Source organism: Zymoseptoria tritici, chromosome 3 (assembly GCF_000219625.1).
Source record: "Zymoseptoria tritici IPO323 chromosome 3, whole genome shotgun sequence".
Lineage (NCBI taxonomy): Eukaryota > Fungi > Ascomycota > Dothideomycetes > Mycosphaerellales > Mycosphaerellaceae > Zymoseptoria > Zymoseptoria tritici.
Window position 1 is genome coordinate 120,809 of NC_018216.1, and position 68,275 is coordinate 189,083.

Genomic DNA, 68,275 nt, shown 5'->3' on the forward strand with positions numbered 1-68,275 from the left:
CCTCTAAGTATATATACTTTTATTGCTTTAAACCCGGTTATAGTGTTTATAAATGTAAGTACATAAACTACCTCCTAAGTGCGGGCTAGACACACCGCGACAGTAAAAAGAAGTAGTATATCGGACGAGAAGGTAATGTTAACAGACGCAAGGTGCAGTTTAGGAACTAGCCGGATTAGCCTAAGCTCCGGATAATAGCTCCCGCTATCGAGAAAGCATAGGGAAGGGCTATTACTTAGCCTACCGACGCGAATCTCGAGGATGCTAAGAAGTACTAGCTAGCTTATAAACTACCTATAGCTACCTTTGCTCCTCGGACACGTATACCGAGTATACCTCTTAACCCGGCACTTATTCCTAGCCCTGTTCTACCGACCTTAACATCTGCACCCTCGTTACTAGCTTAACCTAGTTACCTAGGCTAAGGCTTAGGTCCCCCTATAGGACCCGCACTAGCGACGAACATAAATAGAAACTAGTACAACATCGTCGCTAGAAGTACAGTTCCTAATAATCTAGTGTACATTAATAAGCGAGACCCTCGTGCCCCCTATGTAAATTAGATCCGTACTAACTCTCTGTCTACGAACGCTGCGACTAGGCTAACGAGCACGACTAAGGGAAAGGAGCTAGCTGCTAAGCCGAGCAATAATACTAGCCGTATTATAAAGCTAAAGAAGATAGTGTCTATCGAGATCGATACCCGCTAGATCCCTAATACAGAAGAGTATATAAAGGTAGTCGAAGAAGGCTCGCAGTCGACATAGGGCACTCTTACTAGTAATAGTACATTTAACACCGGTAACCAGCCGCAGTCCGTAAACGACAGCCAGACCTAGGACCCTACTAGAAGTATAGATCTAGATCCTACCCCTCCTTCTTAGGGCTTCGTTAACCCCCCGCTACTAAAGAAAAAGAAGAACTAGAAGCCTGCTGCGACTAGAAAGGGTGCGTAGAGAAGGGATATTTACCTTCGAGAGCGGCTTAATATAGAAAAAGTGCTACTCGATAGGATACTAGCGCAGCCGTCTAATATCCCTATTAGGGAGCTTCTCGCTGCCTCGCCTACCGTAGCTAGGGGACTTCTTAAGCGCTATGCTCGGAACTAAGAAGACTTCGCAATAGCTGCTAAGGAAGCCGGGCTGTCGATTATCGTTAAGGAGGACAACATTGCTGCTACTACAGTATACTAGTACGATATAGACGAGCCGCTTCGTTCTTATAGGGTACGAGTCGAGTTTAAACTTAGCAGTGCTACCGCTAAGCATATCCTGCCCTCTAGATTTTATATACGCAATAGGTTCGTAGAAGAGATAAAAGACAATAACCCTGCTTTCCTCGGTCCTATAGTTAAGGAGCTATATATTACGATGCCCCCGAGACTAATGTAGGACCTATACGAAGACCCTAAGGACGCGAGGCTGTCCTTTAACGACTGAGACTATATTATTGTACCCTTGCCCGTTGTAAAATGCATTGTCGGTCTAAAACGATATAGGGAACGTCGTGCTATAATTAACGAGGGATCTAAAGGGAACATTATAAGCTAGTCTGCGGTAAAGAGAGTAGGTGTTAGCATACGCACCTGCCGGCTAATACAGATAAATACGGTTAGTAGCTATGCGGATTTCCTAGGTATTGCAGAGCGGGTACTAATCGAAGTTATAGGAGTTCTTACCTACTTGTCGTTTCTTGTTATATAGACTATACCTTTCCTTCTCGGCCGACCATAGACTAGACAGGTGCGGCTTAGATCTGTAAACTACAACGACGGGTCCCTCGAGTGTATAATCGCGACACCGGATAGAACAACGATTACCTTTACTAGAGTTAAGGGATACGGAGACAGGTACGGTCCGACCGAGGCATTTTATACGACTAAGCCCGAGGAGTTAGGAAACGAGTAGGCTACCGACACCCTAGTAACGCGGTAGCATTATTTAACTATCCGGAGGATTACTTACAGTTGTCCGGAACGAGACTACTAGTCGAAGTCGACCCGAAACCTTTCCCAGACCCCGGGTCTAGCAAACATTTCCTTAGCACCTAGGATAAAGTAAGGGCTTAGGAGGAGTTCCGGACTATTACCTCGACAAGATACACCCTTAATCCCTCGGATATAGTCTAGGAAACTACCTTACAAGCTCGAGTAGCGTCGCTGCTTATCGAGTAGGCGGATATTCTCTAGTTAGATTACCTCTAGCGTAAAACAGAATAGGAGGCAGGATCCGCTCCGAATGCATACACTATGTACAAACGTAAGGCGGACAAGATTAGACCCGTTAATAGTAGTATTTACGATACTAGTAGCAAGCCCCCTAGTAGTACTTTTAACTAGCGGCAGAGATGTCTTAAAAATAAGGCTAAACTTATACCGAGTACGCACCCCTAGGACAATAAGTATCTTATCCCTAAGTTTTCCGACATCGAGAAGGGTTCGAGACTTACCCCTAAACGCATAAACAGCTTTAAGACTACGATCGAACTAAAGCCGAAAGAACTCGAGCTTTTTTATGCCTATCTCTTCCGACGAGAGAAGTCTCTTGCTTAGGATTTCTTACATGTCGGTCGCCTTAACGAGGATGTTTCCCTACTAGTAGAGATCCGCACGATTCCGCACAAGGCCTAGTAGTGCAAGAACTTCCCTATCCCCGCAGCCCTCGAGAAGGTAGTAATATAGATAGTTAGTAAGCAAGCCCGTAATAGAGTAATCGAGCTATCCTATAGTGTATACCGGAACCCCTAGTTTATCGTACAAAAGAAGCTAGACAACCTAAAGCTACTAAAAGCTAAGGACCCTATGCCGGAAGGGGAGCGTATCTAGGAAAAGAAGGAGAAGAAGAAGTACCGACTTATTAACTTAGCTACAGAAGTAAACCGTATTACGCTAAGGGATGCTAACATGCTACCGGACGTAGACTCCTTTTCCGCAGACTTCGTAGGGTGCACTACTACCTCGCTTATAGACCTCTTCTCTAGATACGACCAAATACCCCTAGCCGAGCACTGTCGGGACCTTACCTCCTTTTATATACCGCTCGGGCTGTTTAGGCATATAGGCATTCTTATAGGCGGAACGAATTTGGTCGCTTAGTTCTAAAGGATTATAACTACTATCCTTTAGGAGTATATAAATTACCGAGCTCGCCCCTTTCTAGACGATATTAGAGTTAAAGGTCTACGTACTACGTACGATAACGAGGAAACCGAGCCCGGCATCCGACGTTAGGTTGCTAAACATATTACGAACCTTAACATAGTCCTTGCCGACATTAAGAGAGCCGGACTTACTATATTAGCTCTTAAGTCGCGATAGTTCTCGACAGGGGTACTAATTGTCGGGTACGTTTGTAATGTGTATAGCCGTTACCCTAATAAAGTACGAGTCGTTAAGATTACCGAGTAGCCTGCTCTAGACAACCCTAAGGAGGTTCGAGTATTCCTAGGCGTAGTCGTATACTTCCGCATCTAGATTAAGAAGTATGCACAGGTATTAGCTCCGCTATATAATCTACTAAAGCCTAATATGTGCTAGTGTTAGACCGCCGAGCATAACGCATTAATAGAGAAATTAAAGAAGGCTCTCGTTACTACACCGGCTCTTAAGACTATAGACTACGTTTCGGGAGGACAGATTATCCTTACTGTTAATGCATCCGGGGATAGGTTCGGAGTAGTCCTTATGCAACGAGATGTCGACAACTATAAGACAAGACACCTATCTCGGTATAAAAGCGGCATCTAGAAGCCGAACGAGCGAAAGTTCGACGCTAGGAAACTTAAGTGTCTTAGTGTTTTAAAGGTATTAAAGAAACTAAAGCACTATCTCTACGGTGTTTACTTCCTACTTAAGCTAGATGCGAATACTCTAGTCTATTAGTTAAACCGACTACCGACCGACTTACCTAACGTAGTAATAATAAGGTAGCTTTTATAGATACGACTATTTAATTTCGATGTAAAGCATATTCCCGGCCGACTATATACTACTACAGATGCGCTATCTCGATAACCGCGTACTTAGTCCGATAACATCGACGAGGAGCATAAGCAGGACTATAAAGAAATAATTAACAGCACGCTATATATAGTATACGCGAATCGTGTCGAGGCCGAAGAGATTACCCCTACTCTAGAAGAGGAACTTGTTCGGAACAGCATTAACGGCTTCCTCTTAGACTTCTACCGCAATGTAACATACTACCTCCTAACTCTTCGACGACCGGTAGGAGTAAACAGGAACAGCTAGCATGCCTTTAAGAAACGGGCATCTCGCTACTTAGTTAGGGAGCGCTGCCTATAGTATTAGAAAAGAATTAATAAGCCGCTATATAGAGTTATTAATAAGGAGTCTAAGCAGAAGTCGATTATCCGTACCCTCTATAGGGACCCTACCTCCGGCTATAGAGGGCGTAAAGGGACCTATATAAAGATCGCTTGTCGGTATTACTAGTAGGGACTATATAAGTAGGTCCGAGATTTCGTCGGAAAGTGCCCTAAGTATCTTCTTCGATCGTCCGGACTAGCGAGTATGTCGGAACTACACCTAAGATACAACAGCTATATTAGCGAGTTATAGTATGTAGACGTCGTTTATATCGATAGCTCTGGAAGCATTATTATAGCTAGGGAGTCTCTCTCTAGATAGCCGGAAGGAAGGATCGTAAATAAGGGGTAGAATTAAGGTGTAAGCTTAAAGTAGGTCGCGAAGTTTCTTTTTAAGGACGTCTTCTTACGCACTAGAGCCTATAACCGGATCTTCTTTAATAGAGGGCCTAAGAACTACGGCGATGTGCCTAAACTGCTAGCTTAAATAGATACAAACCTTAGTCGTATATCCGCCTACTACCCTAAAGCGAACGGTCTAGTCGAGCGTAGACATCCTAACATCCTAGACGTCCTCTTAAAGTGTACGTAGAGCAAGCTAAAGGGCTAGAGATCCTTTTTCTACGCAGCACTATAGGCAGACCGTACTACTGTTCGTAGGTCTACGGGATATACACCGGCAAGTCTTTTCTATACATTTAATATCGTCCTACCTATTAAGCTGCGGTACAACACTTAGAAAACGATTAACTAGAAGACGGTTCGTACGACCGAAGACTTGCTAGCCGCTCGAGTAAGGCAGATCTTCTGCTCTAAGAAGGATATTAGAGAAGTTACCGCCCTATAGCGTAGGCTACGAGATGCCTAGAAGGAGTACTAGGATATAAACTATAATGTCGACAATAAGCTACTTAAGAAGGGGCAGCTCGTGCTGTTAAAAAGAGGCGAGCGAAAGTCTACCTACGAGAAGCTGTCCTTTCGATAGAAGGGGCCCTACCGAGTAACAAGTATAAGCCTAGACACCGGTACCTACAAGATTGTAGAGTTAGACGAGGCAGAACTCTAAGGCACATAGTCTAGGGATATACTTCGGGTAATCCCTACAGACTACCTCGAGCATGTTAATAAGCTCGAAAAGCTAATACGTAGGGACCTAAACCCTAAGTAGCTTACGAGTGTTAAAAGTAAGGATAAAGAGCCGGCATTACCTTAGGGCGACGACCCTACCGCTAAACAGTATAGAGAACCGGCTCCCGGACCTCCGAACATCGTATAGGGGGTAAGGGAATCCTCGCTATCCCTAGAAGAACGATTACAGTACCTAAGAATCTAAGTGCGGCTATAATTCGTATTAAAATGTTTCCTAGACTAATAGTCTAGCAAACATAGCGACGTATGCTCTCGGCTTACTATAGTTGTTTTCTAGACTAGTAGTCTAGCAAAGGCTCCGCTCGCTCTCTCGGGCAAACATTATTATTACCTAAAGAGACACACATATTTCTTTATGTTAAAGGGAGCTCTTTTCGCCTACAACAAGACTCCCCCGGCACGACCTTATCTCCGTCCTCGCCGCTAGTGCTGCCGGATAGGCCTAGTTGTTTGCTAGACTATTTAGAAAAAGGGGTCTAGTAAACATTTGCGAAGGATAGGACATTGCCTAGGTGTCTCTGCTAGCTACGACTAATCTACTATTGTTCAGAGCGTACTAAACACACGTTCTCTACCCTAAAGGGGAGGGAGTTACAATTTACGAAGCTTAGTCGCCCTTTCGGACATTTAGGGGCTAGGCTGCCTTTTCCTAGACAATTATGCACATGCTGCTACAATTACGAGACTGCTAATGCGAGCAACAATCACCGACGCAATAATCACCGACATAACAATTACCGACGCAACAATTACCGACACAATAATTACCGACATAACAATTATAGGCCTTTCCTAACAATTACGAGCTCTTCTAACAATTACGAGCACAAGCACGCACACAATTCACGAACACACAATTTACGAACAAGCAAGGGACCCGCTTTCTACCTGCTCGCCTTACTTAATAGCCTTAATCTTCTCTACACCTCCGACTTCCCTATAACATCTACTACATCTTCTTTCTTTCCTATCTCCTTATACCTCCCCTAACGACTCCTTTTCCTCCTAGAAGAACCTTATCTGCGTCCTCGCAGACCTTCGACCTAATTAAACACCCTCTACGAGCCCCCCCCTCGACATACTTACTAACCGAGCGCATTAGCGCAAAACAACACCGAGCGCGCCGAGCGCATATAACATATATACTAACCGAGCGCATTAGCGCAAAAATAGCTTCGAAACGATACGAGCGCACCGAGCGTATATAATACACCTTAATAACGAGCGCAACTGCGTATACTACTACTAACATAGACAATATCCTAGCTCGCCTCCGGAGCGCACCCTTAACAAACAATAAAGAAATGCGTGTAGCCTTCTCGACTACGTAGAACACTAGAGAGCTAGGAAAACTCGAGAGTCTCCTTAAGAGTATGCTAGACGCGGACCGCGAGCGAGTAGTGTTAGACATCGTTAATACCTTAGAATTTAGATTGGAAAAAGCAGCAGAGTTTGCAGCAGGCATGTAGGATTTCGTATAGATAAACCGGGTCCCTATTACCTTAGGAACCGAGAAGATTACTAGACAGGACAGTATTGTAGCTACTTATCCGAGGCTAGTAGCGGCAGCTACGGATAGTAGGAGGACCCGCAACTACAAGAAGGGCATTTACGACGCCCTTATAAAAGAATAGGGACAGGACGTAATAGATGCAAACCCGGAACTAAGGCAATACGTGTACAAATCCGAGAATATAGCAAAAGAGATTCGAAAGCTACCTTCGAAGTACAAGACATAGTCCGATAAGGGTACGATAGTAGCTATACTTGTTTTACGAGAATACATTCGTTAGTACAGTTAGGGCGTAGGACAGGGTTATTCGGATCCGAGAGGGACTAAGTACACTACTAAGGACTTCTTTACAGTCGCTAAACTAGGAGGAATCGATCGCCCTACGCAGGAGTAGATTAACATTGTACGTAATACGTACAACCGGTATATAGATAGTCGTAGGTAGATAGTACCCTACAAGCCTAAGGGAAAGGAGAAGGAGATTGCGTCTAGATCTAACACTTAGAAGTAGATCGAAGCACCTCCCGCTATAAGCACGCGGTCCAAAACTAAGGAAAAGCTAACTAATCTCGGCAGTCTTCCTATGCGCGGTACCCCTTCCGAGAGTAGCTCCGGCCGCCCCTAAACACCCTACTCCGGCAGATCTATTTCTAGCCCTAGTCTCGGAAGGAGTATCTACGTAAGTCCTATTGTTCGCACTACGGGAAGGGCTCGCTTAGTAAGTTAGGTAGTAACTAAAACACAGATCGCTCTCGGTATGCCTATTACGGAACCTACGAACACGACCTATAATTGCAAGGACGCCTTACCTTAAATTATCGCTACGATTAATAGCCTACGGAAGCTTCCGCTTTCGCAACGTCTTACTACCCCGAACTAGCTGTTTCGATGCCTGTAGCTGCTGTATCCGGACAGTACGAAGCTAAAGGATAAGTGCACGTTCCTATGCTACAATTATGCGAGGGACCTGCTTTAGTACTTCGGAATTAAGGTAAAGACTAGGAATGTAATAGCAAAGAACAATACGCTCTTTAAACTTACTACCCTTAAGTACGATACGTATAAGCTTAGCTAGCTAAAGACAGGTTCTAAGACGTATAAGATGTAGTTTAAGGATGCTCGTCCGTCTCGACTATCGGACTTCCTTAGGCCGTACTGCTTCGACAATAACGTCCTACGCAGAGAACTCGGCTAGCTTAACTTTAACAGCTTCTTTAATAAGGCTCGCTAAGCGATGTACTTAACGGCCGGTTAGGAGAACGAGTTTAAGAGAAATAGTACGCTTAACATTCCCCTCTTCGCGTAGATCGGACAGGATAAGGCCCTTTACAAGATTATTAATAAGGAAATAGATATGTACTTGTAGCATTAGCGCGAAATTAATAGCTAGCCTAACTACGGATGGCTTCGCACGATGTGCTACTCTTAGATCTAGCAGCTTATCCGCTAGGACATTTTATACTAGCTGCTATATGTTCTTCTGCGAGGTAACTATAAGCACCGGCTAGTGTCGTACCTATACTACGCTAAAAGTACTAAGAAGGGCGACAATACTACCTTTAAGCACATCGACCTTACAGTTAGCCGCATAGTCGAGGAGAATCGCGGTATTAACTAGATTTAAGGTACGGTCTCCTTAACAGACGAGGGCAAGAAGGACTGTACGGTGCTCGTTAAGAGGATGTACGAGAAGGAGATCTTTTAGGAATAGTACTAGTAGATAAAGGCTAACAACTGCGCAGACGGAGTAGTATAGAAGATCGATAATACAGTACTGCCGCAACACTTCCTAGATCGCTATAAGCTTAAGTAGGAACACGTTCCTTGTAAGGCATTTAATGTTCGCATTACGGTTCCGCATCTGCTACATAGTGTCGACACTAAGGCAGAGACCGAGCGTCGAACGATTCTTCCCTAGTTCGTAGCTGTGTATATAGATAGTTCTCTCGAATATGCCGAAGCTAGTAACTAGGAGATGCTACGCAAAGCTTACATAAACCTAACCGCCCCTAACAAGACACCCTCCGGGCTTATTAACAAGTACGGCAAGATTCCTTACGCCTTCCCTACGGCTGTGTCTTTAATACCTAACAACTACATCGCTACTACGCTTATTACTTACGAGAAGTAGGAGAGCCCTAGAGTCGTCGTCGAATTAGAGAAGCTTATACGCCTTAATGTTGTCGATCTAAGGGCGTAGATTAAGAAGCAGCGAGATGCGACTGTAGCTCGAGTAAAGGCAAACTATAAGGACATTAAGTACGCGGAGAGGAATACGTTCGGTAACCGATCGTACTACAACGCTAAGGACAAGCATCCGACCGACTTCTAGAAGTACTAGCCTTTACTAGCTAAAGTCGCGCCTAACGATATAGACGATAGGGAACGTAAGCTGCTTAGGTAGGGAGAAGTAGACATCGTAGTACCCTAGGAAGTCCCCGACTTACTTATCGGCAAGGATAGTAAGCGCGTACCTAGACGCGACATGTAGTAGGAGGATAGTACTTAGCGATAGGTTTATAGCCTTTGCTAGACCCAAAATCCGCATCGGGTCTAGGAAACATTTAGTGCGAACAGGACATAAGGAGCGGCTGTTTTCTACACTAGCGCTTGTTTTAAGGTTCTTTTTTCTTTTTATTACTTCTTTTGTTTTGTTTCTTTTGTTTTAGCTGTAATGCATGCGATAGACATGCGTAGTAGGTACAAAACCCGAGGATAGGGACAGTCTACGTTAGCAATAAGTTAAAAAGGACGACGATAGTGCTAGATCTGGAGGGTTTTTACGCTTTGAGCGTGCACAATAGTATAGTTTAGGTTCTTGCAGTGTCTAGGTTAGACACTACAGGAGGGGGACAGATGTAGTAGGGAATATCGCACTGTTACGTGTAGTCTATATCTAGCTTTAGCTTCGTATGTAGGTCGGAGGATTATTAAGACACCTACGGAGGAACAGGACATCGACCACTAGCACCTCCGGAAGGACCTTCGACACGCACACGAGGCCTAACAGTACAGAGCACTTAATACTACCTCTTTTGCCCCCCTACCTTTTACTCTAATTGTATAGTTTACCGCCCTTTTTGCCCCCTATGCTACTCTATACGTCCGCACTGCTACTATCCGCGGGAGATCGGAACCTTTGGAAGTTCCCCCCTTATAGTATATATTTTTTAGGAATCTGCATATGCTTAGATTTATACGTTCTTAAGACGCCTTATACAACCTACTAGTCGACACGTCTAGGCCGATAACGAAGCGGCTAACAGACATAGTAGCCTAACGGCTAGCTATTTAGGGTACGCACAGAAGCAGTTCGGCTAACCCTATGTCGCAAGCAGGGTTGTGCTCTATATGTTACTATATGCGCTATTGCGTTATATAGGTCCTCTATTCTGTAATGCTCCTCTTAAACTTGTAGGTTTTACCCGGTTAGGAAGTCGTAGACTTCTAAGTACTTCGTTACATAGTCGATATAGTTTACTACAAGTTTAAGAGGGGGAAGACTTAAATCTTTTGCGAGATTCTTATCTTTTGTCGAAGGAAGAGGGTCGAGTCTAGTACACCGCGAGCGCGGTGTTGTAGTTTTATATCGTACGATAGATAAATAGGTATCTAGTAGTTGTATCTAGTATCTAGTAGCCGTATCTAGTATCCGGTAAAGGTAAGGGCCCGTAATAAAGAACCGGACTAAGGAGTCTAACGTCGCGTAGTTTAAGGTTATATAGGACCGTCTACCGTATTCGCGTCGCTGTAGAGTGTTTCGAAACGCTCGAGGGCTACTATATCCTTAAACTCGCGTAAAGGCTCCTAAGTAGGTCGGTCGTAACCTACCTACTTAATAAGAGCCTCTTAGTAATAGCCGCGGCCGACGCGCCTCGTACGACAGCGAAGAAGCGCCTCTATACCGTATTCTTCGTCTCCCGCATCGTTAAGAATCGCGGCGGGCTACGAATCCGTAACGATCTAGGACGGAAGCGCATCGTTATACACTAAGCGTAAGAGCGACGTATAAAACCTCGGATAAATACCGCGAGGAACATCGAGCTCGACGAAGTAGGGCATACTCTCGAAAGTACGAACAACTATATACTTCGCGTAAATTTAGTCGAGCTTCTTCATAGGCCGGTCTGTCTTAATATTCTAAAGTAAGAGCCAGACCTTGTCCCCGACCTTGTACTTAGTAGCGACGTTCCGGGACCGGTTCGTATAGTACTCCTACTACTACTAGGCTACGGCTATTGCTAAGGCGGCGAACTCGCGAGCCTATTATAGCTTAGTAATAATATACGTACCTTCCTCGCGAGGGTTCCGAGGCGACTCGACAGTGTCGGAAATAGTCTCGATCGTACATAGGTAGTACCCGTATATAAGGAAGAAGGGAGAGCCCTACGTCGTAGAGGGTACGCGCGAATCTAAGGCGATCTGTACGAGCGAGAGCCACTTGCCCCAATCGCCCTAATTATAGCTAACGAATGCCTGCAAGTAGGTCTTAACTTCCTAGTTCCGTCGTTCGGTAGAACCGTCGGTCTCTAGGTAGTACGTAGTAGATAGTCGCCGAACGACACCTAACCGCTCGCATACTTCTTTCTAGAGGGCGTTAACGAATTAAACACCTCGATCCGACGTAATGCCGGTAGGTAGCTAGTATATGCCGACGTAGCGTTCGATAAGGAGCTCTACAACGCCCTTAGCGTCGAATTGGCCGGGAGGGACTCGTAAGAGCATAGTGCCTTTCCCGAGGCGATCCGTAATAATAAGGAGGGTAGTAGCGCCGTCCTCCTCGTTAGGCGCTAGGTCTGTAACAAAGTCTATCGATATCTCTATCTAAATGCGCTCCGGGATCGGTAAGGGACGTAATAGCCCGCGTCGCTTCTCTCTCTAGATAGTAGTCTATCCGTACGTAGTATAGTTTCGTACGAACTTACGTACTTCGGCGTTTATTCCCGGCTAGAAGAACTGTCGAGATAGAAAGTCGATAGTAGCATCGCGTTCGGTATGTCTACCGAGGACCGAGTTATACGTCGTTTAGATAACCCTTGTCGTTAGCAGTTCGAAGAGAGGTAGCCAGATCCGTTCTCGAAAGCGAAGTAGGCCGTCCCGTATATTGCATTCCCCAATAGAGAGCTTAAAGTTAAGATCTATAGGGAACGCCTATTAACCTTATTCGACGGCCTTGAGTGCGCGTAAGTAACTATTTCCGCACAGCAGCGAAAAAGCGTCTATCTAAAGCTACGATAACTCGGTATCGTCCGGGAAGGGAGAAGTAGGCGTAGATAGCTCGGTAGGGAAGGTCTTTAGGCTAGAGTCGAGTAAGATTCCCTCTCGACTACGTAGCCTATCGTCGGATTTGTCTCGCGGCATGTCCTACTCCTATCGAGATAACGTATCTAGGACGGTAGCTTATTTTCTAGGGCGATAAACTAACAACATACGGAAGGGCGCGAGGAACTCGCTCTATCGGATTTAGCGTTCGTTAAGAGACTTCTTAATAAAGAAAGGCTCGAGGTTCTTATAATCCGTAAGGACCTCGAATTCGTACTTTAGTCCGCGTAGTTCCGAATTCTATTCCTTTAAACACTTAACGATAGCTAAGAGTTCTTTGTCGTAGATGTCGTAGTTAATCTCGGCAATAGCGTGTCGCTACGAGAAGAACGCTACTAGTCGCTAAGTCTATAGTACCGTATTAAATTAATATAGTACACTACCCGTCGCCTAGCCCGAAGAGTCGGGCTCGACTCGCGTCTTCTTATCTAGGTCGTAGCTTGCTAGGACAGGTCCGTAGATAAAAGCGTCCTTAATATCCTCGAAGGCCTTATCCTGTTCGTCTCCCTAACGAAAGCCTATTGTCTTCTTCGTAAGATCGGTAAGAGGGCGAACGAGATCGCTATACTTACAGATAAACATCCTATAGTAATTAGCAAACCCGAGGAACGAGCAGACTCCGCGAACAGTTAGGGGTCTATCCTAGTCCTAGATAGCCTATACCTTCGCGGGGTCTATTCGTACGCCGATACCTACTTCGACGATATATCCTAGGTACTTCGTAGTACGAGTCTTGAACTCGTACTTTAATATATCTAGGACAAGCTCGCTATCCTCGATACGTTATAAAACCTACGTTACCTTCTCCTAGTAGTCGGCAAGGGTACCGGAAGAGAAGATAAGGATATTGTCGATATAGGCTATACAAAAGTTGTCGAGTAAGTTGCGTAGGATCTAGTTTAGATACCGTTAGAAGGTAGCCGGCGCACTAGTAAGACTAAAGGGGCAAACGTTCTACTCGAACAAGCCGTAGCGGGTACGGAAAGCAGTCTTCTATTCCTCGCCTTTAGCAATACGGATCCGATAAAATGCGGTAGAAACGTCGAGCTTTATAAGCTACTTAGCTTTACTAAGAGACGTAAGCGTCTCTTAGATAAGCGGGAGGGGAAAACGGTCCTTTAGAGTAATAGCGTTTAGGCTACGGTAGTCGATATAGAAACGAAGGCTGCCGCCGGGTTTCTTAGCGAAAAGAACTAGCGCAGCGGTAGGGGACTTGCTATACCGAATATAGCCCTTCTCGAGGAGCGAGTATAGTTCCTTCCGGAGGACTAAGAGCTCGTCCCGGGTTATATTGTAGAGAGGGCCCTAGGGAGGTTCGCTAGGTTTCCCGTTGCTATCGGTAGTAAGTAGGATCTTATAGTTAAATCCGGGTCGATACGGCGGTAACTACTCTCCTTCCCGGATAAAGGCACGTATCCGGGGGCGGTAGTGTTCGGGAAGCTTCTCGACAATGTCCTTACGAGTAAGGGCTTTCTTTATATATAACGCCTTCTTAATATCTTCGAGAGAGGCGGCAAAGATAGTAATATCTCGTTTCCGAGATAACCGAGCGAGGTATCTAAAGGTAGCTCTACTAATAGCCTTAGCCTTCGTAGAACCTATCGGCCGTATCTCGTAAGGTATCGAAAAACTGTCGAGAAGGAACTCGAGACGGTTCGTCGACTCGATAACTTATACACTCTCGTAAAAGAGATAGGGCCTTCCGAGAATAAGATCCTCTTATAAGTCGGGTATAGCGTAAGCAAACGCCGTAGACTTATACCCGCCGACATTAAGAGAGAACTTAGTAACAAAAGAGATTCCCTTCTTCTACGAGGGGGAACCTTGCGCGCCGATAACCTTTCGTCTTAGAACAGGAATCTATAGGAGCCGGAGTCTCTTAGCTAACTGTTTGTTTATTAGATAATACGATTAGCTGCCGTTATCGATAAGAGAGAATCGAAGTGCGTCGTCGTTAATAATAGCGGAAGTATAGAAAAGAGATCGTTCTATTTTTGTATCTCGAAAGATATTCTACTCTACTTCTACTTATATCTAACTCTGCCTCTATAGACGACTTGTCGTAGAGGCTACTTGTTTTCCGATACCGAGTCGTTATCTTCTTCTAGAAAGACTTCCCGTATCTCGCGCTTAGCCTTACTAACCGTAGCTTATATAGCGTTCGGGTTTCGGGCGGTAAGATAGGTACAGTCGGCGATAAGGTGCCCTTTTATCCCGCAACGGAGACAAAGGCCTTATTCCATTCGAGCCTGTATTATCTCTCTCGTAACCTACTTTACTCTCTTCTTATTACTTAACTCGACTCGGTTAGATCGAGTCGGTTCCTAATCTATTTCGTCTTTCGATTCTCGCGGCAGGGTCGCCTATAACCCTATCGATAGCAGGGTCGCCCGTAACCCTGTCGATAGTAGGGTCGCCTAGGGAGCGGAGGTTCTAGATATGTTCGACCGAAAACGAAGGTTTGTAAGCGATCCGCCGATAGTAAGAAGGTTTCTCGTAAAGGTTAAGTACTTGTCCGGCGGGTTTAAGGCAAATAGGAGTAATACCTTATGTATCTCTTTATTAAGAGAGTTCTCGAGAAGGGTAATCCGAATACCTTCGAGCTTCGGGTCCGATTCCGTATCCGGCGAGAGGGTCTCGGCTATTCCTGCATTAGCGAGAACTACCTCGAATCGAGGTAGGTAGGTCGCGATAGGTTCGTTGTCGCGCTATTATATCCTCGAGAGGGTTTGTAGCGCTCGTCGTTGCTAGTTTATATTGCCGTAGATACCGTTTAGGTACTCGAAGAAATCGTTCGCGTTACCTTACCTAAGTCGGAGAGCGTTCTTGATAGTTGTTCTTACTATTCTCGCCGCACTCTCTTCGAGCCTACTTATTAAGTAGAGGAATTAGTCGAAGTCCCTACCGATAGCTACTTTATTAACAGCGAGCTTTAATAAGGCAGCGAAGTGCTAGTCTTCCTATTCTAATCTTTTGCTACTAAAGGTCCGTAGCGTCGGGAGACGCTCTTTCAGGCGTTTCGGTGCATAGTTGTCGTTCGTATTTATTATGTTCGTCGTATTTGTGTCCGTTATTATTGTTTCGATTATTTCTAGGGCGAGTCTAGAGCTACTCGCTTCCGGCGTTCATTATACCGGTCGTTTTCCGGCTCGTTTAAGACGTGTCTCGAGTTCGCGTCGTGCTACCTCGAGTTCGCGTCGTGCTATCTCGAGTTCGCGTTATACAAGCTCGTTAGCTCGATATCGTTCGTTATATATAGCTTTAGTCTCTACAATAGCGGCGCGATATTCGTTTCGAATCCGCTCTATCTCTATAGCGAGCTACGCCTAAAGTTCAGGCGGTATTTCCGTCGAGGGATCTATTCGATAGCGAGCTTTAGAAAATATATAGGTCTAAACCGAAGTTGCGCACAAAGGTCTAGATCCGAATGTATAAAATTCTAAAGCTACCGAAAAGAAGATCTATCTAGAACAACGGAATGTCGAGTATAAGCTATATGTGCGCGTAGCGTCGCTTAGCGCATACGTAGCCTTCTAGTCGGCCGAAAGGAAGCTTGTTCCTAATTCGGCCTAGTGGATTTCTAAACCGGCGTTCGTCCGTTGGGCGTTAGCCTAGGCATCGGCACAGCCGATGCAGCCTTAGGTACTAGCCTCTAACAACTAGTATGTTTAGAGCGACGACTAACATACTATATAGCTATAAACTAATACTATACGTTAAGCCTATTAATAGTAAGGTGCCTCCGCTCGAAGCGGACGAGTTTAGTAACTACTAGTTAATCCCTAGTAGTAAAGCTTAAGCAACACCGGCTCTAGTACTATACGACTTCGAGGTGTTACTTATACGCCGTAACCGTAACCTTTAAGCGGCTCGCTCTTACTAGCGTAGCATAGGAGCCGATAGTAATAGACGACTACTAACGCGGTTAGAGCGTATAGATCTAAACTACAACTTAGCAACGCCGGCTACACCTAAATAAGAGTAATAAGCTAAGAACGAACGACTAGCTATGTCGGCGACGATAGCTCGAAGGAACGTAGAGCCTAGCTAGCCGGTCTATCTACTACTAATAGGGGCACCGCCGACGTTAACGTCTATTAAACGATAGCGTATAATAGCATATAAGTATACGACCGGTTATAGTAGTCGCTATACTTACTGTAGACAAGTAGTCTACTACACTTTACGTTACTATAGAGGCATAACATATACGTTTAAAGGAGCCGGCATAATACTAGCACTAACACTAGCTCCGCCGGATCTAATAGACCGAGTCCTACTACTTATAGAAACCCTATAATAGCGCAATAAGTAACTCTAAGCTACAATAAACGCTATATAAGTATAGACGATGTAGTAGATATAATATATATAATAATAGTTTACTTAATAGCTGCTCTAGTAGCCTTACTACTACCCCTCGAGCTAGTAGCAACACTATAGCTATTATCTATAACCCCCCCCTCCGAGCAATTAATAAGGGCTCTAATACTATAGCTAATTTCCGTAGTAGTAGTAGAGCTAAGGGTAGCAATTCGAGGGCGACGTACGTACTAACCTATACCCTCGCCGCTACTAGGGCATGTTCTAACCCTCCTTCCGCCCTACTAGTTAGTTATTAAAACTAAAGGAGTTTCTCGCGCTCTTATTAGCTTACCGAGAATTACTAAATATATGTAAGGGTCTAAACCGAAGTTGCGCACAAAGGTCTAGATCCGAATGTATAAAATTCTAAAGCTACCAAAAAGAAGATCTATCTAGAACAACGGAACGTCGAGTATAAGCTATGTGTGCGCGTAGCGTCGCTTGGCGCATACGTGGCCTTCTAGTCGGCCGAAAGGAAGCTTGTTCCAGATTCGGCCTAGTGGATTTCTGAACCGGCGTTCGTCCGTTAGGCGTTGGCCGTTGGGCGTTGGCCTAGGCATTAGCACAGCCGATGTAGCCTTAGGCACTAGCCTCTAACAATATACCGGCAATCGATAGATCTTACTATAAGAGTAGTCGTTTACGTAAGTAAGAGATCTACGCCGGCGTTCTAAGGACTTTTAAGCTAGAGTTTTTATTCTACTACCTCTACTACTACAACTATACTACTTATAGACATATTAATTATACGAGCTTGCTCGTACGATATAATACTGCACTCTGCACACTATTTAATTGCGCTTACCCTATATAGTTGTGTTAATATTGCGACGGAGGGCAAAGTAAGGATCCAGTTAAAATTCCTAATGCCTGAGGCACCTCCCGCCAAATACGAGAAATGCTCCCGCCAAATATGAGGTCCCTGTATCACGCCCGCGTCTCCTCTTTTACCCAAGGTACGCAATGGCAATGTCATCATTCAACCGTCTCCTCACGTGCAACATGTCCACGCAATCCGCATTTCGAGATGAGGCTCCCTCGTCAGCCGGTTGTCGTCGCTACCTCCCGGCTTAATCCCCGACAGCAAATAACGACATCCGATGACACCCCTGTAGTTCTACTCCGACCCATGTGCCACCAACACAAGCGCACCATTCTACTGGCTCACATCTCACCACCTGCATCCTTGCCAAGCGGCTGAAAATGGATCCCATGGGTTACACCGGGCTGACCTCCTCGTCGCTGCCGACAATTTCACATTCCACGTCGCCTCACCATCCTTCCTTCGACGAGATCATCACCACGGGCAACCACCACCACCGCACATCATCATCCCGGAGCAGTATTCATCACACGGACGCATCATCTCTCCTGGAGCGCGGACCGGATGCGATGACCTTGCGTGAACATGCGTCGGATTCGATGCTGTCCAAACTCAACTTCAGCTGGTCCAATCCTCGGTCGCAAAGATTGGGCATCTTTGCTGCGTGTGCGGTCGCGGTGCTGGTCTTCTTGACCTTGTTGAGTCATGCATCAGAGGGCGGTTGGGGCATGGAGAGCGATGTGTTGTGAGTACTCATATTCTTGCTGCACCTCAGCCAGGGGTGATGCAAGGTTTGGCGATGCGATCAATATCGATTCTAATGATCATCTCGCAGGAGCATTCCCAAGTCAAACATCACAGTCTCGGCAGCGGAGGAAGAAGAACAGCTGATCAACGCATACCTCAAACACATTGCGCGACCGTCACCGAATTTCCAGGTCAACACTTCACATTTCGCTCCTCATGGCTGGATCGGTTTTGACTTGCCCCAAGGGAAGACTCGCCACTGGACCAAACCACTCGGTAAAGATCTCTGCATCTTCGACTTTGACAACCGCGATTTCAACAAGACTGGTCAGATCTGGGCGGATGAGCTCATGACCTGGAACAAACCGAATAAAGTCCATGGACTCTCATTAGGTATCCTCAATCACTGGCTATATGCAAAGATTCACGGGTAAGTCTTGACGAAATGTGGCCTCAAGAATTTTCTGATTGAACATCTACTGACCTGCCGCCCTTTCACCTATCAGCTACAAGTACTACTACATCGACATCGAACCCTTCGCCGACGGTCGCCGCGCCTCCTGGAAGAAACCCATTCTCATCCCAGCTCTCCTCGACCACCACTCCACCTGCATCTTCATGGACTCGGACGCCATCTTCCCGCACCTCGACCTCCCCTTCGAATGGATCATGAACCACTTCGCCCTTGACCCCACCGTCGACGTCCTCGCCATGGCCATCGACCCAGACAAACCCTACAACAAAGACCGAACCGGAAAACTCTACCTCAACACGGGCTTCATCATCGCGCAAGACCAGCCGAAAACTCGGGAGATCATGGACGAGTGGAGAGTCTGCCCCGAAGAAGGAGGCCGGCACCCGGAATGCACGGCTTTTAAAAAACAAATGTTTAACGTCACGGATCAAGGTGGTTTCGGCACGTTTATCCGGTACGATTTCGAGGGCAGTGTGAGGCATTTGCCTTGCAAGGAGGCGAATGGGTTTCCGCAGAGCGAGACGGAGTGTCAGGGGGAGTTGATCAGTCATTTGTGGACGGGGAAGGATTCGTGGATCAAGGATAAGGTGGGTGGGCAGGTGACGGGGGATTTGTTGGAGGCGTTGCATGGGTTGTTTCGGAGGGATGCAGAGGCATTTCGGCTGCGTGAGAGTGTGGTGCTGGGGGACGTCTTGGAAGAGGAAGAAGAGGGAGGAGAGGGTGATGAGCGAAGGAGGTGGTGGGAGGATTGATTGGGAGAGAGAGATGTTTCCGTGTCTCCGCGAGTGTGGTCGAGGAAGACGGCCTCTGCTGGTTCAGAAGCAGGACCGAACGAGAGAGTCATGCCGATGGGAGAATTGGAGTGTAAGATGAATTCGTACAGCAATAAAGCGCAGCATAGCAAAGCATGAGATTTCTGAATGTCCTTTGGATGCGTCTTTTTACGCCTTGCGATTTTGCGGCAATATCATACACCTGAGATGTTCCCGAGGTTGAACCGGCTCGGGCAGGAGGAGGGATACCTTACCGTGACTTCTTCCTTTTACCTCTCACTCGAATCTTCATCCCCACGACCACAACAACCTTACCTGCTCCATCACATATTACGCATTTTCTCTCCTGCCTCCTGAAGAACTACACCTGGCACGGCTAAACAGGTAGCCATAATAACTCCTCGATTCGGCTGGAAGATGTCAGGTCATCAAGACATCGACGGGGTTCCTGGATCAGAGTTCGCATGGCCTGAACGTGCAATTTGGAAAACCGACAAGGTCTATGGTCACGCTCCTATTGTCTTAGTGCATCACCTCATCTGCAAGTCCTTCTATTGATGAGCGTTCTCCTTTCTCTTAAGCTATTATTCCAGACTCTTCTTCGGCGGTGTTTTTCCGTGTCGTTCGTTCCGCTCACCATTCATTACTTTACTTCTCACCGACCATGTACGCTCTTTTCGCTTCTTTGGCTGTTTATGCTGCTTTGTTCGGCAGCTCTGCGGAGGGGACTTTTCTCCCTCCGCGTATAGCCCGACACGATGCAGTCGAAAGGACGCCGACCTTGCAACGGCGAACTGCCAACCCGGCCGAGCCAGAAGGTACGTCTTCCATACCATACCCGACTGTGTTGAACACCACATTGTGACTGACGCTTCGCACGCGACACAGCTGAACCATGTGCGAAGCCCAACGTCTACACCGCCGACCTCGTCTGGACCAACCAGGGCGCCAGCCCAGGACTCACCGTCACCCTCGGCGGAACGAACCTGACGGTCTTTGTGGATCTGGGCAGCAGCGTCTTCTGGGTTCCCGGCGCAGACTGGAAATGCGTCGACGACATCAACACAAAGCTCAAACACGTGTACGTACGCCAGCACGCTTCCGAACTCTGACCGCCGACACATGTCTAACGTGATGCTCTTCCCCTCTAGCCCACAAGAAAACTGCGCTCCGGTCGAAGGCGGCACCACTAGCCCAGACTTCACCTTTTCCGGTGGTCAGATTCCCGGTGCGCGGTTCAATTCAACTTACAACGCCGGCAAAACCGGCGCACTTGGCATCATCGGCTACGAAGATATCACTATCGATGGAGGCCTCGCCATTACCAACGTCACGACGGGCGTCGCAACGGGATGGGACAATCCGCTCTCTGGCACCGCGTACGGCATGATGGGCATGGGCTTCCCTCCCGCCACCTCATACTGGCCAGAATCCGAACTCGAGGCCGTCGGCGGCCAAATCAAAGACCTGACACACATCACCCACTACAACCCCGTCGCCATCCAAGCGGCAGCCGAGGGCGTCATCGCGCCGATGTTCGGCTACTACTACGACGGACTCGGCGAGCCGGACGGCACCCACTGCGGACAGATGACATTCGGCGGAGAGCCCGACATTCCCCACGGAGAATTCACAGCGGACATTCCCATCGTGCCAGGTGTGCAACTCTCCGATCCCTCCCACCCCGTCTTCGACATCTGGAACATCCACGTCGACGGCTTCAAAATCATCCCTCCGACTCCGGGGGCGGAACCCATTGTCATCTCCTACCTCAACGAACCCAACCCCGACGCCCCCGCTGCTATCCCGGGCTCGGCCTACTGGAACCACACCCACACCCTCGACACAGGCGCCTACTTCTCCGCCATACCCGACGAGGTCTACTTCGAACTGATCAAGCACTTCGACCCTCCTCTCAGCAAAGAAGGGAGCACGGCGTGTGATGCCAAAATCCCGCAACTGGCGGTCACGGTCGGAGGGAAAGATGTGTGGTTCAACGAGTCCGGGATCCTGTACCCGGAGATTTTCGCTCCGGACGAAGCGCCGGCGTGTGATTTGGCGATTATTCAGACGGAAGGGTTGGGAGCGACGTTGGGAACTCCGTTTTTGATCAATGTTGTGGCGGTGCATGAGTTTGCGGAGGGAACTGTGCCGACGGTGAAGTTTGCGCAGAGGATTTGGGAGTGAGTGATGTGTCGCGAGATCTGTCTGTGTGTTTTCGTTTTCGTTTTCCGTACGAGGCACTTTTGTGGCTTTTATCAGGAAGCCGTTTGTGTCGAAGTCGAGCGCTGTAGTGGTGATCGTGGAGTGAAGAGGTGTCGTCTTCAATTGGAATCATAATCATTAGTGAAGTCACGCGAGCAAAGTTGGACAGAGTTCACCCGAGAGTGGTCTAGCATTGGGGTTGGTCGAACGATCCGCTGCACCGCGTGAGGTAGATTTGGCGTCATGCGCGGTTGGTCCTGCCGCTCTCCCTCCCTCCAGCTCATCAAGGACATGAGGGCGGTCTGGCGCGTCGTCTGCTGGTCTTGAATCGTGTCCTGGAGAGAGAGAGAGAGAGCTGTGTGTTGTCCGCTTGACCTTGAACACACCTCGTGCCGCATCTAAATAACTCGATACTCAGGCGCATTTTCATTTCCTCCGTCGGTATGACGAACATCGAAAACGTTCCCCAGGCTTTTCGCGTTCTTTTTCCCGAGCGGCCGAGAAAGTGAGTGAGGTATTTGTGGATTAGCGTGGTGATCGACCAAAGCACAGAAGCATGTAGGGCGATCACTCTCGGGAAAGCTTGTGTGGTGTCGTGCATGCGGGTCGTCATGATATTGTGCCTCCGTCATGCTTGGAGGAAGATATAAGAAGTTGGTCATGGTCGCTGCCTCCCCGTCGTGTTTGAGAAGATGCAGCCAAGTCACTACCTTAGCTACGAGCAGACTTCCAGGTTCATCATCGTGCAGATTCCGACGGAGTCAAGGCCGAACCCAACGACGCTCGTGACGCGCCACTTGCCAGAGCGCCACAGGAAACGGAACGGTAGCCTGACGCACCCGACGCGTTCGGCATTTCCAGGCAGACCGCCAATTCGACTTTCTGCAGGACAGAGACGACTTCGACTTCACTTCTTCCAGACCTTCAACAAGACTGGATTGCCTCCATCCAACACACGACAAGCTCCGCCGAGAAGACTGAAGACACTGCTTCGACCTTGCTTGATCCTGACATGCGTGAGTGCCGCGATTTCTTGGCTATTGCTTATCTTATCACACATGATCCCCTAGTTCCAAAGCCAACCTTCGCTCGCCTCGTTCCGTTCCATGCCCAGCAATCACCCCATCATCCGCATCCGCCTCATTAACCCACCCCCACCCCTGCTTTCATCATCTCCAACCCATCACCGCCCTCTGCGTCCTCATCACGCACCCACTCATCCATCACCACCACCGCCCTCCATCATCGAGGCATCCTCCACCCGAATGGGAACCTCTGCTGACCAGGAAAAAGACCAGTTCCGCTCCCAAGCCAAGCGGCACGCTTCTCAGAGATCCGTTCCCACCCTGGCCGACTCCAACCCAACTTTCCCGTCTTCTGCATCTCATACCACCCGACGTACCACTCTCCACCAAGCTGGCGGGCTAAACACTCACAATGGGCGCGGCAGAGCCCCAGACGCCACACATGGCGATCACGACGACGAGAAATCCGCAGATCTCCACACCCTGCCTTCATCGTCCAGTACAGACTCTCCTCCAGCTGCATCCGCGGTCAAGTCCGAAGATGCGGGCCCTGGAGATTCCACCATAGAGTCGGGAGAGACTGTCAAGCAGAAAAATCCCATGACTATTGCCCGCATGAAAGCTGGATCGGTGCGCTTTGTCGGCCATTTTAAGCGAGCCATTTGCCACAGCTGGATCAATGTCCTCCTTGTTGCAGTCCCAGCGGGTATTGCTGCGGAGGCGGCGCATCTCAAGCCTGCGGTCGTTTTCGCCATCAATGCGGTTGCCATTGTGCCTCTGGCTGGTCTGCTCAGTCAGGCTACGGAAAGTGTCGCCACTCGATTGGGTGACACTTGGGGTGCATTGCTCAATGTTTCCTTTGGAAATGCAGTCGAGTTGATCATTTTCATCATCGCGCTGGTGAAGAATGAAATTCGCATTGTGCAGGCATCTCTTCTCGGGTCTATTCTGGCGAATTTACTACTCATCCTGGGCATGGCTTTCTTGCTGGGTGGACTTCGCTTCCGAGAGCAAATCTACAACAGCACTGTCACGCAGATGAGTGCTTGTCTGTTGAGTCTGAGTGTGATGAGTCTGTTGCTTCCTGTGAGTATGTTGCTTTCGTCGTTCGCCACACGCACTGACAAGACTCGCAGACCGCATTCCACGCCTCTTTCAATGAGACTAGTGCCAACAGCGCGAACAACAAGGTCCTCAAAGTCAGTCGCGGCACCAGTGTCGTACTGCTCTTCATCTACGTCCTCTACCTGCTCTTCCAACTCAAGAGCCACGCATACATGTATGAGAGCATGCCACAAGAGAAAATCGACGAGGAGTCCCATCCTGGTGTCCTCCACGACATGATGAACTCTTCGTCATCTTCGGACGATTCCTCCTCCAGCGACAGCTCGTCATCGGACTCATCTGCTGGATCGGGATCTGTTACCGCGACCACCAAGCGGATGAAGCGAATGTTCAAGAATCGCAGACGTCGCAAGTCGAGCGCCAGCACGAGCACGTCGCACACTCCGGAGATTGTCGTATCGCCGTCCGCTCAAGATGGTGCAGGATATCTCGAGTCTTCCAGCAGTCAATCCGCTTCTCGTCGACCATCCGCTTTGAGTGCCGCCATCCACGATGACGCCGATGCAGACAAGGAGGACAATGGCATGACCAGGGCTTTCGATTGGGCCACGAGACGTCGTCCAAGCAAGGCCGAATCCGACATGCCCAAACGCAAGAAGTTCAGCAGAAAGGAGAAGAAGCAGGAAAAGAAGCGTCTGCGTGAAGCCAGGAAGGCGGCCTACGATGAGGGACTGACCGAAGAATCTCCTGCTCCGATTGATCGTCCGAACCGCGTCGAATTCGCTGAAGATGTCGAAGTCGCTCCCACGCCCCAACCGCCATCTCAGTCCACGGGTCGCCTGCCGTTTAACATGCGCCTAGGCTCATCCCGTGGACCCGTGCGACCAGCTTTTCCCAGCATCCTGTCGAACAACGTCTTCGTCCAGCCAGCACCCACCGCAGCCCTCCAAACCCGTCCAGCTCCGGTTCGCACCCAATCTTCCGCTTCCGGTCTCCGCCGCACTTCCTCCCTCCCGGACCGCCTCAACCGACAGTCCTCCACCCCACAACCAACCACGACCCAACCCACGCCCATCCCCCGCGCCCGCTCCGTCACCGGTCGTCCTCTCTCTCTCGTCCAATCCACCACCGACTCCGACGCCGAACCACCCATGTCCCGCACCGCAGCCGTCATGCTCCTCCTCTGCTCCACGGCCCTCGTCGCTGTCTGCGCCGAATTCATGGTCGACGCCATCCCCGAAATGATCGAAAACAGCTCCGTCGTGTCGGAAGCCTTCATCGGACTCATCATCCTCCCCATCGTGGGCAATGCCGCCGAACACGTCACGGCCGTCACCGTCGCCGCGAAGAATAAAATGGATCTCGCCATCGGCGTGGCGGTCGGCAGTTCGATTCAAATCGCTCTGTTCGTCACCCCGATTGTGGTGCTGTTGGGATGGATTCTGGATACGGAGATGAGTTTGTATTTCAATCTTTTCGAGACGGTGAGTTTGTTTGTGAGTGTGTTTGTGGTGAATTTTCTGGTCCTGGATGGACGGAGCAATTATTTGGAAGGGGCGTTGTTGATTGCGGCGTATGTGATTATTGCGTTGGGGGCTTTCTTTTATCCGGGGGAGAGGGAGTTGAGTTCTGTTGGTGGTGGGGCGGGATAGAGAGAAGAGGGAGAAGGAGGATGCTGGCCGTGAGAGGAGAGGGGGAGGGAGAAGAGACGTCAAGTCATGGGTTCATGAGTGACTTCAGGACGGATGGCGTTTCCACCCGATGCGAACAGACTGTCCCATCACGCAGCACTCCATATTGTGGCAGACATGAATATCGCAGGAAGCATTTCGGCATGACGAATGAATATTAGCAGCAAGAAATCTTATGTCCCATCTCGACCTCTTTGCCCTCTCCCACATTGCCCTGTCTTCAGGTCTCTGCTTGGTACGGCGTAAGCGTGCCCAAGGGTCGTCCGCTCAGTTCCGCGCTTCCACGTGCATTTACTCGTCTGCTCTTCCTTTTTTCTTTCTTATTCCTCTGCAACGTACGCTTCAAATCTAGCACATCCATATCTCTCACCCAATCCTAACCCTCTCCTCTCCTCCCAAGACCCACATCCCTCCCTCCTCTCGACCACCTTCCTTCACCCATGCGTGTAGCCACGTCGACACCAACACCTTCCCTCGCGTCAACGACGAAAATGGCAAGTCATTCCTCTCTCACCACATCTCCCACCTGCCATTCTCAACATCCATCTCAAAAACGGAAGGCTGTTCCTTACCAGGAATGCTGCGTTCCTGATCAATGTCCGACTGGATCGGTTGTTATGAATTAGGAGGGATGGTGGAAATGTATTTTGCCTTACCTGAGATGATGGGCGATCTCCGACTTGCGAGGGCTGGGTGGGGGTAACGAGCAGATCTCTCTGCAGATGGCGGCGGGCTAGTGAAGTCTGTAACTCGGGTCGTTATAAGGGAAGCGGGAGGAGAAGGGTAGAAAGGGGAAAGAGAGAGATTGTTGGGGCTTTTCCCATGCCCGGGCTCGTATCAGTGAAGAGGGATTAATAGGTGCAAGGCAAGACGTATGAGGACATGAACGAATTCCGGAGCGGAGTACGAGACGGAAGGAAGACAAATGGCAAAGATTGGGAAAAAGCTGCTTCCAACATGAAAATTTCCGTGACTTTTCCCATTTTGACTGCTATTCATCATCTATTTTTTTCCCTGGTCAAAAACTCTCCCGCATTTTCGATACGCTACCTAGGTAACCCTGCCTTGATCTCTCCAGCCGTTGTCGCCGAGTCTCTTATACCTCCAAGCACGCACCACAATGGGGCTCTAGATCGCCACTACTCGCCGTGAGCAAGAGACCCGAAGACACGCACGCAACGTCGGCCAACGAGCGACGTGCATCGTCCATCATCGCGCCGGATGCCACACACACAGCTAATGGCAAAGCGCCGTTCCCTGCCGCCCGAAGTCACAGGGACGGTTGTCAGCACGAGAGAATGGAGCAGCAAAGGTCAGCGAAGAAGCGCCATCGTGGGTGTGCGAGGGAGGAGTGCAATGGTGTGCGTACGGGGTCGCAGGGCCGAAATCCCCCTGGTTTGTTGCATATTCCTGTGACTCCGTCTTGCATGCAGGTCTAGAATTTTTTGGTTAGGGAGCGAGACGGGTGTCGAGGTAGAGATGGGGTGGGAGGAAGACTGACGCCGGCTCCGACGACGGTCGGGATCACCGCGGACAGGATGGCGGAGGCTGTGCAAGCAGGGTGTCGATGATGGCGACCCGTCCGGTGGAGCAGTAAGATTCATCCAGGTCTCAATGACCTCTTCGGCTCTGTACATTTTGACCGATGACTGCCACTTTCGGAAGACAAACAACCCTACATCGCCCGCCGTCGTTCGTTCCTTTACTCCCACCTCCAGATATCATGACACCAATCACTTTCCAACCACGCCGAGGACTGCTGAGAAGGTGCAGCAAATTGTCAGTTGGCCGCACTCCCTTCGCGCCAATATTTCTATTCGACTTGATCTCCGGTCGCTGCTACGTCCGTACTCCGCGAACAGCTGTGTCCGCGTAGACGAGGACGACGGGGAGAGCTTGTTGAGCGTAAAGACGCCACCGCTGGTCATTTGTATGCTGTTCGTTGCCGCTCCGAGGAGTGTTGCAAGAAAGGCCACTTCTACATAGCGCAGAACGGTGAACTTTCCGAGAAGCACAGATTGCTCGTTGCCGTTGGCCGCTCAAGTAGGTCTGTACAGAATTCGACATCACTGGTCTCTTGGACGGGCGCGGTGTGCAGTCAGCATGGCCACGCCGTGTAGAATGACTCTCAGACGTCGGCGACTCCGAGCCTGGAAAGGGGTAAAGCCTCTCCGCTCTCAGCCGCAGTGGGTTGAAGCCCTCCTAGGAGCTCTTGGAGGAGTTACCCTGGCCAGAGCGGCTGACAGGGCGTCCGCAAGTCAAGTTTTGCGACTTTGTCCAAGCTGTGGTCGGCGCGGTAAAAGGGGTCTCGCGGCCCTGCTTGTACGTGGACTTGGCCGCGGGAATCTCTTCCTTCCAGCTGGAAGAGGAGTGCGATAGGTGGATGCTCGCACGCCGTGGCGGCGGAGATCTGATCACAGTGCTTGAACATCGCCTGACGTCTTGTCCAATCTGAGAGTGCCTCGAGGTCCAGATCTCAGGAGATCTCAAGCCTCGTGCTGCAGGGCGGCGGAGGATACGATGATATATGGCGGTCGAAGTTGTCATATTCGGTGAGCACTTCGCCTAAATTCGGCCTGCATCGACAAATCTGTGGAAAGCCTTCCTTTGCCGTCCCGCGGTCTGTCTCGAGTACATGTGCAACCGTGAGAAGCACGTCGTCTGAAATTGAGTGTCGAAAACTTCTCTTTGCGATATGTAGACTCTGGGAGTCGTTCTTCGAATTGCCAGACAAGCAGATCGAACGGGAATCAGCGTCTGCTAGATAGACTGATCGTGACTGCCAGATATGAGATCCATCTCTAGCGGCTCTTGGCTTCGTAGAAGTACAAACTCTAAAGCAACGCCAGAACTCCGAGGGCTCCAGATTCAAGCAACCTTCCTCTTCGGCTCATCCTGCACGGCGATGGCTATCGATACTGTCTCGGACATGGACGATGTGTGTAGAGTCAAGGCGACGCCTTCACGGCGGAGGTCAAACGTACGGCATGATCGCACTGTCCCGAGGTGTCCTCGAAAACTTGACTCCAGACATATCGAGCTCGCTTGCAGTCCAGCAGCTGGTCGAGTATACGGCTCAGACACGACTATCGTCCGAGCCCGACGACGCTCGCACAGCCGCGCTGCGTGCAGACTGTCGGCCACCGCTGGTAGCGGCCTGTACTAAGAAGACCTGTCTGCATGGCGGTACGCTCATTCCGCTCAATTGTTTGGACTTCTCAGGTCATGGGCTCCGCTTCTAACCCAAATAGTACACTGGACAATGCATGCCAGGCGGCACTACACCGCTGTGAAAATTGGTGTGATGGAGTCAGGCGACGCCATGTGCGGCGACGCCGACAGACTTTGTTCTCATTTCCTGCACGGCAACATGCTAGGCAGGACGCCACCCAACTGAACCTCCTCACCATGAGCTGCCCAGGCCGGTCTGTGCGAGGAGAGTGGGAGGCGCCATGGGCGAGGGTGCGAGGCTCTGCTTCCTCATATGAGACTCCAGACTTCGCACTCCGCATTCTCTTTTTCTCTTGCTTGGACCTCCGCCATAATGCATTTCCTCAAGGCACTCGTTGGCGTCACTGCCCTTCTGTCGACGTCCGCCGTCGGAGCGAACATCCCATCCTCTGACGTGGAAGCTCGCTCTAACCTGGAGGCTCGCACATACCCCAGCAGTGTCGACCAGTGCAAGAAAGACCTCAAGTTGAATCGGAACTTCGAGTTCTGCAGCGCTTTCTGACTGTCGTTCTAAAGAAAGGCGTCAAGACGATTTGCACGACCCGTACGGCGGCATGCACGACTGCTAAGCGCTATGGAAAGCGAGATGCTACTCCAAAGGTCGAGTCCAACATCGAAGCCGAAGCTTTGCTCACCAAACGGGACGCCTATGCCAGTCCTGAAGCCAATGCTGAGGCTCACTACGACCAATACACGCATGCCGTCGCCAGGGAATTCCACCGAAACTTCGAAAGTATCCATATGACACCATCAAGGAAGCCTGCCGTGCCTACTTCAAGCCCCAAACCCAGACTCAGACTGTAAGTCAGGGCGACCTCAATTCTATGGCTGTATAGCGAGCTGACAGTTCCTTCTCTGCAGATCACGCATACGACGTACCAACCAACGAGGACTGTCCACGAGTACAAAATTGTGACACCCACTTGCAAGGCGACGATCACTTCAAGCCGGACAACGACAACAACGAGGCGCACGACCACGGCAACAAGGCAGACGACTACAACCACGAGTCGAACGAGCACGACCACACCAACCAGCTCTACCGCCACCTGCTTGGGAGAGAACGCTGGCTGCAACACACTGGACGCTAGTTTCAGCGGCGATCCATGCTGCCAGGGCTTTTCGTGCCAGTTGGATACTAAAGCGACAAAGCTTAGGCGTGATGACAATGACGGCAAATCTCTCCGAATCATGGCGAGCACCTCATCCGCAGGTGTGACATCTACGACTTCCACCATGACCTCCACCACCAGCAGTGCACCTTCTGTTATGCCTACAAGCTGTTCTGCCCGCGTGGACCCTCCATCCAGCCTCAGCTGTGGTATCAAGGGCAAAAGGGGTAACGATCGGAAACTCCTCAAGTCGTTCAGAGACTCCGAATTCCTGACACCGGACGCCTGTGCTCTGGCATGCGCTCAAAGGTCTCTCTGCGAGACCTTCTACGTTACAGATGGCGATCCGACATACATACAATTCCGTTCGCTGTATCAGGGCATTCCGGCGGATCAGCAGTTTCAAGCGGATGAGACCTCGTACTACTCCGTGTGGCAGCCGTCCTGCTACGACTGTTCGTCTGGAACTGCTGTCACTTCGGTCACCACGACCGCGGGCGCTACCACAACGTCGAGCGAGTCCACAGCCACTTCAAGCACCTCGACAGCAGCCCCAACGACAACAGCAGCGACATGTCTGGCGCAGAGCAAAGCTTGCACTCAAGGCTCCACAAGCTCATGCTGCGGCGATATGCAGTGTCGACGAGTCTCAAACTCGGAAGACCAGTGCCAGCCATCGACTTGCGCTGGATTCTTGTCAGGTTGCAACGCCAACAGTGACTGTTGTAGCGGCAAGTGCGCGGCAAATTCTCTCGGGGGAGGAATTTGTGATGCCCCTCCACCGGGTCAGTATAACCTCTGTCTGGCATTGTCGGTAGCGAACTAATGATCCCTAGACACTCCACCCGCATCTTCCACTTCTTCGACCCCGACGATAGAAACTTCCACAACCACCGGGACCTCTGCGGCTACTGTCTCGACTTCTTCAAAGGATACATCCCCGACTCAGGCGGCGGCAACTACGACAAATTCCACCACCACAACTCAATCAAGCACCACATCCGTGGTCCAGGCCTCCGTCTGCATGACCTACTACCGCTTCCAGGCACGGGAGAATAGCCAGATCTATCTCGCTAATGCTGCGAGTCAGATCGGTACTGTTTCTGACCCCACCCTGGCGGAGAGATACCGGAGCAACGGCGTCACTTTGGTCGATCGCCGAGATCAAGTGTGGTCGGTGGGCGACAATGCTGCTCGTCCATACATCTTCATTGAGATACCGAGGAACTACCCGGATAGTGGACACCGCACATTGACCTGCTCGTTGAATGATGGCCTACTTAGCTGCACAGATACGAACAATAACGCACGCAATGTGTTCCAGTACTGCACCAATCTCGGCGATGCCTTGCTGTTGACCGAAGCGTCCTTCAACACCGGATCGTGCACTGCCTACACATTCGCCGCCGTGGATCCTTTGGAGGTGTGTAATCCGCCACGAACTACCACCACAACGTCCACCGCTGCACCAACGACGACTACCTCCACTGCTTCGACCACCACTGCTTCGACCACCACTGCTTCGACGACTACCTCTACGGGACTGTCATGTCCGTCCAATAAGCCCTTCACTGTGTCGGCGTACAACCTTCAAAACATGCCTAACGGCGCGCCTGGAGCAACTGGGCCCGGTCAGACGTACCATCCCTTCGGTTTCGCGACTGGCAGCACGGCAACAGTCCTCCAACTCGATAGCTCATGCAACGTGATCGCCGTGGCCACCGGAGAGATCATGTGTACCCTCATCCGCGACCCGCCTTCTTCAACGCCCCAGCAGGTGTACTTTGGAGCTACCTACGCACACGTCAACGCTGTTTGCAATGTCGTGCCTGGAACTGACAGTGGGAGAAGCTTTCTCGAGTTGCAGTGCGTGTTTGGAAGCAATACGGGCAAAGTATTCGCGGCCGATAGCGCTGGGAATTTGTACTCTTCGAGCTCAGACACGGTTGCTCCTATTCGGGTTGAGGTCAACTATCGATCTACTACGACTACCACCACTTCCACGACGACAGGAGCATCGGCCTCCACAATCATGTCTACCCGCACGACCGCTACGACGATGGCCACGCCAGTAAACAGCGTCCGCAACGCCGGATTTGAAGAATTTCCAGATGGTGCGCAATACGGTGTTCCGACATATTGGCAAGCTTCGGGGCTCGGCTCCGGCTCTTCACTTCAACCCAAGGGTCCCGCCTACCATGGGATCTCCTACGGGTCAGTGCTACACCCTACACATTCCTCATCACCAAATATGACTTGTGACTGACCGAGTGAACAGCGCCCTCTCAAGTGCTACAACGTCGACAGACACAACAAGCCAAGACGGATCCCTCTCTCAAGTCATCGCAAACCCTGGTCTGCCTTATGCTCAGATCCGGTACTTTTATTCTGTCGGCAGCATGATCTCCAAGGAGGTCTGCACTTTGACGGTGTCTCTCGGTGGCGTAACAGTCCAGATCGTGACCTTCAAGTTCGGCGATGGCTACTCAGACGGAACCGAATGGAAAGCCGGATATGTTGACAATATACCAACCCAGGGTGGAGATGCCACGCTAGAGTTCCGGCTGCACTGCGACTTTGCACTCAGCACGTACAAGACCACGAGTGTGCTACTGGATGAGGTCTCTTTGGAGTTCACATCTGACACGAGGACTCCTACGCCCCCAGCTGCGACCACCGCCCCGGCTGCACCATCCTGTCCATCCAACATGCCGTTCACTGTCTCGGCGTACAACCATCCCTCGATCCCTAACGGCGCTGCCGGAGCAATCTCTGGTGTGACCTTCGGCTTCAGCACCTCGAACACGGCAGCACTTCTGCAGCTCGATACTTCCTGCAATGTGGTGGCTACAAACGGAGGGAACACAATGTTTGCTTTCACAGACATTCAATCCGCGGTCAGATCGAAGCCTATCTATTTCTTTCCCCCGAGCCAGAACCTCGTACGAGCTGTCTGCGATATTGTGCCTGGAACTGAGAATGGCAGGGACTTCCTCGAGCTGGAGTGCGTCTTCGGAAGAAATACTCTCAAGCAATTTGGAGCATCAGATACGGGCGCCTTGAACTCTGGACCCCCGACACCGTCCACTAACTTTCGCGTGGAGGTCAAATATCTGTCCGATCCGAAGTCGACCACGACCTCATCTACTCCCACGACTACTGGGACCGAAGTATGATTTACATCGATGATGTGTTCATGGGTTGGAAGGAGTAATAGTGGACATCGACGGGTAGTTCACAAGCTACATTACTGCTGGGGAGACTACGACATAGACTATAGATACTGTAAATTAACGCACGATTAATGATACCACGAAATAGCAGAGTTTTATCACTGCATTTTTGTCACTGCGTGTGATCTTTCAGAATCAAACCATTGGCTAAGGAGACGCTGTTACAGCACGATCCAAATCATCGAGCTAGTGATTCATTCTGGTATCGAAAGTGCGTTGAACGTTGACTTGTGTATCCCCTGCCGTCCTTCCATGGTTTGTGCCAACGGTGAACAACTGCGTACGTGCTAAAGAAATCCACAACGGAGCAATAGATCATAACATAACAATGAAACTCTGTATCGTTAAGCGTATCGTGTTCGATTTTGTCAATATACCTATCCCGACCGATCCTCTTCGTTCAACAAAAAGCAGTACCGTACCGACCTGCTCCTTTGCCATCTCAACCCTAACCCTAACCCCCGAGATCCCAATTCACAAACCACCCAACCCCAATCACCAGTCTCCCGGACTCCTCACTTCCACCCCACCTTCTTCGGACTCCCCTCCCCTTCACCTCCCCCGTCCAACCTAGCAAACCCACTCGGTCCCGGCTCCCCTCCATATCCCTGCCAATAATACCCTCCTCCTCCACCACCCTCCGCACCACCAACCTGCTGCTGCAAGCCACTGAATGTCCGTGACGGTGTCGGAGGAGGGTAGTAGTGATTCTGCACGCCGGCGGTCGGGTGCGAGGCTTTGTCGCGAAAGATGCTGAAGGCGACGTTGGTGCCGGTGAAGCAGCCGACTATGATGACGAAGGTGAAGATCTGTGACGGCGGGAACGTGTTAGCTGTGATCTTTGTCGGGAGAGATGAAAGGGGTCATCAGTGCAGATAACGCTGTTGCCGGTGGTCATGATACAGCTGTTGCCGGTGATCATGATGCAACCGCATACCACTCCAACAAAACGCAACACAACGCCGGGCGCCAAAGGCAAAAACAAAGAGACATACCATCGCCTTCCAACTAATCGGCTCAATCAACTCGTTATAAATCTCCGCCAGCGTTCTCGCCGAAAGACTCGCCCTCGCAATCTTACTAGGATCGCGATTCATGCACTTCTCCCACGAGTTGCACATTGCTTCAAGAGCGGGCAGTCTCGTGTCCGGAGCGCACCGGTTGATCGTCCACTCTTTCAGACATGCCGCGGATTCAGCGAGAATTTCCGCCGTCGCTTCAAACGACTTCTTGTCGACGTCGCCGCGGAAGGCGGCGATGATGGACCAGAGGACGTAGATGGTGCCCATGAGGAGGAAGACGTTGAAGGCGAGTTGAGCGTAGAAGGAGAGGATGTGTGGGACGGTCGGGTGTTGCGCGATGAAGGTGAAGAAGGAGGAGAGCCAGTGTTTCTTGTCGCGGGAGGGGTCGTCGTCTTCGTCGTCGTCTTTGGAGTGTCTCTGGTCGTTTTTCCGTGGACTCCTCCAGAGTTTGCGCTTCTTCGCTCCCGCATCGCTGTCCTCGCCCGTGTCCGACACACTATGTCTTCTCCGACGGGATACCTGGCGTTGTATTTGCGCATCACGCTTCTTCTTGACTCGCTTCTCCACTGCGCCGCTGTGTTCTGGTCGGTGAATCTCTCCCCTTCCAGGACTGTTGCTCAGCTTATCCTTGAGTCGGACGATCCAGCTGTCTCTCCTAGGCATCTGCATGCGTTCGCGATCTTTCTCCCGTACTGGACTGCCCCGCGGTTCGCCAGCACTTGGCAAGGTCTGCATGTTCGATGCAGCAAACAACTTTGTGGCCGTCGTCCGGAACCCCATGCTATTACCGTAGCTGTTCTTCCTCTCCGGCGTAGCAGTCGTACTATCGTCGTGCTCGGGCGATCGTGGAGTTTCGCCAGCAGAGGAGTCGTCGAGATCGACATTCATTTTCCGCGGCGTGTTGAACAATCCATTGAAAGCAGAAGGTGTCGGCGGTAGCGGTTTGGATGGTGAATATTGGCTTGGGAGACTGGACTTTTGCGGCGAGTCGAAGACGTTGTATGGACCTGCAGGGATGTCAGAATAACACTTCACTTCGTGGTCGGTACTCTCGTCGCCACGGGTGATGGGGTATTGGTATGCCTGCATACGTTTTGTCCCTGCGACTCCTGTGTTTGGCGCGAACTTTTGTCTTTGCTGGTGTTGTTGCGCGAGTTTAGCGAATGGTGATTGCATGTCTAGCGGTCCTGTGCGGTTCTGGTATTCAAAGTCCATGCCGGACTCGTTCCCGCGGAACGTCATGGCGGAGGTTGGCAGTCGCGGCGGTGGGAATTCGTCGTCGGTAGTGAGCGTAGGAAGAGAAGTCGAAAATTTGAAGAAGAGAAAGAAAGTGAGAGAGAAGAAGAGATGGATGCGATTAATGATGGCGGAGAGTCACCATCTCGAAGTTCACTGAGGTGCATACAAGGAAGTAACGCGCGGAAACAACAACGGGAAATCCCGGCGTCGATCCGTCGCCAGGGTCCATTGTGAATTTGTGAGGAGAGCCTCAAGAAGCCCATTATCCAGGCCAGGCGAGAGATAAAGGACCTAGTGAACGCCTTCATTCACCTGCACGATCTACTAGTCTTCCTGTACATGCAACAAGCACATTCTGAATCATGAGGAGAGAGCACTTGTCGGACGGAAACTTTCTATGCACGCTACATACATCACCCAAAGCCAGCCATACCCATACACAATATACCGTAGTCTAGCACATACACAGAACACGAACAGAACGATCTCTCTCCTCAATTATCCTCTCTTCATAATCGCGCTTTCTATTCCTCAAGGCCCCGTTCAGAAAGCCGAAATCGCCACAGCAATGACCTGCTTCTCGCTGTGACTGACGCTGACAGTCGTCGACTTGACACCAGACTTGTTCGCCGCAGCCTTTGCTTCGCCGTGCAACTGTGACAATCATTAGCAATCGTTCAAACAGCAGAGAAAGCAAGGTCAACTCACCACCACAGTCGGCGCCCCACTCTCGTCGTTCAAGACCTCAATATCCCTCAGCGGAGCTCCTCCGCCCCTGGATTCAACCCTCAAAGACTTGAACACAGCCTCCTTCGCAGACCACTTGCCCGCGAAACTCGCCTGGGGGTCAGCTGCTTTCCTGCAGTACGCGACCTCCTTCTCCGTGAAATTCCTCTCAATAAAGGTCTGGTTCTCGATATTGATGGCATCGATCTGCTCAATGTCCACGCCGGGGTGAGAGTCCTTGCTCGCATTGCTGCGCATCAGCGACTCCACCATCTGTGTGGTAGCCAGATCCTCGACCTTCTTCGGCGCGGTCTTGGGGTATGTGTACTCGGCAGACTTCTTGTCAACGGTGACGCGCGCGTTGGGGTTGAGGAAAACCTTGCTTTGCTGGTCGTCGGCGTACGGCGAGTGGGACTTGGCGCGGAACATGGTGTTGTTGATGAGACCATCGTGGTAGAAGCGGTAGGCCTTCTTCTGTCGTGCCTCAACACGGGTCTTGTAGGATGCGAATTCCGCTTGGTCGAGAGTGGCGAAGAGGTACTTGGGGTGAATACCGATGGCTTGAGCGCCCTTTTGACCGAACCCAAATGAGGTGACGGAGAAGGCCTTGATGCCGTCGGTTTGGATCGACTGCGAGGGGTACACGATGTAGTCGAATTTCTCCATGACTTTGTCCACGTTGTCGGCGTTGCGGTTGCCGGGCACAAGACCGGTGTTGAGCACTTGCAGGCAGCCGTTGAACATCCAGGCACCAGCGGCACCCTTCGGGTGACCGGTGAGGTATTTCTGGAAGATACCCATAAGAGCGTTGCCCTTTTGACGGCCGAGATGCTTCATCTGCTGGCAGATGACATCGGACTCGTTCTTGTCGTTGGCAACGGTCGACGTGCCGTGGAAGGACGCAACATCGAGATCGTCGATGGTGAGGCCCCAAGTCGCGAGGGCACCACGAAGAGGAGCAATGCGCGAGTCAGACTTCCAGAAGTTGTTGCCCAGAGATCCGAGGGCGTCCTTCTCTTGTCGACGAGCTTCACGCTCAATGTGCTGGACACGATCTTGCATGTACTCGTTCTCGTTGAACTCGCCAGCTTGCTTCATCGCAGCCACCTCCTCCTCGAGGAATAGAAGCTCGGACTCCTGCCAGTTCTTGATCTGCTTGCGGCGCAGATCCATCTGCCTCTTCCTGTACTTGATGTCAAGCAGAGGCGATGGGAATTTGGAGGGCTCCTCACGGGCAGTGGTGAGCACACCCTGGCCAGGAGCTGGCACAGAGCGACCAATCTTGTCAGTAGCAGTGGCCGTGAAGCCGAGCACACCGTAGATTGGCACACCCATGTCGAGCGCGAGTCGGGCGTCCATGATGACTTGCATACCGCAACCTTGGGATTCCATGAATCCGTTGCGCGTGGTCGTGGTCGGGCGAGACATCTCCTTTGGAGTGCGGCCGTGTGCGAATTCATCCTCGGCATTGCTAGTGGCCTTCATGTTGGCAAACTCGTACGATCCCTCTTCTTGGAAATCATCGAAGCCACCAACGAAACACATGCGTGCCTTGCCCTCGACAATGCAGTCGTAACCGATATCAATCGACTCGACGGCAGTCGCACAGGCTCCGACAGGCGTGCGAATGGGTCCAGTGGACGACATCAACAACATGTTCATCCAAGCGCTCATGGTGTTGATGAAAGACTCCTGAAGAATGTCCTTCTGCAGTGGCTTGTCTAGGAAGCGGTCCTTGTACATTCCTCGCAAGGCGGTAGTACCACCAATGCCGGAACCGATACAGTTACCCACTTGCGAGATGTGCACATACTTGTAGAACTCGTATGGGTCTGTGATACCCGAGGCCATCAAGCATTCAGCGGTGGAGACGAGCACGTAGAGAGTGACCGGATCGACTTGGGAGATGATGTCGTCGGGCACACCGTAGCGTTTGGCATCCCAGCCGGTAGGGATTTGTCCAGCGACAAGACGGTCGAATCGGAGAGCCTTTGGAATAAGAAGAGTGGCGCCCTTCTTGAGTCGGACTTGGAACTCGCCAGATTCGAGAGCGAAAACTTCGACCTTTTCACCGTGCTCGCGCTTGAACTCCTGGGCAGTCTCCTCCGAGGTCTCGAACGGATCAAGGTCCTCTTCGATCTGGATCTCCTGCATAAGCTGCTTCTTCTTGGGATCGTACCCGTTGAACAGCTCTGGCTCGATAAGACGGATACCAGCGTGGTCGAGGATGTGGGCCTCGTACTTCGGCTTGATGTCTTTGTCATCGACGGGCTCGCCAGTCTTGGCGTCAACCCAGCCGGAGTAGCTTTGACCCTTGAGTGGACCATTGTGGTTCTTGATAAGGCCCATGATCCAAGCCATCTCGACGCAGCCCTCGAGGGAGAATTGGCCGTAAGCCTCCATCTCCCACCGAGTCCTAGAGTTACCCCAGGGACCAACCTCAGCAAAACCAGTGACAACGACAACCTTCTCAAGATCGACCATGCCTTTGAGGTTCTCGTTGAGAGGTGCAACCTCGGACTTCCAGTCGGGGAGCTTAGGAAAGTCGAATTTGAGATTGGCACGCTTGTCGACCTTGGCGGTCTTGTAGTGCTTCTCGCTGTCTTCGCCGTTGACAACCTTGTTCTCGAGGGACGTCTCGCGAGTGACAGCCTTGCGGATCTCGGCAGTCTCGGTGATGTCCTTGCGGATGCGGGTCATCATATCCTTCAGATCGGGCAAGAACTGCAGGCCACCATTCAAGTCGGCAAACACAGGCTCGGCCTGGCAAAGATTGACAATCGATGGAGCCATGAGACCAAGCAAGTTGAAAGCCATCTCCTGCTGCGAGAAAGTGCGCACGCCATACTTCTCCACACCTTGAGCAACAATGTTGTTGCCTCCCATGAGACCGGTACCACGAGTCCAGCCAATGACAGCACCGCAGATGGTGAGGAAGTTGCCCCAGCTCTCGGAGTGCCAGCGGTTGAAGAGAGTCTCCAGGGCGAGCTTCGATTCGGAGTAGAGACCGTCGTTACCAAAGGTACCGTGGTTGGGCGAGAGTGGAAGGATTACCTGTGCAGGGCGAGTCTCAAATCCGCGGCTGGCCTTCTGCGCCTTGACGGCACCGAGCATGCGAAGAAGGTTCGTAAGCATGATACGGTGAGCAAGCTCGGATTTGCTGTCGATGCTGTCAATCTCACGACCGTTCTCAGGAATGGCAGCGAAGGGAACAATGAAGTCCAGATCCCAGCCAAGACCCTCCTTCTCGCTGTAAATGTAGTCGACGAGGGCGTTGACGTCCTGCAGAGATCCTTGGTTGAATGGGACGACGACCAGTTGGGATCCACGAGCACCGTAGCGGGCGTAGATCGACTGGTAGTATTCTGTGACTTCACGGGAGAAGCGAGATGTTGTGACGACAACCCTGGCACCACCGCTGATAAGACCTTGCAAGACCTCAGCACCGATCGAGCCAGCACCAGCACCAGTCATCAGAACGTTCTTGTTCTGGAATGTGACACCTGATCGAGCAGCTTGCTCCAAGCCATCGAGGTAGACGCTGGTGAGCTTCTTGCTGTATTCCCATCCATGCTCTTCCTTGCGCTTGAGATGCAAGAATGGTACCGTCTCGACCTTGCCGGCCTTGATCGCAGGGGTGACACGTCCACCGTTACGGGCCTTCTTGATGTGTCCGTTGGGCTTGCCATTCTCAGACGGCATGATTTGACCCTCGTTCATCGCCAGCGATCGAACAATGTTGCTGTACAGCGACTTGATCTCAAGCTGAGAAGATTTCGAAAGCTTGTGTTGCTGGCGGATGAGCTTGTAGACTCTTTGCAGGTCGTTCTGCACCTTGGTACGGTTGCCGTATTCTGAGATCTTGCCACCGTCGGCCATTTCGCGGACGTAGTGCTCGAGCTTTCGTACACTCGCGCGTGGTGCCTCCTCGTAGTTCATGTTTCCGCGGGGATCGATCTCAAGGCTGGGTGCGGTTGGTACGTTGACATCCTTGTATACTGGTGCTTCTTCGAGAACCTCGCGACAGTTCTCAATCAGCTGCTCACCAAGCTCTTTCGCGAGTTGATAGGTCTCGCCGCGCTCGGTCGGGCAGTGGTCGATGTGGTATTGCATAAAGTCCAGAAGGGTGGGGTTTGCACGGTTCATGATCAGGATGCAGCGAGAGACGATCTCGCGGTCGACAGCCTTCAGTCTGCCAAAGATGATATCGTAGTACATGGTGAGGGCGTCCTGGCGTGCCCAGTTCCAGGATGAATCATAGACGCGTGCTTTGAGAGGGCTGAAAGAAGGCTCAATTCCAGCTGCGTAGAACTCACCGTGCTCGGTGTTCCAGAGGTCCAGCTGGGCTTGTAGAGCCGTCTCATTCTGCTTGGTAGCGATAGCAGCCTTGTCGCCTGCACGAAGATCCATCTTCAGGTAACGCGCGAAAAGCTCAAGCTGCTGCTTGAACAACGCTCGCTGGTCCTTGGTCAGAGCATCGATAGCAGCTGGGTCCATCATCATGCCACCGCCGCCACCGCCGCCCTCGCCAGCCGCTGGAGCAGTGGACAAGTTTATGCCAGCCTGTGTCGCGTACTTCTGGGCAGTATCGTCCAGCCATGCTTTTGCGTCGTTCTCAGATCCAAGACGAGCTGCCGGCTCCATAGTTAGACCCAGGAGGAGGACACCATCTTGACGCCCACTGGCGAGACCCCATCTGGTCTCCAAGTGCTTTCGCACGGCTGTGATATTGAATCCTCCGGGCATCTTCGAGGAGACCATGCGGGCAATAAGTGAGGTGGACTGTTTTCCAAGCTGACCATTGAAGGTAGCCTGCATCGAGGCACCGAGCTCATCGAGAGGTGTGTCTTCCGGCTTTTCTGGCGTGGAACCAAACTCTTTTCCGAGGTCTCCGAGGATTTCGTTTTGCAGAGTAGATTTGCCTGTAATTGAATTGTCAGCTGCGAGTTAGAGCATGTTTGTTGTGCGATCCTCACCTCCAACCAAATCCTTGATGGCCTTGCTTAGGGGAATGTCGGCGAAAGGCTTCTTCAGCTTCTGAGCCACAAGTGTGCGTAGGATATCGACAGCTCCCACTGGAGCATCAGCAACAGAAGCTGCTGGCCCTGAGCTCGCTGGTGCAGGTGCTGGAGCCGCCGCTGCTGGAGCTGGTGCTGAGCCTCCCGATGATGGAGCTGGAGCACTATCTCCGCTGGGAGCTGGTGCCGCAGGCTCATCCTCGATGGGATCGACGTCGTAGTAAATATCCTTTGCGTCCTTGTTGTAGCAGAGAATCTGGCGTTGGACTGATCGCGCAGCATCGTATGCCTCATATTTTGCTGCCAATGTCCGCTTTGCCATTCCTCCGAGGGTATCTGCTGGGCCCACTTCCACTATCCGCTCGGTCGTCTTCTCGCCGAGGATGACATCTTGCGTTTCGATCCATCTGACGGGCGAGGCGAATTGGTATGCGAGGAGTTCGACAAGAAGGGTGTGTGCGAGATCTTGCTCGACTTCGGGTCTCATAGTGATGACGGAGCGCTGCCCGGCGCGCTGAGGTGGAGGTGTTGATTCGGCGGGTGAGGTGTAGTAGTGAAGATTAACGAGTGTGGGCAATCATCAGATGCTGAGTGACCGCAGTAATGGTTGCCTTGTACGAGTGAAGTGAGGTATAGCGTGCGTGGTTGTAGTGGTGAGGTAAAGGTCAAGCTTGAAGAAGGAGTGGTTGATGTTCGGGTGAAGATTTTCGGGAACAGAGGGCAGACACAATGAAACTAACACACGCTTTCCAGGTTGTCACGGTTCGTCCTCAACCTATAGCGTGACTTCAAACGACTAGGGCGAGTGGGTGATAAGGCCAAGAACGTTTTCCTGTACTCTCCGAGTCCTCAACCAGCTGATGTGGCAGTGGTGAGCTGCGCGACCAAGACGTTGAGAGCAGTCAACCTCCCCGGATGATGAACTCGAGCTCTTGCGTGGTCAGGGACAGCTTCCCCACGAAAACCACCCAATGCCGCCAAAACCTGCAAGGATGGATGAAACATCGATTCCAAGTTGTTGGAGCTGCACACTTCTTCCTGCTACAATACGTTTCCCAATGCAGCTCATGCAATCCTTTCATCATCAATGTGATCGCCCGGAATTTGTTTATCATCATCACTGCCTTCAAGACTCGTGACCTTTTTGTCAAACAAGCGAACAGCCGGAGTGAAAAAAATCAAGTCAGCCTCAACGTCACTTTAGGTTGTATGAAGAATTGTCTTTGCCGTCCATACCCGAAGGCAACGAGATTCTCTGGTTGGCAGCAAGTCGAAGACAGCTGGCAGCAGCAGGAGACTCACGCAAGGTTGAGATGTAGAAGAACAGTTGCCTGATCATGTATCCTCTGAAGCTGTAGAAGCCATCTATACAAGTAAGGTAGACATTGAACAATGATTATCCGGAATGACGCCGACTCGAGGATTTGGCGGGATCCAACAGCTTTGCCCATCAAATTGCATCCTTGCTCAACGCCTTGCCCTGCAGGCTGCAGACATTGGACTTGGTCCTCGACGTTTTGGCTGGGTGGACCTGACTTGAGCTGTGTAGAGCTTCCACTTGACTGACTTTCTCGAGAAAGCAACCTCCATCTTCTCTCCCTCATACACACATACACTCACTCTCCCTCCACACGTGCGACTAATTTCCTTCTATACCGCGTGGCTACCTTAGTTCTGTCGAGTTGCGGGGAAAACTTTTGTCGTTTTCGGTTTCTTGAGCTGCCCTGCTCCGTCACTTCGGGGAGTTCACAGAATTAGCCGGCCTGGCTTCAGGAACAGCAAAAACAGCTAAACCACCACGTGAGTTACCTCGACATTACCTTCAACTCTGCCACCTGTCTTCACGTGTGCCGATTCACCTACGCCGGCAAGCCAGAGAGCGAGAGCAGGAGCACAGCCGCATTGACCGATGACCACGCCCGTGCGAGAGCTAACTGGCTTCCAGTTTGACGAAGCTGCGCAGTCTTCGAGCAACCGCAAGAAGATGTACGGCTCTGGCGCTGCTACCGGCGCGTCGACACCGAGATCTCAAGCAGTGTCTCGTCCGCTTACACTATCTCACGGCTCCCTCGAGTACACCTTCCTAATACCCACGGCCCTCCACTTCAATGCCACCCAACTGAAGGACACCTTCACCGCGACGCTCCCCGAACCGACCGACGAACTCGCACAAGACGATGAGCCTTCTTCAGTCACCGAGCTCGTAGCTCGCTTCATCGGCTACATTGCAAAAGAGGTTGAGGAGAGTGATGACAACGAATACTTCGGCGAGGTCCTCAAGCTCTTACTCGTAGAGTTTGAGCGAGGCTTCCTCCGTGGCAATGAGGTGCACGCTGTGGCTGCAGGTCTGCCAGGCATTTCAGAGAAGAGATTGATCACTGTTCAAGCATACTATTCAGCACGTGCGGCAGTGAAGCGACCGATCCGTTCACACGAGTCCGCACTTCTCCGCGAGGCAGCAGATGAAAATGCATACATCTATGCGGTGTTCGGCGGGCAAGGAAACATTGAGGAATACTTTGACGAGCTCCGCGAGATCTATGTCACATACCCATCCCTAGTACGAGACTTCATCCACGTTGCTGCACAACACTTGCAATTTCTCGCGAGGGACGCACGAGCTTTCAAGAGCTACCCCAAAGGCCTGGACATCATGAGATGGCTTGACAACAAAGACGCGCAACCTGACATCGACTACCTCGTCTCTGCACCCGTCAGCTTCCCTCTCATCGGACTCACTCAGCTCGCGCACTACGTCGTGACCTGCAGAGTCCTCGGAACGCACCCTGGACATGTGCGAGACAGAATCGCTGGAACTACTGGTCACTCACAAGGTGTTGTCACCGCGGCAGCCATCTCTGCATCTTCAAATTGGGAGACCTTCGACAAGCAGGCTCGCAATGCTCTTACAATTCTCTTCTGGATTGGTGCTCGCAGTCAGCAGGCCTACCCAAGGACATCACTCGCACCCAATGTCCTCCAAGACTCCATGGATGAGGGTGAGGGCCACCCGACTCCCATGCTTACAGTCCGCGACCTACCACGCGAGACTGTGGAGAAGCTCATCGAGACCACGAACCAGCACTTGCCCAAGGATCGTCACATTGGCATCTCTTTGGTCAACAGCGCCCGAAACTTCGTCGTCACCGGGCCCCCAATGTCTCTGTACGGACTGAACTTGCAACTGCGCAAGATCAAGGCGCCGACCGGCCTTGACCAAACTCGCATCCCTTTCACCGAGCGCAAGGTCCGCTTCACCAACCGCTTTCTTCCTATCACCGCACCTTTCCACAGCCCATACCTCGCGGAGGCCAGCAAGCACTTGGCGACAGACTTGGAGGACATCAAGATCTCAGCTTCAGAGCTCGGGATCCCGGTGTACGACACCTTCACTGGAGAGGACCTTCGAGACAGAGGAAGCGAGAACATCACACCAACGCTCATCGAGATGATCTGCTCACACCAGGTCCTGTGGGAGAAAGCGACTGTTATGCCAAATGCGACACATATCCTTGACTTCGGCCCAGGTGGCATCTCCGGCTTGGGAGTGCTCACGAACCGCAACAAGGACGGTACCGGCGTGCGTGTCATTCTCGCTGGCACGATGGATGGCTCCAACACCGAAGTTGGATACAAGCCAGAGATCTTTGACCGCGACGCCGAGCATGCTGTCAAGTACGCCGTGGACTGGGTGAAAGAGTATGGACCAAAGCTTGTGAGAACATCTGTCGGGCAGACATTTGTGGATACCAAGATGAGCAGACTGCTCGGTCTGCCTCCAGTTATGGTCGCAGGTATGACGCCTTGCACGGTGCCATGGAAGTTTGTCGCCGCCACTATGAGCGCCGGGTACGAGATCGAGCTAGCTGGTGGTGGATACTACAACGACAAGAGCATGACGGAAGCCATCTCGAATATCGAGCAGGCAATTCCGGCGGGTCGAGGAATCACGGTCAACTTGATCTACGTCGCGCCACGTGCCATGGCATGGCAAATTCCTATGATCGCTCGCCTTCGCGCTGAGGGAGTCCCAATCGAGGGTCTTACCATTGGTGCAGGTGTGCCTTCCATCGAGGTTGCAAACGAGTACATCGAGACGCTTGGAATCAAGCATATCAGCTTCAAGCCAGGCAGCATGGAGGGCATTCAGCAGTGCATCAACATTGCGAAGGCCAATCCTGGCTTCCCCGTGATGATGCAGTGGACCGGAGGCCGTGGAGGAGGCCACCACTCTTTTGAAGATTTCCATCAGCCAATTCTGTCCATGTATAGCAGAATCAGACGATGCGAGAACTTGGTTCTGATCGCCGGTTCGGGATTCGGTGGCGCGGAGGATACCTACCCATACCTGAACGGTCAATGGGCGCGCAAGTTCGGCTACCCACCCATGCCATTCGACGGTGTCCTCTTCGGAAGTCGAGTCATGGTATCCAAGGAATGCTACACCTCGCCTATGGCCAAGAAAGCCATCGTCGATGCCGTCGGCCTCGAAGACCACGAGTGGGAGAAGACATACCACGGCCCAGCTGGTGGTGTCATCACTGTTCGTTCCGAGATGGGCGAGCCAATCCACAAGCTGGCAACGCGTGGTGTCAAATTCTGGGCTGAGATGGACCAGAAGATCTTCAGCTTGGACAAGGCGAAGCGAATTCCCGAGCTTAAGAAGAATCGTGAGTACATTATTCAGAAACTCAACGACGACTTCCAGAAGCCTTGGTTCGGCCGCAACAAGGCCGGCGAGTCAGTCGATCTCGAAGACATGACCTACGGCGAGGTCGTTCGCCGCATGGTGGATCTTCTGTACGTCAAGCACCAGAAGAGGTGGATTGACAAGTCGCTTGCTCGTCTGACAGGTGACTTCATTCGCCGCATTGAGGAACGCTTCACAACGGCCGATACCACTGGCTCAATCATCCAGAATTACAGCGAGCTGGACACACCGTTCGAGACCGTGAACAAGGTCTTGGAGACATACCCGGAAGCCGAGAATCAGCTCATCAACGCTCAGGATTGCCAGCATTTCTTGCTTCTCTGCCAGCGCCGCGGTCAGAAGCCAGTCCCATTCGTGCCATGCCTCGACGACACATTTGAGTTCTTCTTCAAGAAGGATTCTTTGTGGCAGTCCGAGGATCTCGACGCCGTTGTCGACCAGGATGTCGGACGTGTTGCCATTCTTCAGGGACCCATGGCTGTGAAGTACTCCAAAATTGTCGATGAGCCAATCAAGGACATCCTCGATGGCGTTCACCAGGGTCATATCAAGAGCTTGACGCAGGACCTCTATGGAGGCGACGAGAGCAAGATTCCCCAAATCGAATACTTCGGTGGCAAACTCATTGAGGCCAGTGATGAGATCAATCTCGAGGGCTTGACCATCAACGAGACCGAGCAAAAGCTTCTGTATCGACTGTCAGCTGTCGCTTCTTCCGCTCTTCCGCCAGTCGAGAACTGGATGCAGCTCCTCGCCGGCCGCGCGCACACCTGGCGCCACGCCTTCTTCACTGCGGATGTGTTTGTACAAGGTCAGAGATACCAGACGAACCCGATGACTCGCATGTTCGCTCCGACACCCGGCATGGTCGTGGAAATCAACTACCCGAATGATCCCAAGCGCACTGTCATCACCGTGAAGGAGCCTACTCACGGCAACCAGTACGTGCAGACTCTTGAAGTCGCTCCCAGCAACGGAGAGATCGTGGTGAATATCATTGAGGACCGCACTGCCACTGGCAAGCCAATCGCTCTCCCACTGCGCTTCACGTACCACCCAGAGACTGGTTATGCGCCAATCCGTGAGGTCATGGACGCTCGCAACGACCGCATCAAGGAGTTCTACTACAAGATCTGGTTCGGTGACGAGGAGTGCCCATTCGACACTCCTGTCACATCCCGTTTCGAAGGTGGCCGCACGACTGTGACTAGCGAGGCTATCAACGACTTCGTTCACGCTGTTGGCAACACCGGCGAGGCTTTCGTCGACCGACCTGGCAAAGAGGTGTACGCGCCTATGGACTTTGCAATTGTTGTCGGCTGGAAAGCCATCACCAAGCCAATCTTCCCTCGCAAGATTGATGGTGATCTTCTCAAGCTCGTGCATCTCTCCAACGGCTTCCGCATGATTCCTGGCGCGTCCCCGCTCAAGAAGGGTGATGTCCTCGACACCACCGCTGAGGTCAACGCTGTCATTAATCAGGACTCTGGCAAGATGGTTGAGATTTGCGGTACCATCACCCGTGACGGCGAGCCGGTCATGGAGGTAACCAGCCAGTTCCTTTACCGCGGCGCATACACCGACTTTGAGAACACCTTCCAGCGCAAGGTCGAGACTCCGATGCAAGTTCACCTCGCCACGTCGAAGGACGTTGCAGTCCTGCAGTCAAAAGAGTGGTTCCGTTTGGAGAACACCGACATCGATCTCCTCGGCCAGACCATTACCTTCAAGCTTCAAAGCCTGGTGAGGTACAAGAACAAGACCGTCTTCTCCAACGTGCAAACTGTTGGTGACGTCGAATTGGAGCTCCCCAGCAAGGAGATTATCAAGATCGCCGCGGTGGAATACGAAGCTGGCACCTCATACGGCAACCCAGTCCTCGATTACCTCACTCGCAACGGATCCGCTCTCGACCAGCCGCTCCTGTTTGAGAACCCCATCCCTCTCAGCGGAAAGGCTCCTCTTATTCTCAAGGCACCATCGTCCAACGAGACCTACGCTCGTGTCTCTGGCGATTACAACCCCATCCACGTCTCGCGTGTGTTCTCCCAATACGCCGGTCTGCCTGGCACCATCACTCACGGCATGTACTCCAGCGCAGCCGTCCGCAGCTTGGTCGAGACTTGGGCCGCCGAGAACAACGTTGGCCGTGTCCGCAGCTTCCACGCTTCGCTTGTCGGCATGGTGTTGCCTGACGATGTCATCGAGGTCAAGCTCCAGCACGTTGGTATGGTCGCCGGTCGCAAGATCATCAAGATTGAAGCCGAGAAGCCGGAGACTGAGGAGAAGGCTGCCGAGAAGGTTCTCCTTGCTGAGGCAGAGGTCGAGCAGCCTGTGACATCGTACGTGTTTACTGGTCAAGGTTCGCAGGAACAGGGTATGGGTATGGATCTGTATGGCTCGAGTGAAGTCGCAAAGGAGGTTTGGGATCGTGCTGATAAGCACTTCTTGGACAACTATGGTGAGTTGACATCTTCACCGGTATTGCTATTGATGACAGCCATGCTAACGAACTCCAGGCTTTGCAATCACCAACATTGTCAAGAACAACCCCAAGGAGCTGACTATCCACTTCGGTGGCGCTCGCGGCAAGGCCATTCGCAAGAACTACATCGACATGAACTTCGAGACTGTCGCCGCCGATGGCAGCATCAAGTCGGAGAAGATCTTCAAGGAGGTCACCGAGGAGACCACGTCTTACACCTACCGCTCACCAACTGGTCTTCTTTCCGCCACACAGTTCACCCAGCCCGCCCTCACACTCATGGAGAAGGCGTCCTTCGAGGACATGCGCAGCAAGGGTCTTGTCCAACGTGACAGCTCTTTCGCCGGCCACTCCCTTGGAGAGTACTCCGCGCTCGCAGCCCTCGCCGAAGTCATGCCCATCGAATCCCTCGTCTCGGTCGTGTTCTACCGTGGTCTCACTATGCAGGTCGCCGTCGAGCGCGATGCCGCCGGCCGCTCCAATTACTCCATGTGCGCGGTCAACCCCTCCCGCATCAGCAAGACCTTCAACGAATCCGCGTTGCAATACGTCGTGGAGAACATCGCCGAAGCAACTGGCTGGCTCTTGGAGATTGTCAACCTCAATGTCCAGAACATGCAATACGTCTGCGCCGGCGACCTGCGTGCGCTGGACACTCTGACTGGCGTGACAAACTACCTCAAAGCGCAGAAAGTCGACATCCAGAACCTCATGCAGACCATGTCCCTCGAGGACGTCAAAGCCCACTTGACCGAGATCATCCACGAGTGCGCCAAGCAGACCGAGCAGAAACCCAAACCCCTCGACCTCCAGCGCGGCTTCGCCACCATCCCGCTCAAGGGCATCGACGTTCCCTTCCACAGCACTTTCCTCCGATCAGGCGTCAAGCCCTTCCGCAGCTTCTTGCTCAAGAAGATTCACAAGACTTCCATCGATCCCAGCAAGCTGATTGGAAAGTACATCCCCAACGTCACGGCCAAGCCGTTTGAGTTGACGAAGGAGTACTTTGAGGATGTGTATCGGTTGACGAAGAGCCCGAGGATCGGGAATATTTTGGAGAATTGGGAGAAGTATGAGAGTGATGAGCCGGGGTTGCAGAGGCCTAGGGCGGGGAGTATGGCTGTTCCCTCATCGTGAAGTGAGGGGTCGTGAAGTGAGGGGATGTTGAAGGAGGAATAGAAGGAATAGATGAATGAGTATTAAATGGAGGGGAAGAGTGTTAGAGTATGTTTGTGCTTTTTTGATCGGTCGGGCGTTGCGTAAGGTATGTTAGTGTAGATATGTCTAGTCATTGCAAACCTCTTTCTAGATCAGCTCCATGCTCAGTTCCGTTTCCAGACACAGCGGTTCTGTTGTTTTTTAGACCTCATGCATACCTTACCTTAGTCCCGTCCGCCGCCGTGTTGCTTAGTCACAGTTCGAGGGGCTGCGGGCCAGCATCTTGACAGCTCCGACCTCGATCAACACTCAAACCACCACAGCGATTCGAACCCCTACGAACGATCCTACCCCCGCGAGACCGCTTCCTTTCAACTCCTCCCGTCGACCCTCCCCTGACCTCCGATCTGGCAGTCACTCACCCCTTCCTCGCCCAAGCGGCCAACCCCCCCTAAGTCTTCCTCACGATGGCCAGTGCTGCGAGTGCCATCTTCAGCAAAGGCATCGGCAATGCCTCGAAAGACAACACGATGCGCGGCCTCGTCTCCTTCATCGCCGATCTGCGCAACGCCCGCGCCCGAGACCTCGAAGAGAAACGAATCAACAAGGAACTGGCCAACATACGGAACAAATTCAAAGGCGGCTCACTCTCCGGATACGACAAGAAAAAGTACGTCTGCAAACTACTGTACATATACATCCTGGGGTGGAACGTGGACTTTGGACACTTGGAAGCGGTGGGCTTGATCAGCGAGAGGAAGTACAGCGAGAAGCAGATTGGATATCTCGCGGTCACGCTGTTCTTGTACGAAGGACATGAGTTATTACACCTGGTCGTCAACAGCATACGGAAAGATCTGGCGGATCCGAATGAGTTGAATAATTGTCTGGCGCTGCATGCGATTGCGAATGTGGGAGGGAAGGAGATGGGCGAGGCGTTGTGTGCAGATGTACATCGACTGTTGATATCGCCCACCAGCAAGCCATTTGTCAAGAAGAAGGCGGCACTCACGTTGTTGCGGTTATATCGCAAAGTACCGACGATCGTGCAGCCGGAGTGGGCGGAGCGGATTATTGCTATCATGGACGATCCGGACATGGGCGTTGCGTTGTCGGTTACGAGTCTGGTTATGGCGCTGGCGCAGGACGATCCGGACAGTTATCGGGGAAGTCTGGTCAAAGCCGCGCAGAGGCTGAAGTCGATTATTGTCGATCAGGATTACATGGGGGACTATGTGTACTACAAAGTGCCGTGTCCGTGGTTGCAGGTGAAACTGCTACGATTGATGCAGTACTTCCCGCCGTCGGAGGATTCACATGTCAGGGATCTGATGAGGGGGAGTTTGCAGGCGATTTTGGACAATGCGTTGGAGGCGCCGAAGAATGTGCAGCAGAACAACGCGCAGAATGCGGTGTTGTTTGAGGCGATTAATTTGATTATACACCTGGATACCGAGCGGGATTTGATGGTGCAGATCTCGACGAGGCTGGGGAAGTTCATTGGGTCGAGGGAGACGAATGTGAGGTATTTGGGACTTGAAGCCATGACGCATTTGGCGGTGAGCGCGGAGACACTGGATCCGATCAAGAAGCATCAGGATATCATCATTGGGTCATTGCGGGATCGGGATATCACGGTTAGACGGCAAGGGTTGGATTTGCTGTACAGCATGTGCGACCAGACGAACTCGCAGAAGATTGTACATGAGCTGTTGAAGTTCTTGCAGTCGGCGGACTATGCGATTCGGGAGGAGATGGTGTTGAAAATTGCGATTTTGACGGAGAAGTACGCCACGGACGTCAAGTGGTATGTCGACATTTCCATGCGGCTGATCGCTATGGCGGGCGACCATGTCAGCGACGAGGTGTGGCAGCGCATCATCCAGATTGTGACGAACAACGACGAGCTGCAGGTGTACGCGGCGCAGAATATCTTGCAGTACTGTAAGGCGGAGCAGTGTCATGAGACGTTGATCAAGATTGGGAGTTATATTCTGGGCGAGTTTGGACATCTCATCGCGGACACGAAGGGGTGCAGTCCGATCGAGCAGTTCATTGCGCTGCAGGCGAAGTTTGGTTCCAGTCCGCCGAATACGAGGGCGATGATTCTTTCGGCGTTTGTGAAGTTTGTGAATCTGTTTCCGGAGATTCGACCGCAGTTGCTGGAGACTTTTGAGATGTACACGCATTCGCTGGACTCGGAGTTACAGCAACGGGCGTGCGAGTACCTTGCAATTGCGAGTATGCCGAATGACGACCTTTTACGGACAATATGCGATGAGATGCCGGCATTCCCGGAACGGACGTCAGCACTGCTGTCAAGATTAGACAAGAAGCAGGGTGCACATGGCGACAAGCGGACATGGGCGATCACAGGCAAAGACTCCATGCCTGGCGGCAGCCGAGACGCAACTCTCAAACGCAACTTCTCCGGCGGCGCCACTACAATGCTCGACGCGAATGGCTTCGCAAACGGCACAAACGGCAATAACGGCGTCAAGACACCCATCGACGAACTCGCCGGCCTCGACCTCTCCACTCCCTCTAACGTCAACCTCGCCTCCGCCACCCACCTCAGTCCCGACTGGGAGCCGGGCTACAACCGTCTCCTCCTCAAACCCGAAGGCATCCTCTACGAAGACGCTCAACTCCAACTCGGCCTGCGATCCGAATACCGCTCCGAAGTCGGCTGCATGATCCTCTACATCCACAACAAATCTTCCAACCCCATCCACTCCGTCACCACGACACTCGATAACAACCGCTCCGCCGCGAACCTGAAATCCGACCTGAAAACTCTCCCCGACACGACCATCCGCCCCGGCGACCAAACGAGCCAAACCATCATCTTCGAAGCCCTGAAACCCTTCGACCACCCTCCCACTTTACGAGTAAGCTACATGGCCGGCTCCCTCCAAGCCTTGACTCTTCAACTCCCCGTCTTACTACACAAGTACATGGAAACCGCCACCCTCGCATCGGAAGACTTTTTCAAGCGATGGAAGCAAATCGGCGGCGCACCTCGGGAAGCGCAGAAGATTTTCCGCGGCCATGGGGACTTGAGTCGGGAGAATACGGGACGGGTATTGGAGGGGTTGCGGTGGAGGGTGTTGGAGCGCGTGGATCCGAATGGGAAGAATTTTGTGGCGGCTAGTGTGCTGAAGACGAGGGAGGGGAGGTGTGGGTGTTTGTTGCGGTTGGAGCCGAATGGGGAGACGAGGGTGAGTTTTTTTTCTTCTTTCTTCTTGATGAGGAGTGGGATGGAGGAGAGGGAAAGGGGTGAAGGATGGGGTTTCACTGACGAGTGTTGCAGATGTATCGGCTTACGATTCGGGCTACGGATGAGGCTGTTCCGCCGATTCTGATGAAAGTGCTGGAGGAGAGGTTGGGGCAGCCGATTCCGGTTTGAAAGATGGCATGATGATACTTTGAGGAGGATCTCAGCGCGCGAAAGGATGAGCGTCGTTGGATAAGCTGCTGGATGGACGGACCGTCCAACAGAGCAGCCGTGTCGGAGAGCATTATTGATACCACCCCAGCAGCGACATGCCGGATTCGAATGTAAGCGGAGTTGCGTTGGAGATTCAGGAATGAGATCGCTGTCTAGACGGACGGTCCGAGACAGCAGTCATGTCGGAGAGCATTCTTGATACCACTTCCAGCAGCGAATGCACGGATACGAAGGGCTGATGAAGGTCGGGTTGCGAATTTGGAAATATACCCAGCGTTGAAGGCGAAGTGGGAGTAGTCGGACTGCCTTGACTCGCGCGAGGCCTTCTTTTTGACGATGTGTTGATCCGCTCCGACGCGGACGCTCTCCTGATCGTCCTTCCTCCTGGCGTGTGCAGGTCAGGAGGTGGAGGTGATCGACATGGATGTCACTGGTCTTGAGTCGGTGGTTGCGACCTGGCTTTGGGCTTCGACTGCAGAATATCATTGGTATTGTCAGAGATAGTTGCCTACTAGCAGACGAATCCTCAAAGAACAGCCTGTGAGCGGTATATAGCATCGATGTCTATGCCAGAGGTGGAACCACAAGTCCTGTTGCGATTGACATGTGAAAATGTCTGCCTGACTTGATGCCTGAAATATTCTCCTTTCCCCGCGCTGCATCTTCGACGGAGCTCTCTCGTCGCCGGGACAGCCCACCCACTTGTGACTTCACCTTCACCAGGATCGACCTGTCTCGTAATATCCACCACGTGCTGGTCACAACAATAATAGCTTCTAGACCTCACCGTCGCTTTTCGGAAATGTAATCCATCCACCTAAACTTCCGCTGGACTCCGCCCTGCTCTCCTCCCATCAACAACAACCCCGCCTCTTACGCCCCCGCTCCACCCCGGTCGACCTCATCTGTAGACCACACAATCATGTTCACCACCTCCTCGGCGGGCAAGAAGCGCTCCCGCGTCGACGACGATGAAACAACCCTTCAATCCTTCAGTTCCCCTCTTGAAAAGGTCCGTATCCTCCCCCTCCTCACCTCTCCTCGCCACATCTAACCTCCTCCACAGCGCTCCCGCCCAACCGCGAATGCTTCAGGAGCTCCCTCGCCCTGGCTCCACCGCTACCACGACTCCGTCCTCTCAACTCCAACTCTCTCCCGCTCCTCAACCCTCGGCATCCCCCGCTCCCCTCCAAAATACGACTCCGAGGATGATGAGAATTCCTCCGAGATCTCGGAACCAGGTTCGCCGCAGGACATCTCCATGTCGTCCGGCGACGAAGGCGAAGCTCTGGACGACTCCACCGATCATTATTCCTTGCACCCTCCCCGACAACACGACGAAGCGACATTCTCCGCTTCCCCACCAGACGGACTCTACCAGACTTCTTCGAACGGTGCGATCACCCGATCTGATTCGCCAAATCCCTGGCCATCCAGTAGCAGTCTCCCTCGCACCCGCCAAACGACCCGCGTTCCCACACCCATCTTCCCTCTGCGTACGAAATCCACCACCACCACCAGTCCAAGCGGAGTGAGATCACACGTCCGCCAACGACATCCGCAAGAAATCAGCCACGCCCCTTCCTCTCAAGACCCTCCCACCAAAAGCACATCTCACCTCTCCGTCCCGAGCCCGATTTTGGAGTCCGCCGACTTCCCCACCCCACCTCCCTCCGCGGCCGAAGCGGCGGGTAGTCAATTGAGTCAGCTGAGCGTGAGTGATGTCGACATGCTCGATCCCGGGGTTCCAGCCATCGCGATTGAACGCGTGGGATCGCCGGAGTTTGCGGGCAGGGTACATGGACTTGCGGTGGGAGGGGGTGAGCAAGGAGGGATTGTGGTGCGGAGACAGAGGATGAGGAGTGGGGCGTTGAATGGAGGGGAGAGGACGGGTGGGAGGGGTGGAGAGGGGTTGAAGGGGTTGGATGGAGAGGGTGGGGGAGGAGGTGCAGGGCAAGGAGGAGGGAAGAGAGGGTTTAGTATTGGGTACAGGCCGGATTGTGAGAAGTGTAGGGAACGGGTGCCGGGGCATATGAATCATTTTTGGGGGTAGTGAAGGATGTGAGGGGAGGGATGAGGAGGAGGGAGTTGGAGGTGTGGGATTTGGGTTTGATGGATGGGTTTGGGTGTACAGCGGACGGACAGACAGTGGTGTTTGGGAAGTGGCTTTCTTTTCGGGGGAGTTTTAACGACGATCATTTTACGACTTTGAACGAGACGACGTTTGCAATTTCACGAGCACCCTTCAGGTGATCAAAGACAGAATTTGCATTTTGGAGTATGGTAGTTCCTCTCGCCTTGATCGCCCACACCTCAGCTATTCACCGACCATTGGCCTCAAATCAAATCAAAAACTCCACCCGAAACGCCTGGAATCACACCACTCTCAACCCTTCGACCCATCGTCACCATCTCTCACCCTCATCCCACACTCTCATCAAAGGCCTCTACTTCTTCGTAGTAAAGTCCGTCTCCAATCCCTCTCCACCCGCAACACCGGCCTCGACACCCTTGCAGTTGCACGAATCTAGAACCATTCAACATCAGTACCATTCTTCCTCCAGGCAGCATCGAACACAGGAGGATAGTGGTGGAGAAGAACAGGAAGGAAGGAAGGAAAACAAACTCACCACTCGACCTCTTCCCACACGCACAAGCCTCCCCCGCCTTGGGCAGGGTATTCTCCGTCGCGGCGCGGGAGCACGTGCATTCTCCTGCTGGTCGTTGATCTAACACCTCAGTCAGCATCGTAGCCCACATGTCCTCATGCCCATGCCCTCACGCCTCACGCGGTAGAATGGTGGTAGGATGCAAAGACTCACTGCACGAACACCTCGCACCCTGAAGTTTATTCTCGGTGGAAGCTTTCTCGCAATTGCAGTTGAGAGCGGATTGTTTCCCGCAGGAGCAGGTGGCTTCGGCGGCGCAGGCGCAGGGTCCGCCGGAGCGGCCGCAGCAGGTTGAGGGGGTGGTGGAGACTGGAGCAGACATTGTTGTTGTGGTTGGTTGGTCTTGAGTAGTTGTTTGGAGTGTTGGTGTTATGGAAGTAGGAAGGTGTTTGATTGTTGTTGTTTGCTGAACGGTGTAGTGAAGAAAGTTGTTTCAATCGAATTGACTATTCAAGAAAAGAAGAGAAGAGCCAGCAGTCAGAGGTTCGTTTTATGCCACTTCCTGCCTACATTATCAGATGGTAAAGTGGTCATCACGAGCCCGCTGATTGGCTGCCGGACTTCCCTCCCGACGGCGAGAAATCCCACTTTTGGCTCATGATCATGGGGTTTGGCTGGGTTTGGTCCAATGACAACGGTGAGAAAGAGGATGACTTGTTTCATTGCGTCGATGGGTTTCCATCTGATAATTGTTGTGGTGGATTATGAATCATTGATCATTTGCTGGTGAGAGATGTGGTGTGATGGAAGCATGTGAAAGTTCATCCACGCTACGACGCCATCAAGGTGTTTGGTTGGAAGTGAATGTCGACTAATGTCTGTCTGATGCTGTCAAGACTCCATAACTTACGAAAGATGGCACTGCACCGCTTTTGGAATTGTATGTTCTGTTACCAGCCTTCCCCGACGTCCTACCTTCTCAGTTCCCGTCTACAACTCCACCGGATACTGCGTCGTCTCAATCTTCTCCGGAAACACCAACCCATTCTGCCTCCTCACCTCATCCATAACCCTCATAATCGTCAAACTCTCCTCCAAACTCTCATATCGTCCCTCCTTCCTCCCGTCCCGAATCGCATACGCACACTCGTCCGCTTCCCAAAACATGCCCTGTCCTTCACCTTCCTCCTGCCATTGCCCTCCGAAACCGTTCTTCCATCCACTTCCCTTGCCGGGACCTGGGATCGGGAACTCCTTCTCCTCGACTGTGCCGTCCGAGAGGATGAGCCGAGTCTTCGTGGGGCGGAACGCGGGGTGGAAGACTTGGATTTCGCCTTTGTCGCCTTGTACGCGGATGGAGGGTGTGCTGTCCACGTTTGATGAGGTTCTGAAGCCTGTGCTTGCTACGCCGTGAGCTGCTGGAAGACCTTCTCGCGGGAATGTCAAGAGCATGAGCGTCTGCTCGTCCGCGCCGGTCTTGTACTTCTCCATACTGCTCACCACGGTAGGAGGCGTGGGTTTCGATTGCGTGAGGTAGAGGGTTTGGAAGACCCATGTCAAGGCGTAGATTCCTAGGTCGAGCAGGGCACCGCCTGCAAGGTGAGGGTTGACCATGCGGTGGGAGTCGGCGAAGGTGGATTCAGGCGGGGCGCCAATCGAGAGGTCGGCGGTCGTGCGGTGGACAGTACCGATTTTGCCAGAGGTGATGATGTCGCGGACGTAGATCGAGAGGGGAAAGTATCGGGTCCAGACCTGGCAAAGCGATATATCAGCAGAGGAGTTGTAACAAGGTGTCCAGTATACTCACAGCCTCCATCAAAAACAACTTCTTCTCCCTCGCAATCGTAATCAACACCTCCAACTGCTTCGCATTCGTCGTAAACGCCTTTTCACACAATACATTCTTGCCCGCCTCCAGCGCCAGTCGACAATTTTGATAGTGATGCGAGTGCGGCGTCGCGATGTATATGCAGTCGACGTTCGGGTCGTTGACCAGCTCTTTGTAGCTGCCATAGGCTTTTGCTGAGTCCGGGGCGCGGACTTCTTTGAGGAATTCTTGAGCTCGGTCGGCGGAGGAGGAGGATGCGGCTGCTACGACGACATGCGAGATGTCGTTGACGCCCCGGGTGGAGGGGGAGGGGAAGAGGTCGCGGGCGAAGGTCTCGGCGATGCCGCCGGTTGCGAGGATGCCCCATTTCAAAGGCTCGAATTTGGACATTGTGAGCGTTGCTGAGGGTTGAGTGGAGGGCGGAAGGAGGATATCGTTGAGTATGAAGAAGAACAAGAGGACGGGGAACGGCAGTGAGAGTGAGATGAATGGTGACCTACCTTTAGGCTGATCTGATCTCCCGCGTGAATGTTTTGTCGACAGCAACGTCATCAGCAATAGGTATCTCAATGGAGGGGTTGCTCGATCATCCTGGTGGGGCGGCTCATGTGGTTGATGCTGCGTATGCCGTCTGGGATAAGATGCGACGAAGTCTTCGCGAAGACTGCTGCTCTTCGCAATCGTAAATGAACCGAAGTGTCAGACACGGTCAGGTTGATTCACGTCGGAGAAAAAGATGTTTGGAGAAGAGGAAGAAGTCTCCGACACTTCTGATTCGTCTATTCATCCTTCACGCTAGCTGAGGTGCCAGGTTGGTCTCGAATGTAGCTCATCGACAAGCTGCCGGTCTGGTTGTTTTTGATTTGCATGATTCAGAGAAAAAGTTCCGTATTCGTCATTCGTTGTATGCTTGGCCATGATTGTCTGTTGACAGACTGGGGCGAGGCATGGCATGGGAGGGTAACTCGACTCGAAAGAGGGAGATCGGCAACGCAAAAGCCATGTCTGGCTGCGGTTCAGGATGATGCTTTGCTTGCATTGGTATCGTATAGACATCTGTATTAGACATAATCGACGAGGGACTCCTCATTTCCCAATACCTCCGCGACGCATCACACCTCAATCTTCGCATGCCTGAAATACTTCATCCCAATCCACGCCACTGTGATCCACACCCAACTCACTACCCCCGTCAACACAATCAACGCCGGATAGTATCCCACAATCGGCAGGGTAGGATCATCCTCCAGTTCCGGCGGAGCGTACGGCGTCTCGCCAACGTCCCAGGCCCAACTCCATATCTCCAGACAGCTGCCCATGCCGACGGCGAATGTGATCCAGGTCACGATCAGGATGACCCAACCCCAGTACTCGGTCTCGGTGTAGTCGTGCGGCTGTTCTGAGTCGGTGGCAAAGGAGGCATTGGTGATGGAGTGGGAGAGCGGAGAGGTCTTGCGGTGTTTCTTGGATGAGAGGCTGCGTGTGAGAGCTGAGGAGAGCTCGGCGGCGGATGGAATTGGGAAGTAGGACGTCGCAGCAGAGGTGAGGGGTTTTGGTAAAAATGAAGCAGGCGAATGCCGAACGTCGAATGTGAGCATGTCGTCGTCGTCGGTCGTTGAGGCGTAGCTGGGACCTCGAGAGTGGGTTTCCATTGGCGAGTCGAGACCTTTGGTGGCTACGCTCAAGTTGCCGGGGTTGCTGATGGGAGCGGCTTCATGGTTACGGTGATCTGTGAGGAGGGCGAGGCGGGTAGAGGCCACGGCGGGGGAGTCTCGAGACCAGCCAGCATCACTGCTACTGCTGCTAGCAGCTGGGACTTGCTCATAGCTGAATCCGCTGTGTAAACTGCTTGTTGCTTCATGATCCTCATCGTCGTCGCCCTCATCATTGGGGACGGCAGCTGTCTGAGTGATGGCATCCACGGTGGGAACCTGAGGCTGGATGTGTTTTGTGGAAGAGCTCCGCGAAAGAAGACTATTCCTCCGCTCTCTCCCTTCAGCTGCCAACTTCCGCCCTCCCAACAGCGCTGTCTTCCGTAATGACCCCTTGCGCTTCCTCGTGGTCGGCGACTTCAGCACCGCAGCCATGGCACTCTCGCCCTTCTCAGGCGATATTGGTGAGTGTTCCGGCGCATCGTCGTCAATGCTCTTACTGCTTTTGTGGCTTTTCGGACTTTGCAGGCCATTCTCCTTCTCCTTGTCGCCTTTTGTCTCACTGCTGTTCCTCAAGAAATTGAACCTGCCCAGTATACTCCCACTTCCGGAACGCTTGTGCGGGGTCGGTTTCGTCGGCGGGCTGACATCTGTCATCGATAGAAGGGGAAGCCTCATCGCGTCGCTCGCCGGTTGTGTGAGAGCATTCTGCTCGTTGTCGAGTACATCCTTCTGGTCCACGTCGGGTCGGGGACCGGAGACGGTATTACGGCGGGACTCGCTGCTGCCACCAGCGGACTCCATCTCGCCTGCCTGAGGGTTCCATTGACTACCTCATTGAGCTGTTCGTCGTCGAATCGAAGTGTAGTGCGTGAGCGCGAAATTGTCTGGCGTGAAGTGTGAGGATGAAAGAGAGTTGAACGTTCCCCACGTCACATCCAAATCCGTCGCCAAACCTTGGTGGATTAGACCCCTGGTCTACACGACAAAGAGTGATCAGTACCTGCATAAACATCTACACTCCCTTGTTGCCGGATTCCACTCTCGTTGTCGCCTCGATGCATAGGATCACATTCCCTACAATTCACCAGTGAGCCGGTCTCACTCTTCTATCGGCCGGCAAATGGCCTCGCATCTACCCATACCGCTGCCTCCTCGAACACCGACACCACCGACACCTATACCAGACGAGCACAACTTCGCTCTGGAACACGATCACGAAAGAAGCACCTCGCGGGATCTCTTCTCACAACGATACACACACCACAGCAATGGCTCTCAATCAGGAATCGGCATATCCGTCGATTCCGCTCCCTACACCGGACAGCAAGATGTTCCAACCTTGCTATCTCCTCCCTGGAGCGCGACTTTCAACGGGAACGGCGGACTCAGTCCACAGCGTACGCCGATGACAGCCAGCACGGATGGGGGCTTCAACACAATCGACTCCAGCGCGGGCGCTGGAGAAAGAAGAGCATCAGTGACGGTGACGAATCCATTCAACTTCCAGACTGTGCAATATGAACGCGATAGTAATGCGGGCAAGAACGAACTATTGGGCAAGCGACGAGGACACAAGTACAGACACTCCTCGATCCATGCGGTGCATATGGACCAGATCTTCAAGTCGCCTCAGATCCAGCGGACACCTCTGAGCGTGCCTGCATCATTGCCTCTTCCTACGAGAAGAGAGCTATGGCTGAGCATGACGAGGCATCAGACGGCACGGCTAGCTTGGTGTGCTGCTCACTTTGCCATCGCAGCTTATGTGCAATACTCTGGAGCTGGCTCCCTCGCCATGACCGCCCTATCACGACTACTACTCTTCGACGCTTCCGGCGCAACGGTCTGCGTAGTGGTGGACGTAATGGGCAACTTCGAAGTCTGGAAGCGTTCTTCGATCAAACATCCTTTCGGCCTCGAACGAGCCGACGTCTTAGCAGGATTCGGAATGGCGGTCTTCATCGCTTTCATGGGGCTGGATGTCATCTCGCACGGCATCCAACACGCACTGGAGAATGTTGGAAACCACGAAGCTCACTCCCCGCACGCTCACGAACGTGTCACGATGGGTCACGTCGACATCGCTAGCATGCTCAGCATCGTGTCGACACTCGTCTCCGCTCTTCTCCTAAAGAACCACGCCCGCATCGGTCGCGCCATGCGTTTCGAACTACTCGCAGGCTGGGGTCGAATCCTCGGCAATCCCTCCCACTTCCTCACATTATCCTGCTCTATCCTCCTGCTACTCCTCCCGTTCCTACCGACCATCTCCTACAGCATCTTCGACAAAGTCCTCGCCTTCACGATCGCCTCCTTCATGATCCTCCTCGGCGCCCGTCTCGGCACAAGTCTCGCCAGTATGCTCCTCATGAGCTTCAACGCCACTTCTTCCGCCGAACGAGACGGTCTGAAAGGCATCGTCGAAGCGATCGCCGACGCGGATCCGGCGGTCAGTCGGGTGGACGAGGCGAGATTCTGGCAGGTACATTACGGACTGTGTATGGCGAATTTGAAGTTGAGATATCGGAGTTCAAAGGGTGGGTATGGTATGGTTGGGGACGATTTGGTGAGGATACGGAAAAAGGTTGGGGAGGTGGTGAGGAAGCGGTTGGGCGGTGGGAGGTGGGATGTTAGTGTGCAATTGGCGGTTGAGAGGGATTGAGGGATGCTTGACCTTGGACTTTGTGTTTGGATGTACTACTTACTGCATTGTGTGCCTGCAAAGCGCGGCGTTGGATGTGTATCGTTTGTGGGGATTTATCTGGGGTGTGGAGCATGTACATTGTCGTGGAAGGGCGAAGCCAGGGCAAGAAGACAGTGGAGTCGATCAGCGATGAGAAGAGACGGTATTCATCAGAGATGTGGGGCATGTTCTCTGTAGGTCTCAAGGTCCTGCTGCTTGTCCATCAACATGCGATGCACTCAACATGGAATTAGATGTCCAACACGCGACTCTCACGCGGCGCCGAGCCGTATATTCGCCATGCAGCTCGGCGAAGCGCGATGACGATGCCGACTTGCCGACTTCACGTCCTTTCGAATAACTTTTGTCCTCAAGACGTCGAATTACTTCATACTCTAGCGACGCACCATTCCGTTCCTCGCACGAATAGACTCGGCTCAAATGTCAGCTCTCGCACCGGTACTTTCTCAGGCACAAGCAAGCTCGTCCGGTCCCGAGGGCGACGTTTCTTCTTTCACGAGGATCGCGGCCAAGGAGATGAAGGCTTGGAGGGAATGTACGGATCCACTGAACTCAAGATTCCGAGAATCTTGGACGGACTTTCGCCATTGGCATATGGCATTGGTGATTCATGATTCGGACCCAGGATGATGAGGCCTTACTTCGGTCTGTACGTAAGGCAAGATCAATCTTCGTGGTGAAGCCCTTGCGAAGATGTTCATGGATTTTTCAAGAGTCGCAACAGACATGGAGAGAAGCTCGAAAGGCTTTTTGACGCTTCTGGTGGGATAAACGACTGCTAACATTCGCTCGTTCTGTCCTTCTACTCACGAATGGACCAAGGGGACCATGACAGTCAGGTGAGGATCTACAAGAAGGAAACCTTCGCCTTACCCGCAGCCAAGTCCGAGGGTCTGAGCATCCTTCCTACCACCACTCCGAGAAGTTTTCCTACTGGCGAGTACCACGCTCCATGTTGTGCCGAGTCTTGACCCACTGGGCTTACATTGTTACCTTCTCATCAACTGCCATTGAAGTTCAACTCTCCACATACATGCAACACTGCCAAATGAGGAACACTCCGCAAGCCAATCCAAGACCAAATGCCGCTTCTCGGCGCCATTGCTGGATATCGCCACGGACTAGCACGCCATTCGAAGATCCACTAAGTCCGCGACACGAGTTGCACCAGAGGACGATTCCGACATCCTCCACAATCCAAGTCTTCCCCATGGGACATGAACTCTCAGCGTTGATCCACCAGCGCTTGGACACGGGGTCATCGCCGGTGGCGTGGACTACTGTATGTCGTAGTAGGAGCGTATAAGTCAGAGCCCGCTGTGCCGTCCAGCATAAGGTGTGCTCTTCTCCTTCTCTCCTCTCTTCCTGTCACACTCTCCTTTCCTTGTCCTTACTCACTCAGCCTTAGCTCATCATGACCGTCTACGCTAACGACACTCCCTCTAACAAGTCCAATCCAGAGAAGAACGCCGCCAGCGTGGACCACCTCAATGAGACCAGCGTTCCCTACATCGTTCCAGATAAGCCCATCACACCTGAACTCCTCGCCGCAGTCCCGGGAGGCGTCAAAGCTTCCGAGCTCTTCGAGGATGCCGCTCCCATCCTCGCTCTTAACCTTCCGGATTGGCGTGCCACCGAGAAGAAGCTCGTGAGAAGGCTGGATATGACACTACTCCCACTGCTGTGGCTGCTCTACTGGAACAACTACCTTGACAGGACGAACCTTGTACGTACCATGGGGTCGTCGTGCTCATGTTGTAGCGCTGGCCAAGGTGAGGAAAATCATGAACGCTATTGTCTGACACCTTAGACAATAGGCACAAGCTCAACTCGCGGAACCGTCAATGGGAGAGTCTCTGAACTTCGAGTCAGGTGGAGAAGACTACAACACTGCAGTGTCCTTGTTAACTGTCGGCTACATGATCATGCAGTTGCCTTCGAACATGCTTTTGACCCGTAAGAGAGTTGGATCAAGCATTAACATCACTTGTTTCTGACTTTGGATCACATATAGGCGTTCGACCAGGAATCTACCTCCCCGCGACTGCCATAATCTGGTCCGCCGTCTCCGCATGCACCGCCGCAGTCCCAGATGTGCGAACTCTCTGGGGCGTCCGCTTCATTCTCGGCATGACTGAAGCGCCTCTCTTTCCCGGTGCCGTCTACCTTCTTTCCTGCTGGTACACCCGCAAGGAAATCGCCCTTCGAATTGCAATCCTCTACTCTGGTCTAGTCCTCGCGCAAGCCATGTCTGGCATCCTCGCTGCTGGAATCTTCAATGGTATGGAGGGTGTCGCAGGTATCATGGGCTGGCAGTGGCTGTTTATCATTGAGGCATTGATGAGTACCGTGTGTGGTATTGCTGCTCTGTTCCTCCTGCCCGACTATCCGGAGTCGAAAACTGGATCGCAGAAGTGGACTATGGATGAGGACTGTCGCAGGTTGGCGGTTGCGCGAGTTGAAGCGGACAGAGTCACTGGTTCGACGGGCAGCGGCAAAGTTTGGGATGGTATCAAGCTTGTGATGACGGATCCCAAGATGTACTTGTTTGTGAGTGGTCAACTTCGTCTTGCTCTCGACTTAGCCTCCGACTGACTCTGCTGCAGATGTTCTTGAACCTGACCATGACCGCGAGTTATGGATTCAACTTCTTCTTCCCCATTCTGGTGCAAGGTCTCGGAATCGGCAACAGGTGAGTCTCGCCATCAAATCAACAAGCAGCCCCCATTGACTCTTCTCCCACAGAATCGTCTCCCTCCTCCTCACCTCCCCACCCTACTTCCTCGGCGCAGCCGTCTCCTTCGCCATCGCCCGCGACTCGGACCGCATCCGCGAACGCGGCTACCACATCGTCGGCAGCCTTACTGCCTCGATGATCGGCTTCGTCATCACCGTCGCGACGCCGAACACAGCCGCCCGCTACGCCGCTTCCTTCCTCTACGCTCCGGGATCCTTCTCCGCCAACGCTCTTGTCTACTCCTGGGCAGTCTCTAGCGCCGGGCAAACACCCGAGAAACGCGCCGCGGCGGGTGCGATTGTAAATATCGTGGGTCATGTCGGGAATATCATTTCTCCGTACTTCTTCCGCGATGATACGAGGCCGGAGTATCCGTTGGCGTGGATTTTGATGTTGGTGTTTGGAGCGTTGGCTATGGGGCTGGCGTTGTCGACGAAGTTTTTCTTGAAGTTTGAGAATAGGAGGATCAAGAGAAGGACGGATGATAGTGGGGCGGTGTATAATCCTTATACCACGTAGAGGAAGCCAAGGCCAGATCGACATGGCGTCGATTGTCGCCATACTCGGTTCAAGGAGTAATCGAAGTGCCATTCGAACGACATCTCCATTCATCCAACGGCTTCCTCCCACTTTGCACTCCATGTCGTGAAAGCGTCTTCCTTGCCTTTCCAATCAAGCTTGACGATTTTGCTGACTGCCTTGGCTTCCCTCACGCACTTCTCCAACCCTTCTTTAACACCATCCTCATCCAAGTCATAAAACAGCCCAGCCAGATCATCCACATCATTCTGCACCACCTCCAACTGCTCCAACACCCGGTCCAAACCCTCCACCTTCTCCCCACCAAAAGTCTTCAGCCTCCTCTTCCCCACCGCCGTAAACAACAACACGACCTTCTTCAACCTCCCCTCCGCCTTCTCCACCAACTCCCGCAACTCGACCCGATCCGCCGGCAAACTATTCGCCGCATTGAACATCTCCTCCACACTCTCCGCATCCCCATCAACCCCTTCATCCCCACTATCCAGCAACGCGTCGTCGTGCCCTTCACTCTCCAAATCCGTACCTTCCTTCCACTCTTTCAACTCCTCAATCGCATCGCTAATCGCATCTCGATACTGCTCCGCCTTCCGTACGGCTAACCCGGCAATCCCCATCTTCTCCAACTCCGCGACCGCATCGCAGCTCTCCCACACCACGCCCGTCGAACTCAGACTATCCCTCCGCGATCCGCCCGGCGCATTCCCCTCCGCGATCGATCGTAGTTCTTGCAGTAGATTCTCCACTTCGCGGAATACCCTCAAGACCCGCGCGTTCACTTCTTTGCCCATCAGTTTTCCCCACGTCTTCTCTTCCGTGCTGCAAATTTGTGTTCCGCTCATGAGAGCTGGGAGACAAGTCGTGGACAAGTCCCGGAGGACTGCGGTGATGGCTGTGGGGGTGAAGGGTTTGTTGATTGCGAGGAGGGAGACTTTGGTCGTGTGGGCTTTGAGGAGGGTGGCGGCATCGCGGAGGAGGTGCAGCGGGTTTGGAGCGTTCGGGATCGTGGTGGGGTTCGAGGTGCGGCGTAGGGCGGTGGTGAACTGACGGAGGAGAGACTGGGTGGAGGTTATCAGGTCGATCAAGGCTGTGACCTCTGCTGGTTTCGGCGCCATCGCTGCGGTTTGTTTGTAGTCCCCGTCGTTGTTGTCGAAGTAAGGTGTCCATCTCTACAACTTTTTATTCAGCATCAGAAGTCAAGCGTCTTGGCGGGGTCCTCGACCTCTTTCACATGCGAAACAAGAACCACAACCCTAAACTCTACATCAACACCACCACCACATGGCGAAACCAAAAGCGGCGGCGGCGTCATCATCTCAACCCGCCGACCGCATCACACCCCAAACCCTCATCTTCGACAACGGCGCCCACACCGTCAAAGCCGGCTTCTCCAACCCCTCCACCCCTCCAACCCTCTCCTCCTGCCACATAATCCCCAACTGCATCGCCCGCTCCAACCGCGATCGAATCACCTACGTCGGCGCCGACCTGGATACCTGCGCCGACTTTGGCGAACTACACATCCGACGACCCGTCGAGAAAGGTTACGTCGTAAACTGGGAAGGCGAGAAAGCGATTTGGGAACGAACGATTTTCAACTCCAAGTCTCCCGTGCACTGCGATCCGAGTCAGACGAACTTGATTCTTACGGAGTCACCGAATGCGCCGACGGCGTTGCAGAGGAATGCGGATGAGATGGTGTTTGAGGAGTTTGGATTTGCTTCGCTATGGAGGGTTGCTGCGCCGGTTTTGACGGCTTATTCGCCGTCTCCGTTTCCTAATGCGGTCTCACCGGATGCTGGAACTCCGCTTGAGGCTGTGCTTGCTGTTGATGCTGGGCATTCGCATACTACCGTCACGCCGCTCTATCATGGACGACCACTTCACGCTGCTTGTCGTAGGCTGGAAGTTGGAGGCAAGCTACTTACGAACCATCTTCAAAACCAACTCAGTCGAACGATGGACATGCATCGCGAAGACTGGATATCTCAGGAGATCAAAGAAGACGTGTGCTTCGTAGCCTCGGACTCAACCAACTTCTCGGACCTCCTTGAACGAGTATGGAAGGGAGGAAGAAATGATCCACGCGAGATTGATGTCAGTGTAGTGGTGGACTATGTTCTCCCAGACTATGAAGTTCTCAAGCGAGGTTTCGCTCGTCAACACGATCCGAGTAAGAGTGCCCGGCTGAGGCGGCTGGGTATCGGGGGTACAAGCGAGATGGTTTTGCCGATCGGTAGTGAGCGCTTCGCAGTACCAGAAGTGTTGTTCACTCCTAGTGATATTGGGATGCAACAGGAGGGTATCGCGAGTACCGTGATGCAGAGTCTCGCAGCATTGCCAAAGGGGTTGTGGCAGGGCTTCTTAGCGAATGTGGTGGTAGAGGGAGGAACCAGCTGCTTGAAGGGCTTCCCGGAAAGATTCGAGAGTGATCTGAGGAAGCTGGTGGATGAAAAATATGTCGTCAGAGTCGCGAGAGCTGAAGATCCGGTCAAGAATGTGTGGTTGGGCGGTGCGCGGTTGGCACAGAACGAGGACTTGTTGAGATCATTGGTCGTGACCAAAGCGGAATATCTCGAACATGGTGATCTCTGGACGAGGAGGAAGTTTGCGGGCAAAGTCGGTCGCTGAAGTCGCTATCTTCAACTTGGCACCTCCTCCACGATCGCTGCGTTGTTGCTCTCCGCAGACGCAAGTATTACCTCCTTTGCCAATTCAGCAAATTTCTGTTGATTGGTCGGACAATCCTTGCCGAGTGCTCGAAGCAACTTTACGCCTTCCTGCTTTACGCCTGGCAACTCATGTCGGATCAGACGCTCCAATACGGAAAGAGAAGAATCAGCACCTCCGATGATTTCCCTCACGCGGACTGACGGTCGCGAGAGTTGGATGAGCAGTCCAGCCGCCGAGTGTACCACCATCGCGTCTTCCTTGCTGTTGCCTGCCGCCAGTATTGCTGCCATCGCGGGCCGGTGGAGCGCAAGCTCATCGCGCTCGACTAAATGTCCGAATTGCTCCGCGGGTAGTGCCCAGAGGAGATTTCCCAGAGCTTGGAAGTTAGCCGTGAGCAACAATCCATTCGGATCGTTTCTCCGCTCACGTGCATCATCACTCCGGATAAACCTGATGAATAGCCCTTCACACTCTACTCTTTCGAGTGTATAGATCGTCTTGAAAGCAGGTAGTGCAGCGATGTCAGATAGAATCCAGACGAAACTCGTGCTCAACGCGAGGAGAACTTTCAAATCCTCCGCTGCCTCTTCGTCGGATGGATCCAGTTTTGATGCTTTGAACTGCTGGCGCCGCAGGATGTCCAAGAGATAGCCAACGTGCCCCT

The 68,275-nt window shown here is 52.3% G+C and overlaps 16 protein-coding genes across 16 annotated transcripts; 10 read left to right on the forward strand and 6 right to left on the reverse strand.

Moving 5' to 3' along the window:
• Positions 1-17,983: 17,983 nt before the first annotated feature.
• Positions 17,984-19,472, forward strand: MYCGRDRAFT_69232 (uncharacterized protein; the record flags this gene model as incomplete). The annotated part of the gene is made up of 3 exons (XM_003853580.1): positions 17,984-18,243; positions 18,334-18,675; positions 18,752-19,472. The coding sequence occupies 3 exons, from the start codon at positions 18,068-18,070 to the stop codon at positions 19,470-19,472; spliced, it is 1,239 nt and encodes a 412-aa protein (XP_003853628.1).
• A 779-nt stretch (positions 19,473-20,251) lies between these two features.
• MYCGRDRAFT_117763 (aspartyl protease) lies at positions 20,252-22,207 on the forward strand (the record flags this gene model as incomplete). The annotated part of the gene is made up of 4 exons (XM_003853581.1): positions 20,252-20,311; positions 20,399-20,574; positions 20,645-21,676; positions 22,117-22,207. The coding sequence occupies 4 exons, from the start codon at positions 20,252-20,254 to the stop codon at positions 22,205-22,207; spliced, it is 1,359 nt and encodes a 452-aa protein (XP_003853629.1).
• A 756-nt stretch (positions 22,208-22,963) lies between these two features.
• Positions 22,964-25,440, forward strand: MYCGRDRAFT_69233 (uncharacterized protein; the record flags this gene model as incomplete). Its single annotated transcript, XM_003853582.1, has 2 exons — positions 22,964-23,809; positions 23,860-25,440. The coding sequence occupies 2 exons, from the start codon at positions 22,964-22,966 to the stop codon at positions 25,438-25,440; spliced, it is 2,427 nt and encodes an 808-aa protein (XP_003853630.1).
• A 5,406-nt stretch (positions 25,441-30,846) lies between these two features.
• MYCGRDRAFT_91321 (Ca2+-modulated nonselective cation channel polycystin) lies at positions 30,847-32,998 on the forward strand (the record flags this gene model as incomplete). Its single annotated transcript, XM_003853583.1, has 2 exons — positions 30,847-32,036; positions 32,101-32,998. 2 exons carry the CDS (start codon positions 30,847-30,849, stop codon positions 32,996-32,998), a joined length of 2,088 nt encoding a protein of 695 aa, XP_003853631.1.
• A 572-nt stretch (positions 32,999-33,570) lies between these two features.
• On the reverse strand, positions 33,571-35,319 carry MYCGRDRAFT_108402 (uncharacterized protein; the record flags this gene model as incomplete). Its single annotated transcript, XM_003854609.1, has 2 exons — positions 33,571-33,864; positions 34,051-35,319. 2 exons carry the CDS (start codon positions 35,317-35,319, stop codon positions 33,571-33,573), a joined length of 1,563 nt encoding a protein of 520 aa, XP_003854657.1.
• Positions 35,320-35,736: 417 nt separating this feature from the next.
• On the reverse strand, positions 35,737-41,547 carry FAS1 (fatty acid synthase subunit alpha; the record flags this gene model as incomplete). Its single annotated transcript, XM_003854608.1, has 3 exons — positions 35,737-35,970; positions 36,025-40,964; positions 41,019-41,547. The coding sequence occupies 3 exons, from the start codon at positions 41,545-41,547 to the stop codon at positions 35,860-35,862; spliced, it is 5,580 nt and encodes a 1,859-aa protein (XP_003854656.1).
• Positions 41,548-43,044: 1,497 nt separating this feature from the next.
• Positions 43,045-49,393, forward strand: MYCGRDRAFT_69244 (uncharacterized protein; the record flags this gene model as incomplete). Its single annotated transcript, XM_003853584.1, has 2 exons — positions 43,045-48,232; positions 48,291-49,393. 2 exons carry the CDS (start codon positions 43,045-43,047, stop codon positions 49,391-49,393), a joined length of 6,291 nt encoding a protein of 2,096 aa, XP_003853632.1.
• Positions 49,394-49,944: 551 nt separating this feature from the next.
• On the forward strand, positions 49,945-52,823 carry MYCGRDRAFT_69248 (uncharacterized protein; the record flags this gene model as incomplete). The annotated part of the gene is made up of 2 exons (XM_003853585.1): positions 49,945-52,635; positions 52,728-52,823. 2 exons carry the CDS (start codon positions 49,945-49,947, stop codon positions 52,821-52,823), a joined length of 2,787 nt encoding a protein of 928 aa, XP_003853633.1.
• Positions 52,824-53,625: 802 nt separating this feature from the next.
• MYCGRDRAFT_108406 (uncharacterized protein) lies at positions 53,626-54,701 on the forward strand (the record flags this gene model as incomplete). The annotated part of the gene is made up of 3 exons (XM_003853586.1): positions 53,626-53,877; positions 53,932-54,106; positions 54,303-54,701. The coding sequence occupies 3 exons, from the start codon at positions 53,788-53,790 to the stop codon at positions 54,398-54,400; spliced, it is 363 nt and encodes a 120-aa protein (XP_003853634.1).
• Positions 54,702-55,312: 611 nt separating this feature from the next.
• Positions 55,313-55,856, reverse strand: MYCGRDRAFT_91327 (uncharacterized protein; the record flags this gene model as incomplete). Its single annotated transcript, XM_003854607.1, has 3 exons — positions 55,313-55,392; positions 55,496-55,594; positions 55,688-55,856. The coding sequence occupies 3 exons, from the start codon at positions 55,854-55,856 to the stop codon at positions 55,313-55,315; spliced, it is 348 nt and encodes a 115-aa protein (XP_003854655.1).
• A 608-nt stretch (positions 55,857-56,464) lies between these two features.
• Positions 56,465-57,692, reverse strand: MYCGRDRAFT_38202 (uncharacterized protein; the record flags this gene model as incomplete). The annotated part of the gene is made up of 3 exons (XM_003854606.1): positions 56,465-56,655; positions 56,713-57,226; positions 57,282-57,692. 3 exons carry the CDS (start codon positions 57,690-57,692, stop codon positions 56,465-56,467), a joined length of 1,116 nt encoding a protein of 371 aa, XP_003854654.1.
• A 1,394-nt stretch (positions 57,693-59,086) lies between these two features.
• Positions 59,087-59,851, reverse strand: MYCGRDRAFT_103545 (uncharacterized protein; the record flags this gene model as incomplete). Its single annotated transcript, XM_003854605.1, has 1 exon — positions 59,087-59,851. A coding segment is annotated over one exon (672 nt), but the record flags the coding sequence as incomplete, so codon positions are not given.
• Positions 59,852-60,362: 511 nt separating this feature from the next.
• MYCGRDRAFT_38036 (uncharacterized protein) lies at positions 60,363-61,619 on the forward strand (the record flags this gene model as incomplete). Its single annotated transcript, XM_003853587.1, has 1 exon — positions 60,363-61,619. One exon carries the CDS (start codon positions 60,363-60,365, stop codon positions 61,617-61,619), a length of 1,257 nt encoding a protein of 418 aa, XP_003853635.1.
• Positions 61,620-63,075: 1,456 nt separating this feature from the next.
• MYCGRDRAFT_38718 (uncharacterized protein) lies at positions 63,076-64,917 on the forward strand (the record flags this gene model as incomplete). Its single annotated transcript, XM_003853588.1, has 5 exons — positions 63,076-63,309; positions 63,479-63,617; positions 63,676-64,211; positions 64,268-64,353; positions 64,407-64,917. The coding sequence occupies 5 exons, from the start codon at positions 63,076-63,078 to the stop codon at positions 64,915-64,917; spliced, it is 1,506 nt and encodes a 501-aa protein (XP_003853636.1).
• An 89-nt stretch (positions 64,918-65,006) lies between these two features.
• Positions 65,007-66,064, reverse strand: MYCGRDRAFT_99376 (uncharacterized protein; the record flags this gene model as incomplete). The annotated part of the gene is made up of 1 exon (XM_003854604.1): positions 65,007-66,064. The coding sequence occupies one exon, from the start codon at positions 66,051-66,053 to the stop codon at positions 65,007-65,009; it is 1,047 nt and encodes a 348-aa protein (XP_003854652.1).
• Positions 66,065-66,214: 150 nt separating this feature from the next.
• On the forward strand, positions 66,215-67,569 carry ARP2405 (actin-related protein, ARP6 class; the record flags this gene model as incomplete). Its single annotated transcript, XM_003853589.1, has 1 exon — positions 66,215-67,569. The coding sequence occupies one exon, from the start codon at positions 66,220-66,222 to the stop codon at positions 67,567-67,569; it is 1,350 nt and encodes a 449-aa protein (XP_003853637.1).
• Between the last annotated feature and the right edge of the window lie 706 nt (positions 67,570-68,275).